Below are 72,089 nucleotides of genomic sequence, written 5' to 3'. Positions count from 1 at the left end.
TAAATGCTTAATTTATAGTTTTAATGTGCAAATGAACCGTTTTTCAATGGTTTTCAATGGTTTCTTTTTACGCTAGAGGGTACTCTTATTCTGAAGAGATCGTCCACCGGAAGTCTTATATTTGCTCCGTTATATTTGCTGACTGAACACTAGCCAGACTGCAGCCGTGAGTTCAGTGGAATGCATTGGAGTTAATGAGAGCCCGGTGGATCAGCTCATGAACAAAATATATTTCTGAATGACTTAGACCTTTGTAAAGTAATTGCTTATGGAAAATAAAAGAAGACATATCACACATTGTTTTCTGCTGTGTTGCTTTTCGATGTGTCCACTGCATAAGTTTATTGAGTTTATCTAAAGAGCACAAAGTAGGCGATACTGCCGAGACAGAAACCAGTGTTGCCATGTCCACTTATTATAAGCGACTTTGGGCTTATTTTTCTGTTAAGTTGCTTGTAAATATTGGTAGTTGCGGGTTGCGGTTTTATGGGCTTTTTTCTAAAGTGCAGTTGATTATTTGGACTTGGGCTTCACAATTTAAAAATTATTTTAACCAGTGGTTCTTAATTATGTTTATGTCATGGACCCTCAAATTAATATGTAGGCTATTTGTCCTAACCCCCCATCTGAAATGTTTTGTGCCAGATTTGTGTTGTTAGTGTTTCACAAATCCTCAATATTTCACATTTTACTTCAAGATTTATTTTAAATAGCAGATCTACAAGCTCACAGCGTGTTGTGAGCTTGTAGATCGGCTATTTCCAATGTATACAGTAAGGGTTTAAAGTGCTCATAATGGCCTAGTGCAAGTCTTCAACAGGGGTCCGCGCAACGCCTAGGGGGTCCACGAGGTACTGCAGGGGGTCCGCGAAATTGTTGCTTGATTAGACAATAAAAATAAATTATATATAGATATATATACAAATATTTTATATATATATATATATGTTTTTAAATATCCATTTGTCTTCATATATTTTTTTTTCCACATTTATGTATTAAATAAATGATGATATCTATAAATGATTCTGTCCATTTTGAATAGCTTGTATACATGATTATTGTGCAATTGACAGAATTGACAGTTGTTCTCGGTTAATAAGGTATGTTTATAAATGGCAGTGTGGCCACCCTACTCACTGTACCCTGTACATGTATGTTTAATATAAAAGCACGAATATATTAATCTGTCTATTATTTTTAATAGCTTAGTATTGATGCACAATAACATGTATGTTTATGAAACACAATTGTATACATAATTATACAATATATGGGGTCGAGGAAAGGTAGGGGGTCCCTGCTCCATCTCCCCATCAGTTTGGGAAAACGTTGAAGACCCCTGGCCCCCGGTGCTTCTTTTGGGCTTGTTTTCCTAGACCTGGTTGCTTATTTCTCTCACACAATCTGGCAACACTGCCAGAGACGATTTTTATACAGTCTATATGGACGATACATGCCGCTGTTTAGATGCCTCAATAAAATTATACAGTGTGCTAAAAAAAATCCGAATTGATTGGATAAAAACCTGTGATATGTCTTCTTTTATATTCCTGAACCGATTATCTGACAAAGGACACAATCGTTCAGAAATAGTGTTTGTTCACAAGCTGAGCTGATCCAGATGGCTGCCATAGACTTCATAGTATTTCACCAAACTTCCTGTTCCAGTTTTGGCTCCCATGAGCATCAATGGCGTCTGCTATGCAAGCAATGGCGTCGGCCAGCCCCCTAGGCTGTCCCTTCCTTGTTTTCTAATTTCATTGAACCCAAGAGGGAAATAGCAAGAGTCGCATTCTCCGGTTTACTTCCCGTTTCTGCGTGACGTAGGCGGACGCCTTTTTAGGAGACAGATTCAGATTCAGATTCAGATTCAGATTCCTTTATTAGCCATTGTGTAATACACATAGGAATTTGTTTTGGCAATCACATGATTGTGTTTCGAACTTTTTTCACATAAAATACCAACAACAACAACAACACAAAATAACACCGTGCAAGAAAATAGATAAATATAAAGTGCCATAGTGTTCAGTAGTGCAATGTCATTGCCAGTGTCAAGTATCAGTGACCCTTTGGGGCGGGCGAGGAGGTAAGCCAGACTCATTGAGCAGCCTGGCAGCTGAGGGGAAAAAGCTGAGTCTGTGGCGTGCTGTGATGGCCTTCAGCAACCGCATCCTTCTCCCAGAGGGGAGCAGGGTGAGGAGGCCGTGGCCAGGGTGGGAGGGGTCAGCCATGATCTTTCTTGCCCTCCTCAGCGCCCTGGAGTCGTGCAGGGACTTGAGGGAGGGCAGGGGACGGCCAATCACCCTCTCTGCGGAACGAATCACCCGCTGCAGCTTGACGAGATCTTTTGCAGCTGCAGCGGGGAACCAGGTGATGATGGAGTGGGTGAGGATGGACTCAATGATGGCCGTATAAAAACGGGTCATCATAGCCCTCGACAGTCTGTACTTCCTCAGCTGCCGGAGGAAGAACAGTCTCTGCTGAGCCTTTTTCAGAAGGGTCATGATGTTCAGTTCCCACTTCAGGTCCTGGGAGATGGTAATGCCCAGGAACTTAAAGGACTCCACAGAGTTCACCAGGGTGCCTCCCAGCATGATGGGAGGGGGAGGGGCTGCGTTCCTCCGGAAATCCACCACGTCTCCACTGTCTTTTGGGCATTTAGCTCCAGGTAGTTGCTGCTGCACCACCTACGCAGCCGATCGATCTCCCTCCTGTAGGCCGACTCGTCCTCCTTGGAGATCAGGCCCACCAGGGTGGTGTCATCGGCAAACTTGAGGAGCTTGACCGACGGGTGGAGGGAAACACAGCTGTTGGTGTACAGGGAGAACAGTAGTGGGGACAGGACACAGCCCTGCGGGGAACCGGTGCTGGTGGACCTGGAGCTGGAAATGCTCTTCCCCAGCTTCACACGCTGAGACCTGTTGGTTAAAAAGTCCGTAATCCACCTGCAGGTGGAGGCAGGCACTTGCAGCAGGGACAGCTGGTGCTCCAGGATAGATGGTAGGATGGTGTTGAAGGCTGAACTGAAATCGACAAACAGGATCCTGGCATAGTTGCCGGCAGTGTCCAGATGTCGTAGGGCGTAGTGCAGAGCCATGTTCACGGCGTCCTCCGTGGATCGGTTTGCTCTATATGCGAACTGCAACGGGTCCAGCACAGGATCGGTGATGCGCTTCAGATGAGCCAGGACAAGGCGCTCCAGTACCTTCATGACCACAGAGGTCAGGGCGACGGGTCTATAGTCATTTAGGCCAGTGACCTTGGCCTTCTTGGGGACGGGATGATAGTTGAGGCCTTGAAGCATGCTGGGACATGACACAGCTCCAGTGAGGCGTTGAAGATGTTGGTGAACACCGGGGCGAGCTGGTCAGCGCAGTGCTTCAGGACGGAGGGGGAGACAAGATCCGGGCCGGGCGCCTTCCGGGGGTTCTGGCTTCCGAACAACAGTTTCACCTCTCTGTGACAGAGAGAGGGGGTGGGGGGGAGAGGAGGGGGGCCCACTAGGGTACGGGGTAGTGGTTGTGGCTGGGCGACAGAGTATGAAGAGAGACTCAATGTCAATAGAACAGTATTGTTGCAACACTGTCACGTGGGAACACCAGCAATTGTTAACAAAGAACATTAATCCACCTCCACGCGACTTCCCTACCGCCTCGAAGTCTTTGTCGGCACGGAACGGCACATCTAGCATAAGACCGAATAATACATGTGTGTTTGTGGGGGGAATTTCAGAGGTTGCCAATAACAGTGCACTTTCAAACATGTAAAGCATTTATTTTCTTTAATGAAGAAAATACACAAATACACATCCATGACGTTGTCAGCCAGGGAGAGAGGAGGGAGAGGGTGGTGGGATGGTCGCTGGAGAAGCAAACCACACCTACTTAGGAGACTATTTGTAGGATTTGTGTACTAGGCTACTTCGCCTCTAGTGGCGCCAATGGAGATTGTGTATCTTGCTAAATTAACAATCTTTGCCTCAACACCTAAAACAATAGCCTCTTCCTCAGGCATGCAATGCTCATTTGGTATGTTCTTGCACTCTATTTCAATGACGTGACGCGCACGTCGCTTAACACCTACACTGCAAGTCACACAATGGACAATTGATATGCATCTAGGCTTATTCCTATGTTAATTCACTAGGTGTGAGTCGGGAGCCTTTGAAAACTTTGTTGAGGTGCGAATTTAAAGTAGTTTTAAATCTCTGCGTGTGCCTGCGTGTGCTCCTGGTCAAATAGGTTCTGGCACGGCGTGCAAGGCCATCCAGTGAGCATTGCACCCCTGCTCTACCTGGCTGCTTTGCTTAACATTAGGCTACTCGCAATCTGGGAACCCATCGCCAAATGAAAAGGAAAAACAGCGCCCTCTGCTGTTTTTTACTATCTCACTTGGCTCTGGGCCGAGGACAATGGAGCACCCGTGCGCAAGGAAAGCGTTTTGGTCTGCCTTCAGCCTTTCACTTCCGGTGATGCGACTATGTTTTCATTCCCACTAACAATATTTCTACACAGAACACTAACACCACTTCTCCCAGAGAACATGGATTGTTTTGGTTATAAGCCCACTTGTTTCTATGATGAAAGAGCAAGTTAAAATGTGAATATCTTTCCGTGGTTGTCTGCTCCGAGGACGCTATTGTTAAATGAGTTTCGGTTTTGTTTTTAGTGGGAAGCAGAGCACAGACAGTAAATCCCGCCCACTACATTTGATTGGGTAGGTCAGTGCGTACATAGATATAGAAACCTAGATACCTCATTGGCCTCTGCAGTTCGTTGGAGCGACCTGTTTGGTACGGTGGCCGCCATATTTCCGGGGGAAACGCGCACTGGCCAATCACAGCGTGTTGACTACTGGCCAACCACAGCGCGTCTTTTCCAGGACTTGTCAGAATCTAGTTGTCCCGCCTCCACCTGCCTCTGATTGGCCTACTGAACGCCCCCTTCTGTGACGCACACGGAAATTTCCAGCTGCCCATGAGTGCGTACACGTTATGACCGGTTATGACGGACCCTCTTGACAGATTCAAGCGGAGAGCAGAATCTGTTCTTGAGAGATTAGGCTACTCGAGAAAAGCCATGGACTTGAACTGAATGTATTTACATTCCTCTCACACTGCAGAGTGTGAAAGGGTTAATGGCTTAGCAAGAGGACCCAAGAACAAGAGCTGTAGCCTACCAGACACTCACGAGGTTATCCCTGTCCGTTGTTGAAGTTCTTATGACTGTTCATATCATATGATTGTTTTAAAACCACTGTTTTGAAAGCAATGTAAGTCTTAAAAAAAGTAATTCAAGTAAAGACAACTTATGTGTGGGTGAGTCTATGTAAAGGGCTTTTATATAAAACTAAAAGGAAAATAAAATAAATAATTGAAACAAGAATAAAAACAAACTAACAATACAAATAAATAATAAGAAATATAATTACATTAAAAATCACATGTTGAATTCAACTAGCACTGCACATGACGTCATAAAATAGAGCCCCACTAGCTGAAAAATCCACAGCACATCACTGCTTATATATTGCTTCGAGGAGCAGAACAGAAGCTGCAGCTGCTCTGGTATAGGATCAGTTCACTTTGCTGTTCCTGCTGAGCCGGTCTGGATCTAGAGCGGATACGGAAAAGGTGCGCGTATGCATGAAAATTAGACCGGATCACACTGGTTAATTTGGAATAGAAACCAGGCTTTCCACAGGTACTGAGGAAAGCCTGGTGACGCAAAGGTAACAGAGACAACCCCTCTGCTCCTCTGACAGCAACAATGACAGAAGAACAGTTTTGGTGTGCTTTGAGAAAGGGAGACAGGCAAAACTAAACTGATAAACCCCGGTACAGTTTGAACAGAGTCAAACAGTCTCTCCTCCGTTTGACAAAACCAAGCCAGAACAGTTTGACACAAATCTTACCAACATGAGTTGGAGCTAGATTTTACACACGTGGTCGAGGCACCAGGGGCGCAGAATAGTCCAGATGCTCTCATCCTTTATTGGATTGTAGTAGCCTAATTGTTATTCAAGAATCAAGAGGTTCCAAATAGAACGAAATAACATAAAATTAACATCACTAGTGAGATGTAAAGAAAAATAAAAGTTTATCCATGATTAGTCACCATCAAATAAATACAAACCAAATACATATCCATGACCATGAATATTTCCTCTGTAGATGTCCTTTCAGGATTATCACTTCTATGACCGACTTAAACTTTTCATGCATTTTCTACATTTTTAAACTATAACGTATGACCATATTAAACAAAATGTCACGCTATGATGCAAAATAAAAGATGATCCCACACAGTGTCATTAGCTTTCAAAAATACTTTATAATAAGTGTTTTGGTCCTTAGACCTTCACAGGATTCAATTCTGAAGCACAATGACTTTGCCAAACATTATGTAACACCTCTCACAGGCAATCTGTCCATTGACTGCATACCATGAATCAATCACACCCATTACCAAAGAATATGCACCCCAATAAACACTAGCACAATATATTATTAATATAAAAAACATCAAGAGTACAATCATATCGGGGTGCCGATGGCCGAGTGGTAAAGGCTCAATAGAGCCTGACAGCAAGCCGCAAGTTCGACTCTCGAGGCTGACGACCTTAGCTGGGTGTCACTCCCCGTCTCTCTCTCCCTGTTTCCTGTCACTCTCCACTATGCTATCCAATAAAACTACAATCATATCAGTAGGTGAGGAAATTGTATAAATGACATAGCTACATACAATAATAATGCACAATACATGAATATACAGTACAGGCGTTGACACTAAGGGTTGCCCACCTGCCCCTGGCAGGTAAATAAAACTTTCGGGTAGGTGGCGTTTGCTTTCGGGTTGCCCGACCGGGCAAGTGCGTGTTTGAGAGGGGACGCTCACGCAACCGTCTATAAACACAACACGAGATATCTGTCTAAACACCTGAACGTGGCTAGAGAGCTCTGTCTTCTGGTCTGTGGAATGTAAAATAAGAGCACTAGTTGATCTATAATGTGCTGTTTTCACTGTTACTACACTTAAAAATATAAAATATTGTGAACCCGTAGTCACATTCATAGCTATGTAGGTATTTGGCATACAAATTGAAGTATGACATTTTTTATCGCACAGCCCCATAAAGTTTTTTTAAAAAGTGGTAAATTGAGCGGTAATTGAAATTTTGGGTGATGCGCGAGAAAAAAGGACGCTTCACCGGCGTGTTTCAATGTTGTAGCGCCCTTCTTCACGCCGTTTGGTGACCCCCCAAGGTTGGTGCCCTGTGCTTCAGCACCTCAAGCCTGTTGGATAAGCCAGCACTGAGTGGGAATTATCACTGTGGCAGCTGTGACCTATGTAACACCTCCAATATTAAGCATTCCAGTCATGCACAGTCATTCCCATCAAAAGCAGCACCTGCTCTTCCTAGTCGTTTATATGTTGTGTTGCCCTTGTAGTGTCAGCAAAACCACCAGAAAACTGAAGCAAAGCATTATCGAACACAAGAGCACAACACACAGAAATGGCAGGCATTAGTCCTTTGCTTTACTATTACGATACATTTGAATGATACTAAGCATGGCATCTGTTTATTTATGTTTGTTGGGATTTCTCCTCGAAAAAGCCATGACAAAAGCAAAATAGAAAAAACAGTAAATAACTTTGCAAAATAGAATAAAATAAAGTAAACATCATTTTCTACACAGTGAGATCTGGGTCTGTCAGAAAGTCCAGGATTCAGTTGCCCAGGGTGGTGTTGAATCCTGAGTCTCCTGGTGATGACACAATGGTGTTGAATGCTGAGGTGTATTCAACAAACAGCAACAAATCTGATGTTCCTCAGTTACACATTTATGAAGTAAATAACAATAACCAGGCTATAGTAAGTCATAATATTCGCTGGTTTGAATTAATGTGATTATGGGTACAACAGTTAATACAATATTTAGATTTTCTCTAATATTCACTTCTAATTGCAACTATTTAACTTGACGCTGGATGCCACAGTAAGCTGCAGTCATCAATGAAGTAAAGACGTGGATCACATTTCACAGATCCACTTGGTTGTATGTGTTTTTGAGCAAAACTTATTAGCCCATGTTCCATCACTGTGCTTGTATTCTGCACAGTTCCAGTCAACAAAGTCAACAGGCTGTCCACTGGCCCAGTTCCTGCAGAGTAAACATAAATGAATTTAACCACATCCACTCAGTCACTCACACACATACTGTGAATTGATATAATTACTTATATAAACACTTTGCAAAATGTCTCACAGTGTTTTCAGAGGTGTTCCATTCACCCATGTCCATTCGTCACCCGTGGTCTTTTTCAGACCAATCCAAGATTCTTCACCCCCATGGTTCAATCCTCTGATGAATTCCTGATTTTGTCAATAATTGAACAATAATACATTTTGTTTAATGCATGCAGGTCTTGATGCACACACACACACACACACACACACACACACACACACACACACACACACACACACACACACACACACACACACACACACACACACACACACACACACACACACACACACACACACACACACACACACACACACACACACACACACACACACCTGTTCGTCTTCACTATTGATGATCACCAGATGTGCTGCTGTCTTCTGACATTGTTCTCTGCTTTTCTCCCAGGTTTTCTTTTCAGTAGATCTGTTATAACAGCTGCATCCAAACCTCTGCCATCCACTGGGACACGACTTGACTGAACATCAAACAGGAGTTTTAGTGATGGATTTTCATTGTACCGATAATATGTAACACAGAGTGGTTATAAGTAGTCAGTTATAATTAGTCTTTGGCAAACCTATATATTTATTTATTTTATAAATGTTGTTTGTGCACCTCTTTTAGAATGTGTATGCATGTTTAACTAATGTTTCATAAACTCTCAATGCCACATTCCTCTTACACATGTGACCCTGACTGATTTTCTCCACAACTCTGCTGCTCATCAAAATCATGACACAAAGCTAAACACTGCCCCCTTGTGTCTCAACATGACATAACAGGAGTCCTTTACCTTTCACTGCCTGCACTGACACTGTTAAACACAGAGACACTCTGGACAGAGTTGAGTGGACATTTAGGATCAGTGATACAAACAGGCTGTTAAACACAGAGACACTCTGGACAGAGTTGAGAGGACATTTAGGATCAGTGATACAAACACACAGTTAAACACAGAGACACTCTGGACAGAGTTGAGTGGACATTTAGGATCAGTGATACAAACACACTGTTAAACACAGAGACACTCTGGACAGAGTTGAGTGGACATTTAGGATCAGTGATACAAACACACTGTTAAGAGTCACCATGAAGATTAAAGTAATCTTGTTACTTTTAAATAACATTTCTTCGAACAAGGTCTCAGAGACTTTGTCATATAGTACAGTAAGTCATTAAGTGATGTAATAGAAGGACATTTCATGCATGTCTACATTTGTATTTAACCGTTTACTAGTCGAATAGTAATGGCTATACTCTCTGATCCTCACACAGGAGTCAGTCTAGCACGGACATGTATTTTCTCTGTCTGTCTGTCTGTCTGTCTGTCTGTCTGTCTGTCTGTCTCTCACACACACAACGTAGTGCAGTGTTATGAAAATAACTGGTCCCTGACATTGACAAGTTGGTTAAAGCAAAGAGATGTCAGGTGTCTGGAAGCAGCAAGTGATTTAGATGAAATTTCATGCTGGCTACACCATGTAAATTTGCCATTTTGGATATTTTTAAAAATATAATAATGGTAATAGGTAGTTAGATTAATCATTAAGCATTAATCATATATGTGTTAAAAACGTATAAATGTATCGACGCTGCTTCTTTTATTTCTCAGGAGCTTGCCCAGTGAAATCCTCAGTGTTAATTGAACTCAGAGCATATTTAACCCATTCAATCCGGGAAAGCATCTGTGTCATTTTGAGATGTATTTGGCTATTAAAAAAACACACCCAGTGTGAAGTGAGCGGTGCTATTTATGAGCGAAGTTTTACGTTAATTTCATCATGTGTCTCGCTAGCAAATCACAGCACGTCCTGCAAAGATAAGTATTCAGACCCTTTGCTATGACACTTGTATATTTGCACCGCTCGGTGCTCAAAAACAACAGTGGTCATCACAGTGATGGAAGCTCCCTTAAAATAAAAAGTATTTTTTTCTAAGCTAGTGGTGCTATTTATGAGTTATTAATTTCATCATGCGTCTCGCTAGCCAATCACAGTACGTCACAGCCAATCAGCCAATCACAGTACAGCGAAAGACACATTTTCACGATGGAAAGAAAAACTTTCGCCACGGATAGGTCCCAATAGTGCGGCACTGAGTGCGGCACTATGAGCTTGTAGATCTGCTATTTTTGAAAAATCATGGAAATTTGTGCAAGTCTTTACAAATGTCTTCTAAATCCTAACAGTTTTCTGAAACACTTATGTTGCTATAATATGTGGTTCTCTAACTTTTTTATGTCAAAATTTCGGCCCACATCAAGTCACCATTTGACCAATGTGGCCCGGACCCCAAAATGAGTTCGACACCCCTGGTTTAAACCCTATAAACTTTGTTGAACAGCAAATAGTGAAGATAGCAGATCTACAGACTCACAACACATTGCAATGCGGTGTGTTGTGAGCTTGTAGATCTGGTATTTTTGCTGAATGTTCACCTATAATCACGTAGATCTACGCGAACCGCTTTAAAGCCGCCACGTGCCAATCGCGTAGATCTACGTTTTTTTTTTTCAATTTCACCCAAAGACCAAGGAGATATGATTAGTTGAAGATCTAGACTCCTATCCACTTCCTTGTTAACTTAATACTTAAAAATGCTGTATTTCGGCTCCTGAGTACTTTTTTTTTTCCAATGAAAAACTCTGGCACTGGCTAAAAAAATATGAAATAATTCTGGCAGTCAATGTTAAAGCCTCACTATGTAACTTTTGTTTAATGAAAAACAATTTGTCCAATCTGTATGGTAGAGTATGTTAATACAATATAACTTATACAATTGGGGTGGTTGTATTTAGTCTCCCTGCTCTTCTATTGAGACATTTAGATTGTGTCAAAGGTCATGTCTCACCTAGACACAGGATCGTTACCCTGAGGAAGACTGTATAGGTCGAAACGTTGGTTTCATTTCATCAAAATTAAAACTTTCTGCATCGTGGCTAAGAGCTGTGCGGCCTCATCCTTGTCAACATTGTCACCTAGACACAGGATCTGACATGAATTTTGACCTGATGGTCAAGATTAAATTGATCCCCGGGGAATGTATTTTTACCATCTAATAGCGCAATGGTAAAAATGCCAGCACTTAAGCAGGAAACCAGGTTCCAATCCGGGGTAGAAGAGGAACGTTACATAGAGCTGCTTTAAGACATGCCCAGAATAGGGAAGCAAGGGTTGATGTGGTTATAGGAAAACTGCAATTAAAAAGAAAAAAAAAAAAGTTTTTTACATGGTTCTATGAACGTGATGATAAACCAGCAGTGATGAGGGTTTACTTACAGACAATAATAATAATAAACTAATTAATATTCCTTCAAAAAAGATGTGTAACCTCTCTCACCTGCTGTCTCTGTCTTAAACTGGTTTAATTCATGTTCTAATCGCTGTATCTTCAGGGTCAGGTTGTCATATCTGGTCTGGAGCTGGTTCCTCTCGAGGGACAGGTTGGATAGTAACTCGGAATTGGCTGAATTACCTGCAAATGAATGACCAAAAGTAGATATTTGTTGATACTGTTCATGCTGAGTCAGGCATCTGTGTAGAAAAGCAGCTTTGAGAGGAAGAAAACTCAATGCTCCTGATCAGGTGTGTTTTTATGTGAATAGGTCTCAAACATGTATGATAAAGTTCTAGTGAACCACATACTATTAATAGTGAAGCATGGAAGGGTTCTTGTGTGAGACACAGTGTAATTTTATTGATGTTAGTGCATGAATTTGACCTTTGACCATTTGATACTCACAGTCCATGGCCCTGTCTACGGTTCTCACTGTGAATATAGCAAACATCAGCGTAAGGATCACAGCACACACTTTGACGATGTTAATCTGGATGGTGAGTTCTCGGTTGAGTTCTCTCTGGAGGATGAGTTTTCTCTGGTCAACTGGAGGATAATAGTACAACAGAGTTCAACTTTAATATGATCAGTTTCAATATTTCATTTAAAGGATCTACACCATGAATTTAAAAAAAAAAATTAATATCATATTGTTTATGTCCCTTCAAAAGGTTTGAGCCTAAATCAAGCCTCAGATATACCCATTTCAACTAACTTCTCTCTGGCTTATAAAGCACTTTCACCTGCAATACCACATTGTCCTGTTTGGCACGGGGCGCTATTGAGCCAGTTGGTATGCATGTTATCTCCTGGTTCTGTGTGGAAAAAGTAAAAAAAAAAAAAAACTGAACTGAAAAAACAGGACGAACGTGACGTCACGTTCGGGTGAAAATCAGTTTGGTCTGTTTTGAGACCAATTTACAGAAAACCCCAGATATGCTGTGAAAGCCTGAGTGTTCAAACTGGGGTATTTTTGGGGATAGAAGAGAGGTAGGGGAGACCAAAAACAGACAAAAAAGAAGGAAAAGAACACGCAGTAGTGGGCAGCATTTATTTCCAGGGGGCCATACGGACTTACGGTACAATTGAATTGAAACTTGAAACACTTGAAACACATAGTCCTGAATTATGTTAAAACTGCATGCATTTGGTATGCCAGACTACTTTACAATAAAGTCCTTTCACAACAAGAATTTTCAGTTACAAAATGTTGATTTCTAAAAAAAAGAAAAAAATCAGCAGTACTGCACTGTATGACTCTGGTGTAATGAAAAGATTACGTACATAAAACAATCCATGTGAATGCTGTATCAACTTTTAAATTAGCCTTTTATACATTTATAAAGTATCTTATATTATGCCATTCCATATAGTAGGTCACTGATAATACACATTGCATTATGTTATACATATGGACTCAAGGTTGACTTTCGCTGTTACATTATAAACATAAAGCATTTGAGTACATACTTAATTGTGACTTTCTCAAAAAGTCCTCATCGGTATATAGTTAGGGTGCATATCACATGGGCTCTAATGTCTGACAGCTAGTCCCCGGTTGCTGCATGTCACTACTCTCTCTGTGTTTCCTGTCTCTCTACACTGTACCCAGAGAGCAACTTTTTCTTGATAATCTACCCTGGCAAATGTATAGCATCCTATCAGAATAAAATATAATTTTGTGACTTAGAAAACTACAATTCCACCCCAAAACACTGTCAGGTGCTCTGCAGTTAAAATGAACCAACCTCCAATGAAAATGCTTTTTTGTAGCTTTTACTTTTGAAATGTTTAAAACACTATGATCTAGACCAGGGGTCTTCAACAGGGGGTCCAGTACACCTATGGGGTCTTTAGAGTTACTATAGTGGAGCTGCCAATTTCTTGTGTGACAGGACCATTTTTATTTATTTTATTTTCAAAAAGATTAAATGTCTGAAAATACACTTTAACACAAATCCAACATATTATAAAAATAAATAATACTTGCTGCTAATCTATGAAGTTTGACAGCATCACTTGGATACAACCTACAGTCACTTAACCCATTTAGGCCTTCTAAATCCTAACCTAACCTTTATTAAAAAAAATTAACATCTAAAGTGACACAGATGCTTTCCCGGTTTTAGAGGTATAACAACGTATAGGCTTTCCCCGGCTTAATGGGTTAAAATAAAAACCTGTGGAATACGTCTAGCTACTGCTAGTCTCAAATATCTCGACGCAAGCAACGGACATGATCAGACAGTCAGCTAAATATATGGTGATCTAGCTTTGAAAGCCTCTTATCAAGTTGCATGCAAGGCTTTCTAAAAAATACTGTGTTAAAATCTTATATATGTCATTCATCTCTCTCTCAGCTAAGGGGTCCTTGGCCTGAGATTGAAGACCTCTAGACCATTACATTAGTCAGTTTGTAGTCATGGATAATGTTTTTTATCTGATAAGAGCACCACAATTACACAGACATCTGTTATATTCTAACCATAGTAATCATAACCATGATTAAGAAATCATAAGATCAACCTTGTCAGATTGTATGATGTACACATAGAAAATAGTGTTCAGAGACAACAATATTTGAATTTTAAAGTATATGTTACATTCAAAAATGTTTGTAGATTGTTGTGTATTGACCGAGCAGCAAAGAGCAGACTACACAGAGTGGTTTAGCTCAATTCCTTTAACTTATACCTCAGACTTCCCGCAAGGCGGACATAGCATATTGTTGAATTCATTTTATATTGCCAACTGTAGCTTACAGTATATTATATCCTACATTAACCCATATTATACAGTAACCAAAATAGCTGTTGTAAGTGACAATAATAAGTGAAAATTGATTATTCTGATATTCCATCCATTCCTTCAGATTTGGGGCTGAAAATTAAGATACTGTACTTATCACAACGTACAATTTAAAACAGCTAAGCGAAGGAGCTTATAGAGAGATGAAGCAGGGATGCCTAATGCTTTGTATAAATTTGTTTTGCATATTAAAGGTATCATGACATTCATTTTCACTTTTTTTATTTTCAATGTTTTATTTGGGGTTTTATGACCTCAATTACACCCCAAAAAACTGAACTTAGAACATTCAGTGGATTTTCTGTGGTCTGGGGTTTTCTGAATAATTAGGCTGAAAAGTAATCTGAGCTTGGCCCTTCGACAGTGAGGTCACAGTCGATTAATCCCGCCCACTCTCCTCCTCGCCCCTCCCCTCCCCTATCCTTTCCTTTGGGGGGGGGGGGGGGGGGGGGGGGAGCAGAGGCAATGATTGACAGGCAAAATCCCTCACCAGCGACACCCGCAGGCAAAGATTTCTTTTTTCATTGCAGTTGAAAAGGCTTTAGAAATGTGAGAGAAAAACACCTGCCATGGATCACTGGAATGGAATTTTCACTTAAAACTTTTTGTACACTTTTGAAGGACCAGGACAAAGACTTTGAATGTTGTGTAAAAGTGAATGTCATTAAACCTTTAAACTAGGCCTCAGTCCATCCATCTTCAGATTTTTTTAATTTTTATTACATTTAGCCTTCTAGTGTGTCATACAGCTGAATGGCATGTATTATTTCATAGAACTGTTCTGTTCTGTGGAAGTCTGTTCAGCTACAAAAGAAGGTTAAGTTGACAGGCTTTTTAATGGGTTAACTGTCAACATTCTTAGGGCTTATCTATTAATCATTATCATATTTTAGAAAATCACACCCTGTGTGAAGTGGGCGGTGTCTTGCTAGCTAATCACAATACTGAATGGAGTCGATCAATCATGTACAAAGGATAAATACATTTATTGAAACACTCTTTATGATGGACAAAACCATAACTTGAAAAAAACAAATTTATGTTTTTTTTCAAGTTATGGTTGCTTATATAGGGCTATGCACATGTGTCATGTGACACTGGCCAATCACAGTCCTGAATAGGCTGTGATTGGCCAATCACAGCGCAGGATAATTGTACAAATTTCCAAACCTCACTTTTAGGGGCGGTTTCACTGCCCAAGATATTTGTACATTTTTCCAAATCTCACTTATATATAAACAATTATTTTTCACGATTTTTCAAAAATAGCAGATCTACAAGCGCTATGAGCTTGTATATCTGCTATTTTAGAATAGCCAAAGAAATCTAAAATGACACGGATGCGTTCCAGGTCTTAATGGGTTAAGTTATTTACACTTTTGCTTGACTTGGTATACTAGTGGGCCTGTGGTCCCTTATTTCTCCACAGTGAAGGTGGCAACGCAAAACACAAGAACATAAATGTCGGCTGAATCGCTTAAAAAAAGAAAAGACAAATGTCTTGTATGAAAAATTGGAAAAATCAGGAAATGATTTCCTTTTCTTTTCTTTTTCTTTTTTTACATGCCAGAGTGGCTGGATAGTCTCCGTAATTTATGACACAAAGAGGACATGTGCATGATGACATTTGCAGTTGGTAGGTGCCAATTGTTCCCTGACTGCAGGCTACCAGTCAAATAAAGGCTAAAAAAAGCCCCCCAAATAACATAAAAATAAAAATAAAAATAGATGTCACATCATGAAATGAGAGATTGTCATTCGACAAGCTGCTGTAGTAATGATGTGAGAAGAGATAGACACTGTAAGTGTGTTACTGTGTACCTTGATCTCCATTAACCACCTGTGAGCCAGAGCCGTGGTCTCTCAGACTGTCTGCTCCTTCATTCTCCACTTTCTCCTCCTCTCCTCTCTCCTCCTGCCTCTCCCTCCTGACTCCTCCACCAGACCTCACACGTGTTGATGTGCCTGGCTTGTCAGAAGTATCTGTAGACATCTTAATGAACCACACAAACAAAGTGACTCAAGTTAATTAACCATGTGAACCCTAGAGTGCCTGTTCTGGGCCTGACATAATAGGTGAACATTTGGCGAAAATAGCAGATCTACAAGCTCACAACGTATTGCAATGCAAAACAAAAGTGAGCTTGTAGATTGGCTATTCACTCTATTTGGTGTACAACAAATTATATAGGGTTTAAGTGGTTAGTAAAAGTACTGTATATTGTTGCTGTTGGGTGGAAACCTTGTATGTCCAAAACCGTTCCATTTTTATTATTATTAACAAACAAAATTAAATAAATATTTTGAAATAGCCGACCTGCAAGCTCACCAACGCATGCGATGCGTTGTTAACTTGTAGATCTGTTATTTTCTCTACTTTATGGGACACTCGTATGATGAAGTAGGGTCAATTTACGCAAAATTATTAAAAGTTGAAATATGGAGATACAAGGATTCTGCCCGACAGCGACGATATGTTAATAATGTACATATTAATATTATGCATTAAGTGATTACAATATAATGCACTACTTTTCTAAAATGTGTTTAAATGTTATCTTACTTACTTTGTCCAATATCTGTGTAGTCCTACATTGGTCTTCAGTGTTGCACAATAGACTGAGCTGCTGTCTGTTCTAGTCTCACTTTAACACTGTGAAACAAAAGCAAGTGGTTTTGGACATACTTGTGAAGGTGCATGCATGCATGTGCCCACAAACACTTTGCAGAATAACCAATAGACTCTTTACCACAGAAAGCCTTTCAGATATGTGTGAAATCCTGGGCGGGGAAAGAGAATGAAAAGTAAAACAAATAAACCAGTATGAATTTTATGAAGAGTTCATAATAGTGGTGACACTGTGGTATTGTAATAACGATGACTAGCAATGTATGATGTTAATTGACAAATCATGATTCTGAAAATCAGGTGTAACCCATTGTTTACCTTTTTTATCTTCTTCTTTTTTCAAAACAGGCCTTGAATTGAATGAGATCTCATGCAATATGGCCATTTTAAGTCTTTGACAAAGAGCCAAACCACGGAGGAGCGTACATGTTTTGAATAGTGTTCATAGCGTGCATCGGCGTAGTTAGATGAAAAATTAAATTCAGTGTTTGGGTTAATGCTGTGGTGACCTTTGTAGTTGCTACAGCTAGAAAGTGTCAGGCAACTACATCCCTGAGTGAGTGATGTGTTAGTTTAGTGACATTGAATACTCACAGTGCACGGCCAGGCATATGATCACAACCAGCAGCATTTAGACACAACATCCTCAGACAGAGCAACGACTCAAAGGCTTTCTCACTGTTTTAGAACACCACACACACACACACACACACACACACACACACACACACACACACACACACACACACACACACACACACACACACACACCAGGATGATCACAGGGTTTTAGCAGCAGAGGAAAGGTTCACAACAATTTTAGAAAACATTCATATTAAATGTGTTACAGTAACTTTCAACATTGACCGCAGAATGCAAAATGAGATGTTTAGACATAGAGTGCATCATTCAGTGATTCTCTAACTACAACCCCGGATGAACAACAACAGTAAAGCCCTGTTGAACAGGAAGAAGAGAGTTTTCATGGCACAACACACTAAGCACTGTAGAGTGTACACAGAGGAGGTCAAGGCCCCAGTGGAGGCCAATAACCCCTACAGGGACAAACTCATCTTCTAATTTTAAACAAGCTTAGTGCTTTATGAGCCTTCCAGCTTATTTTTAGTTTAGTTTGATTCTAAAGTGTGTTACTGTGTACCTTGATCTCCTGTAACCCCCTGTGAGCCAGAGCCTTGGTTTCTGAGACTGTCAGCTCCTTCATAGATGCAAACCTCTCTCACCACCTTCTCTCCTCTCTCCACCAGACCTCACACGCTTTGATTTGACTGGCTTTCCAGAACTATCTGTAGATGTCTTAATGGATGACAAAAAGTAACTCAAGTTAATTAGTAAAAGTATATGTTAATAATGTACATAATTATGCATTAACCACTAGCGTCCTGGGAAAATATTCAGCAATAATATTCAGCAAATAGCACATCTACAAGCTCACAACGTGACGCAATGCGGAAAGTTGTGAGCTAGTAGATCTGCTATTTTCGGCAAAGATATTTGGTGTAGAGGAAAACAGGGAGGGGGCTTGGTGTAGACCCCTGGAGTACTCCAGTCAATGAACTATATAGGATTTAAGTGGTTAAGTCATTACAATATAATGCACTATATTACCACAATACACAATCAATCTAATTTTAAATGTTTAAATGTTTACTTACTTTGATCAATATCGGTGTTGTCCTACATTGGGTTTCACTGTTGCTGAATAGAGCTGCTCTGTGGATGTCATCTCTCTGGACAACTGGAGGATATTAGTACAAGAGTTCAACATTAATATGATCAGCTTCAATGTTTCATGTTATAACACACAGTGAGTGAATATTATAGTGCGATAGATCCAGGCCTGTCTGCCTTGTTTGATGTTGGCTGCTCTTACTTGTGCTCTGAAGACAGGTAGCTGATGAGTCTATGGTATTTAGCTGGATGGAGGATTTTATCCCATTAAGACCTGAAGCTGATTCTACAAATGACCTCTAAATCAGTAGTTCTCAAACTTTTTATATATATATATATATATATATATATATATATATATATACATATATATTCTTTTTTTATTAGTTTTATTTTCTTTTGGCTATATAGCTAATCCAGTTTAGAGGACCTTGTATTGTAAACTGTACTTCCATGTACTTTTTCATTGTCTTTCTAAATAAAGTACTTCAATCAATCAATCTTTTCCTCTCTCGCTATTCTGGACAGGGAGGCCAATTTGGTTTGGTTTCATTTATTTCTTTTGTTTCTCACCATATAAAATTGTATACATTATTGTAAAGTAACTATTAACCCATTAAGACCGGGAACGCATCTGTGTCATTTCAAGATTTTTTTGGCTATTCAAAAATAGATATACAAGCTCAGAGCGTGGCTGTGCCACGTTGGCATATGAGTTTGTAGATCTGCTAGTTTTGAAAAATCTTGAAAATGTGTGCAAATCTTTGAATATGTTTTTTTAAAGCGAACATTTTTAACTAAAATCTTTGCTTCTGAATATATATATTCAAAGATTTGCCCAAATTTTCCACAATAAAAATAGCAGATCTACAAGGTCATAGCTCGGCACTCGGTGCCACGCTATGAGTGTGTATACTGTATCTGCTATTTTTGTATAGCCCAAAGAAATCTTAAAATGACACATATTCCCGGTCATAATGGGTTAAACTAGTCTATCTAATACAACACTCTTTCACCTTATTATTGGTTCAGAGATGTTACAGAACCAACATTGCATGTCCAAAAGGAGGGAGAGCAGAGAGACCTGTGATCCGAGGGTCAGGTATTATACCCTATCATTATAATTGCTATTAAAAATGCCCTTCTACCAGTAGATGAGAGTGAAAGGCTATTCCATATTGGAATCTATCAGCTACATAGCAGCCTACAAATAAGTGACAATGAAATTAAATTGCATGTTACATACAGGATTAAAACAAGAGTTGCAGTAGCTTACAGTATTTCTTGTCAGTTTTTTGTTTCTGTGGTGATACACTGTTCTATCAAGTAGGGCATATAGCGCTTCAAATGAAAGGTAAATTAATTTACAAAGAAAGCAAGAGTTGATCATTATATCTTTATATGATACGCTTCAATGTTTAATTTCAAAGAACACCGAGTGACTATTAAAATTTGGTAGTCCATCATTTTGGACCTAAATGATGGACCTGAACTCTCATGGACCGGCATCCAGATCTGGTATTACAGTATATGGCCCCGATGAACCCAATAATTATAATTGCTATAACAAAATACCATTCTACCAGTAGACTAGAACTCCTGTACATAGTAGCCTACAATAAGTGATAATTAAATGAAACTGCATGTTATATGGATTATTAAAACAATAGCCACAGTAGACTATATTGTTTATTAGTTATTGCATTTCTGTGGTAATAAATCACATAGGTGTGAGGCTCTTCACATGGAATGTAAATTAATTTACAAAGAAAACCTTTGTTGATAAGGATGTAATTGTTATGCGCATTTGTTTTGAAAAGCACCCATTCTCTTGAAAAAACAAATGCACCTAATAATAATGATAATAATACATCCAATTTATATAGCGCTTTTCTCTGTACTCAAAGTCGCTTTACAAAATAAAATAAAAACTACTTTAAGACAATTGGTTCTATTGTGAATCAGCAGCATTTTATATAAGGCCTTAAATAGGCGGAAATAGCAAATAGTTGACTTTTCTGAGCAATATTTACTTGCAATATTTACTTGTCACCACTGCCAAAACACGCCTACCCTGAAAAAGGGTCAATCCTTTCTCATTTTCTACCTGATGTTTTTTGTTTTTACATCATACTTGCATAGATGGTCTACAGGTAGTGTCCTACATCCTAAAGCAATCAGAATGCCAATATTTGGTTCTATTGTGAATCAGCAGCCTTTTATACAAGGCCTTATTATAGGCGGAAATAGCAAAAAGTGGACTTTTCTGAGAAATATTCACATGTAATGCTGGTCCTACTCAGGGGTAGAACAAAATGTGATCTGTTTTTTTTCATATCTTTAAGATGTCCTCTTCATGAAATGTCAGAAGACAGTCAGAAGTTGTATTTATACTGCAAAAGTCACAGGTGGTCTGCAGGTAGTGTCCCTAGATCCCAAAGCAACTAGGATTCCAATATTTGGTTCTATTGTGAATCAGCAGCCATTTATATAAGGCCTTATTATAGGCGTAAATAGCTAAAAGTGGACTCTGAGGAATATTCTCATGTAATAGGCCTACTGGTCCTAGTCTTCTATCAGGGGTAGAACAAAACTTCATCTTGTTTTTCCATAACTTTGACTTATCCTCTTCATGAAATGGATGGTCATAGAAGTTTTTCTTAGATGTCAAAATTCATGAAGTGTATCCATGAACATTTGCAAAAAGACAAAAACAATGCAGAAAAGTCCCTACCTACCTAAGTTAATCCTGCTTCATTGTCCATCTACTGGTTGGATTTACATCATATTTGCACAGATTGTCTACAGGTAGGACCCCAACACCCAAAACAACCAGAAAGATATGTCAAAATATGATGTATTGTGAATCAGCAGGATTTTAGGCTCCTAGGCCTTGTTAAATGATATATTATGAAGTTGTTTTTTTCAGAGTTACTTCTAATCCTGATCTATTAATAGTGTAAAATGCCTGCAAACAAAATGACTGCTTAATAACATAAATATATTCTGATACCATGTTTTTACCCACTTCATATTCATGTGGAATCTAAGGATGTTTCTCAGGTAGGCCTAATATCCTGATGCCTCAAAACAGGTGGAATGACAAAATATAGTTCTATAAGCCTTCTATGGTAGCCAGACTTAAAATGCAGTATGGGCTAAGTAGAATACACTACTGTGTGCCATTCTTAATGAATAATCATCAATCAGCAGCTTATTCTCAATTTCATTTATTTATTTACTTTTCTAAGCAGTGTGGGGGGAACTGACTGACGTGGGCCAAACCGTTTTCCATAAGCTGCTGATTGATGATTATTCGTTAAGAATGGCACACAAAAAGTTGTGTATTCTACAGCATGTATTAAGCCATACTGCATTTAGGTTGTATGGGCTTATAGAAATATATTTTGTCATTCCTGATGCTTTGAGGTGTAGAGATATTAGGCCTACCTCGGAATCATAGATTCCATATGAATATGAAGTGGCTGGGTAAAAACATGGTATCACATTGTATTCCCTGTTATTAAGCAGTCATTTTGTTGTATTTGTAGGCATTTTACAGTATTAATAGATCAGGATTAGAAGTAACTCTGAATTTCTTTTGACATTTATGTCTTTAACCAGGCCTAAGAGCCTATAAAACCCTGCTGATTCACAATACAAGCCACTTTTAACATATTTGTCTGGTGGCTTTGGGGTGTAGGGGTCTTACCTGTAGAGACAATCTGGGTAAATATGATCCCTTTTTCATTCAAGGTGGGGGCAGTTCTGCCCTTTCTTGGTGCAAAAACTTTATTGAAGAATGTCATGACCTTCGCAGTCAATGTAAATAGTTTGATGGTTGATAGTTAGATGACAAGTCAAAGTTAAGAAAAAACAAGGTCAGGTTTTGTTCTACCCCTGACCAAAATCACAAGTGAATATTCCTATTTCTGCCTTGAATAAGGCCTTATATTATATAAAGGCTGCTGATTCACAATAGAACCAAATATTGTCATTCTAGTTGCTTTAGGATGTAGGGACACTACCTACATTGTACAGGTGTTGTTGAATAGTCAACTCCCTATTTCAGGGTAGGTGTGTTTTTGCAGTGGTGAGTCACTTCATGGATGAATTTCATGACTTTTGCAGTAAAAGTAAAACTTACAACTTAGAATCCATTTCATGATGGGGACATCCTAAAGATATGAAATGAAACGATGTCACATTTAGTTCTACCCCTGATAGAAGAGTAGGACCAGTATTACATGTGAATATTCCTAAGAAAAGTCCACTTTTTGCTATTTCCACCCATAATAAAGTTTGATATAAAAGGCTGTAGACCATCTGTGCAAGAATGATGTGAAAACAACCAGCAGGTAGAAAATGAGAAAGGATTGGCTTGGAACGCCCTATTTTAGGGTAGGCGTTTTTTTTTGCAGTGGTGAGTCACTTAATGGATGAATTTCATGACTTTTGCAGTAAAAGTAAAAATTCTGACCATCCATTTCAGGAAGAGGACATCTTAAAGACATGAAAAAACAATGTCACATCTAGTTCTACCCCTGATAAAGAGTTGGACGTGTGCATTGCCCAGAAAAGTCAACTTTTTGCTATTTCCGCCTATTTAAGGCCTTATATAAAAGGCTGCTGATTCACAATAGAACCACATATTGGCATTCTGATTGTTTTGGGATGTAGGGACACTACCTGTAGACCATCTGTGCAAGTATGATCTAAAAACAACCAGCAGGTAGAAAATGACAGAGGATTTACTTGGAACTCTCACTTTCAGGGTAGCCGTTTCTTTGCCTATGTGGTGAGTCACTTCATGGATCAATTTCATGACTTTTGCAGTAAAAGTAAAACTTGGGACAATCCATTTCATGAAGGGGACATCATAAAGATATGAAAAAACAATGTCCTGTTTTGTTCTACCCCGGGGAGGGGTATAGTCAACTTTTGGGGTTCTGGTTCCTGCACTATCTCTTTTCCCCTGTCACGGTCAAGGCAGAGGCAGAGGGCCGCCCACCCTAGAGCCTGGGGGAGTTTTTTGTTGCCACTGTCGCAAACATTGCTTGCTCAGGGTGGGACAATGTCAGGTCTCTGCTTTACATGTTAAAGGTTCTATGACATTCATTTTCACTTTTTTTTAATGTTTTTTTGGGGGTTTTATGACCTCAATTACACCCAAAAAATCGGAACTTTGAACATTCAGTGGATTTTCTGTGGTCTGGGGTTTTCTGAATAATTAGGCTGAAAAGTAATCTGAGCTTGGCCCTTCGGCAGTGAGGTCACAGCCGATTAATCCCGCCCACTCTCCTCCTCGCCCCTCCCCTATCCTTTCCTTTGGGGGGGGGGCGGAGCAGAGGCGATGATTGACAGGCAAAATCCCTCACCAGCGACACCCGCAGGCAAAGATTAATTTTTTCATTGCAGTTGAAAAGGCTTTAGAAATGTGAGAGAAAAACACCTGCCATGGATCAATGGAGTGGAATTTTTTGTTAAAACTTTCTATACACGTTTGAAGGACCATGACAAAGACTTTTAATGTGTGGTAAAACTGAACGTCATGAAACCTTTAAGTGTTTTTAGACAACCTGATTTGACACTTTAATCAAATTGAATTGAAAATGTAAAATGCACTTAAAGGTTATTTCCATCTTTACCGTGGACTTTTTCTCCACTCTGACACAACTCAATTGTCATTGGTCCAACATGGCGGCGTGTCCCATTGGAAAATACTACTTTAAATATTGGGTGACAAGCTGCTGTAGTAAGGTGAGCAGAGAGAGGAACATTTGGGGAGAGCCATGCGAGAGCGGAAGGCCCTTCTGTGTCCGCTCTTCAGTTTCTACCATGTTTTTCTTCCTTCTTCTGCTCTTACTCTCTATCCTCTCTCTTTTCCCCAAAACTACAAAATAATGGTGTGCATGAAAAAAAAAATCACCCACTTCTTTACATCAGTAAACCAGTGATGTGACAAAGTAGATTCTTAACAACTCATTCAGTGCCACAAGACGTCAAAGACGTCATGAGGCCTGACGCCCCGTGTGCCACAAGACGTCAAAGACGTCATAAAAAATAATAAAAAGAAAAAAAAAGAAAAAACATGTTCAGAACCCAAGATATGATGATTTGAAGATTTGCTGCTCCATTCACTTCTTGTTTTACTTTTTACTGAAAAAGGCTGTATCTGCACTTTTTTTTTTACAATTCATTTTGGTTGTGGCACTCAGAACCAAAATTCCATAAATAAGCATGGCACTGAAAGAGTTAAGTGTGATACTGTGTACCTTGATCTCCTGTAGCCCCCTGTGAGCCAGAGCCTTGATCTTGGAGGCTGTCTGCTCCTTCATAGATGCAAACGTCTCTCACCACCTTCTCTCCTCTCTCCTCCCTGGCTCCTCCATCGTACCTCACACGCTTTGATTTGACTATCTTGCCATAAATATCTGTAGACATCTTGAGGAATGACATAAACAAAGTAACACAAGTTAATTAGTAGTTACATGTTAATAATATACATATATGATGCATTAAGTGATTACAATATAATTAAATATATTTACATGTTATGTCACTCACTTTGTCCAATATCGGTGTTGTCCTACATTGGGTTTCATTGTTGTATAATAGAGCTGCTCTGTGGATGTCATCTCTCTGGACAACTGGAGGATATTAGTACAACAGAGTTCAACATTAATATGATCAGCTTCAAAGTTTCCTGTCATAACACAGAGAGTGAACATTATAGTGTGACAACCCCAGGCTTGTTTACCAGCCGGTTTGTCTGACATGTTGGCTGCTCTTACTTGTGCTCATCAGTTATTTTATTTCCTCATTATTATTTCTAAATATATCTGGACTAACCGATACTCACTACTGTGGAAGTAATTTGGCACAATGGACTCACAGCTAGAGGTCTTCAAGGGTCCAAAATGACGGACTAAGGAAATTCGTTCCAAGACTGGATTCCAACATTTTTTATGACGGACCGAACCCTAATAGACCCGTGATATTCGTTCAGAGATCTGGTTGGTTTAGAGATGTTACAGAACCAACATGTTGCCGAGACAAGAGCAGCTGAGTGGGGAGTCGAGAGGCGAACCACCGCAAAAAAACGGGAAATACTGCGATTTTTTTCCTTTTTACTTGTTAATTTGTGTATATAAAATATAGATTCCCTGTCGAATCTAAACAAAGTAACACAAGTTAATTAGTAGTTACATGTTAATAATATACATATATTATGCATTAAGTGATTACAATATAATTAAATATATTCTAATTATATTTACATGTTATGTCACTCACTTTGTCCAATATCGGTGTTGTCCTACATTGCACAGGCTTCAGTGTTGACTGAGCTGCTGTCTGTTCTAGTCTCACTTTAACAATGTCAAACAAAAGCAAGTGGTTTTAACCACCTGTGAACGTGCATGCCATGCATGCATGTGCCCACAAACACTGTGCAGAATAATTCCAGAATTACTGGGCGGGGAAAGTGAATGAAAAGTTCTCTTCACTTCCCTCACAACTGCTATTTTCTCACTACCCTTCAGTAGTGGGAAAAAACTGTGGTATTGTATATAATAATGATGACTAGCAAATAATTATTCTGAAAACACGTTTACCTTTTTTTCAACAAAAGAAATTGGGTACCCACCTGCTCTGCTGGGCTACGTAACCTTATTTATGTACAGGTTTATGTGTAGGGCATCCGAGTCAGTAAGTGACATCATTGCTGTCATAACGAACCCTACACGCAGTTCTGTCAGGTTGTCCTCTAGACTGTGGAACCATTGGCGCACATGTCTGTATGTCAATGTGGGCTATTTGCATTTTATTTCATTTTTTTCCTTTTCTTTTAATGTTGTGTTGTATAATTGTAATATGAATCTCCCTGTGTCTGAAATAAAGATTGCATTGAATTGAACACAAGCCTTGAATTGAATGACATCTCATGCCATACGTCCATTTTAAGGCTTTGACCAAGGGCCAAACCACAGAGGAGTGTACATGTTTTGAATAGTGTTCATGGCGTGCATCGGCGTAGATGTAATTTTTAATTCAGTTAATTGGGTTAAGAGGTGACCTTTGTAGTTGCTACAGCTAGAAAGTGGCAGGAAACAAAATCCCTGAGTGAGTGATGTGGTAGTTTTTGTGACATTGAATACTCACAGTGCACGGCCAGGCCTATGATCACAACATCACAGCATCCCCAGACACAAAGCAACAACTCTGAAAGGCCTTCTCACTGTTTTAGAGCACTGTCCTGCAATCGAAAGTACAGTGACTGAGAGAGAGTCAAGTTTTATGAAATAATTCTGACTGATATGTCTGTGCTGCAATAGTAAAGACAGTCTTTGAACAATGAACTCGTTCCACTTTGGAACAGAAAAACTGTCCTTGACAGCAACCTACAAACACGTGCGCGCACTCGCACTCACACACACACACACACACACACACACACACACACACACACACACACACACATATACACACACACACACACAGAGAGAGAGGGAACAGGATGGTCACAGGGTTTTAGCAGCAGAGGAAAGGTTCAGAACAAAGAACAAACATTCATATTAAATGTGTTACAGTGACTTTGTACAGGTCACTGAAAAAGGCCCTGGCCAATGACTCCTACAGGGACAAACTGGAGGTTGCTTCAGGATGATATCTCCAGAGAGGTGTGAGAGGAGTTGATAAAGGATCAGAGGCTAGAAACAGTCTAGCTCTGTGTCAGAGGGAACCCCCCAGAGCCTGGTAACGCTGCCCGGGCTGTAGTCTGCTGCCCCTGGCGTCCCCGTTCAGACACGCCTACCTACCACCACTGCACACACACCCTTCCCCAGAGGGCCTCAGATGTTCCAATTGCCCAACCCCCCCAAAACTCTTGCCCCCTCCTGCCTGCACAATTCTGCCTCCACTCACAGCACCCCACCACAGGAAGCACTAAGTAGATCATCGGTTACCCTGCACCCCTCCCCTACACACAGCCAGGCAACAAGTACAAGGTCCTCCCTCACCCCTGATATTTACAACCAACCAAGTGAGGAGACAACTCTCCAGGATTGTCATGAACAAGGCCATGGATCAAGACGACGTGCGCTCAGTAGCTAGCAGCACCATTCTAGCACCAGCTCAACCTCTCCCTGAGGCTGAAGGGAGGTGGAAGCTATACTGATCAAACCATCACACGATCATACACTCATCATAGAGGTTATGATAAGTGTCATGATGGAAATTCACCATTGCACACTACCCATGTGTGAGATCGAATACACAACAACTTTTTGTCTATTTTAGTTTAGACGTTTGCAACCATCGGGAACAGTGTCTAAAGTCTAAAGTTATACAGAGCGTTTATGCATGTGGTTTTCATTTCCTGATCGAGAGGTGACACTGGGCTGCTTCTGCTAGATGGAAACAGGATGCTTGTCTCTGTGCTTAAATGTGGCCTCTTAGAATTAACCCCTGACACACAGCTAATTCTTAATAATCATGTTGAACAGTAATCAGTAAAGTATACGGAGAATAGACTGAGCGACACAGTCAGTCCTTTGTGCCGGTAGACATTTAGGTACACAACCCACACCCCCATGCATTCTGTTCTGTCCTTGGATGACTATTCACACACTCTGCCTCCTTTGCTCATGGGCCACACACACACACTGACACAGGAAAAGGGTAGTGCACGCACATCCGTGGCCCAAGTGCAAGTAAGTAAGTAAGCAAGTATCATAAAAAAGGAAATGGAATAGAGTCTGCACACTGGTAATGCTGCGCACACGCACACACACACACACACACACCACAGGATGTTCACAGGGCAGCAGAGGAAATGTCACTCATATTGTGATCACACATTGACCACCGTGCACAGAGAGTTTCATGCAGAATGCAAAATGGTTATTAAGTTTGTTAATACTGTGAATGCATGAAATTTTACTGAAAATGCTAGTCTATTGTATGATTTTACAGAAATTGCTGCTGAATCTGCCTCAACCTTTTGTATGAGAGGTAAAAACATGGCCGTCCATTCATTTCAGTGAATCACTCAGTGCAGCCATAGACATATAAAGGTAGACGCCTCATTCGGCTCTGAAGCGTCTGTATCTCGGGCGCGCTTCCTGCTTCCGCAGGGCTGCCGTGTGCGTCACACACGCGGAAGTTCGGTAGGCCAATCAGAGGCAGGTGGGGGCGGGTCTTTTTGTAACCCAGCTTTTAACCCTTTAAGAGGCAGCAGCTGTGCGCAGCATCTAGTTAGTTGGAACTTGGCAAACTCCACACTCTATTTGTGAAATTCAAATAAGAGACATGGTCCTTTTTCATATCAAGGTCCATTATTTATTCAGCATTTGAGTCACGGAACACCGTTTGATAAGCTTTAGCCTCTCACACCCAAAACGTAGAATATGTTATCGTTCAATTACAATTGTTTACGTTCTCTAATTGTGTACTTGTTTAGTAAGTAATGCAGATGTTTAACAATTTGACTCTTGACAGTGTGAAATGTTATACTCAAGATTGAAAGATCTATAAGGGTCCATTTGGTTATCAACTCTCCATCATTTAGCTGGGTACCACCTGGAACCCCCTCAAGGACCACTGGTGGTTCCCGGACCACTGGTTGAGAACCATTGCACTGACAAGTCCCGGAAAAGACGCACTGTGATTGGCCAGTAGTCAACGCACTGTGAGCGCTGTGATTGGCCAGTAGTCACTTTGAGTGACAGGTTCCCTGCGGAAGACGGAAGAGCCGCCGTGTATTGCGATACAAGTCGCCCCAATGAACTGCAGAGGCCAATGAGGTATCTAGGTTTCTAATATCTATGAGTGCAGCTGCAAGGAGGGGGGGGGGCAGGGTGGTTATCTGGGGGAGAGACGCGAACTGCCTTATCCCATGTTGTTGAAGCGCAAGGGGGCGGGAGGGGCGGGTGGGGAGAGAGTCAGCACACTGAAGTCAAGGCACAGACTACTGTGTTGTTGACGGACAACGGATGCACGCTTATGAGAAACAACAAAAATAAAACCTGGCAAAACATTTGCGTGCATTAGTGCAAGATGAGGATAAAGGAAACATTCAGTCTAAATGTCCAGTTTGCTAATTCTCGCCTACTACTTTTGTATTTGAAACTTTAAATTTCTCTAAATATTATAAACTTTCAGGAAAGCCTAAGTATAAATATCATTTATGAAAAGGCTACTATAGGCTACAGTGAAGTCGGACTGAATAATTACTTCACTGTAGCCTATAGTAGACTTATTTTTGTTGTTTCTCATAAGCGTGCATCCGTTGTCCGTCAACAACACAGTAGTCTGTGCCTTGACTTCAGCGCGCTGACTCTCTCCCCACCCGCCTGGTGGAGACAATTATGAAAAGGTCATAATAGTGGTGACACTGTGGTATTGTATATAACAATTATGACTAGCAATGTATGATGTTAATTGACAAATCATGATTCTGAAAATCTGTTGTAACATTGTTACAGCGGAGTGTACGTGTTTTGAATAATGTTCATAGCGTGCATCGGCATAGTTAGATGAAAAATGAAATTCAGTGTTTGGGTTAATACTGTGGTGACCTTTGTAGTTGCTACAGCTGGAAAGTGGCAGGAAAAAAAATCTCTGAGTGAGTGACACTGGCGTATGGTGGGTTCTAACGTTGACCGGGCCAGATTCTTACAACATTCGCACAACAACGGCTGATAAGTCTATTGAGAATTACCGAGCCATTCCGGGTGGAACGGAACCCTCGTCCCAAAACACAATGCCCCATTTTTTTTCGGACCGAGGCCGCCGGTTTAGACGCGGGGCAGGGTGTTTCAGGACGACGGTTCTTCTTCTATTAAATTTCTGAATGGAGAGGTGCTCGTCTCTGCGCAATGGAGAACCGGTTTGACGACGGAACTTTTCTAATGGCCACTCATTAACAATTCGGCCGAATGCAAATGAGCCCCATTTGAAAACAAAGGCGACTTAAAGGGTGAGGGGCTGCTAATGTTATGTTGATTTTTAGATTTTTTTTTCCCCTGGGGGAGCAGGGTTTTACAGACCGGGCCATGGCCTCGTTGGCCCCAATGAGAATACGCCTCTGGTGAGTGATGTGGTAGTTTAGTGACTCTGAATACTCACAGTGTAATAATGAAGGCCTAATGAAGGCCACAACCAGCAGCATTTATATACATACACCATCCCCAGACACAGAGCAACAACTCTGAGAGGCGTTCTCATTGTTCTAGAGCTGCCCTGCAACTGAGTACAGCTACTAGTTGTGCAGCAACTGAGAGAGACAAAAAACAAGACTGTAAAGGTTGAATTTTTCACATCAAGGAATTACACTGAACTGACCATATATACACAATATACAAATATACAGTTTTATGATTTAGTTCTGACTGATATTTTTGTACTGCAACAGGAAAGACAATGCCTTCACAAGAAGGAAATCTACAAACACGCACGCACAGAGAGAGAGAGAACAGGATGATCACAGGGTTTGCTCATGGGCCACACACACACACACACACACACACACACACACACACACACACACACACACACACACACACACACACACACACACACACACACACACACACACACACACACACACACACACACACACACACACACACACACACACACACACACACACACACACACACACACACAGGGGCAGCAGTGGAAATTGTCATATTCATATAGTGATCACACATTGACCACAGTGCACAGAGAGTTTCATTGCTGCAGAATGCAAAATGGTTATTAAGCTTGTTAATACTGTGAATACATGACATTTGACTGAAAACTTTCTATTGTATGTTTATTGTTTATTGGATTATTGGATTGTTGGATTGTTTATTGGATTATTGGATTGTTGGATTGTTTATTGGATCTTGTTTAGTCGATTCACTTATTTGTTTTAGCTCATGCTCATTTGATTTAGCTATTTTGTCTCATCTGTTTAAGGAAATAGGTAGCTGATATATTGCACTTTTACCTTAGCGCTAGGTATACTCTTGGTTGCTTGTTTTTGCAGATAATGCACTAAAGACTTCTGGTGATTAGTAGTTTTCGTTCCCTACCTATGTTGAATACACTTATTGTAAGTCGCTTTGGATAAAAGCGTCTGCTAAATGACTGTAATGTAATGTAATGTAATGTATGATTTTATAGAAATTCCTGCTGAAAACAAATTGACATAAATTCTTGAAAGCTACTTTGTGTGCATGCTTTTATCTTTAAAGTTTATTTTTGTATATTTAAATGTTTATATTGTGCTCTGTAAAACATGGTGATAGTGCAACAGCAGAAGATGTACCAGAATCTGCCTCAACCTTCTGTAACTGCAGCCATGGATGTATTGAGAAAAGTGGATGAGATAAAAACATGGCCGTCCATTCATTTCAGTGAATCACTCCGATCCAATGTAAGGAGGGGGTGGGGGGGGGGGGGGGAGTGCGCAGGGGGGTTATCTGGGGGAGAGACACATGAGAGAACAGGAAATACTGTGTGAATACATGACATTTGACTGAAAGCTGTGGATTATTGTACACTTTTACAGAAATAGTTGCTGAATACATATTGATTTAAATACATACTTTTGTGTGCATGATTTTATATGTAAAGTTATTTTTTTTAACCCTCGTAGGGTCCTCGGGTCCTTTTAACCCGGTTTAACATTTTCAACATATATTAAAAGTATGTAAAAAAAATTTGTTCTCTATGAAACTTCTTCTATTTGCCTTATTTACTGTACTAAACATGTGATATGAAAATGAAAATTTTCACCCAGGGCCTTCGGGTCAAAGTGACCCGAAGGCCCTGGGTGTGACTAAAACACGAAGACCCTATAGATTTCGATTCAGTCCAGTATTGTGCTCAATGTAAAACAGAGCATATTTAAACATCTGTTTATGTTGTATACATGGATCAAAATATTGTGTATAAACATGGTGACGGTGCATCAACAGAACATGTACCATCATCTGTGACGCAGACATGGATGTATTAAGAGAAGAGCATGAGAGATTAAAAACATGGCCACCAGTTCATTTCAATGAATCACTCACTGCAACTGTAAGAAGGCAGGCAGTGTGGTTATCTGGAGGAGAGGCACATGAGAACAGGAAACAAGAAAAAACATACACCACAGCCCTATAACAAAGAACAATATGGCTGACACATCACACGCACACACGCATGCACACACATTTAAATATTGAATGCTTGCACACAAACAGTATCACACACATCTGATCCGCATCATTTGAATATCAAGTGATAGAGACAAATCTACATAAATAATATGTAGTTCCCATTTTCTAGAAGGACTGGAAGAGCTTGAATGATGTGATTATTTGTTAGTTGGCACTATATATAATTATATATATATTTATATATATATAAGGTCAGAGACATTCTCACTCCTAACTCATCAAATACAAACTCAATACAAATTAATGGTCACATTCCTGGGCGTCACTTTCCAACACCACCAATACTCTCTCTACATCTTTACTTAGACGGAAGCGGCGCCCCAACCCGAGATGCTATATCAGCCACTCCTGTCTGGGTCAGTCTATGGGGGAACGCTGCCTGTTTCGTTTCCTCATGTAGTTCAGCCCAGTGAAGAGGAACTGTCTTCAGCCAATCAAAATGTTGCATTTGCAACTGAACTGCCTGAACAGAGCTTTTCAGGAAGTGAGCTATAGTGCATTTGAGGCCAAGTTCTCAGTACTGTGTCACTGTGTTACCAGTGACACAGGGACCCTAGTGGTCAGACTTTGTACTCACAGTACATTAACAATGGGCCCCTGGTAGGTAGTAAAGGTCTCCTGGTCACTGGCCCCATCAGACACTGACTGTAAATACAGGCCTAAGGAAAAACAAAACACTTGTTTAGAACCGTGAAGAATCTTAAAATACAATACACTGTGGAGGCTGTGAATGTTTATCAAACTCTCTAAAACATTTTTTTAATGATTTTGAAATACTGAACATACATTAGGCTATTTTATTCTACATAACATGTCCTGATGTGACCTTAGTTTGCTTTGATATGTGCACTAAGCTGAGAGCAGCACCTCCATCTGTTTACACTTTGAGATAAAAGAGGGAAATGGATAAACTGACATCCACGTTCCACAACAGCAGTGTGTTGAGAGGATGACACACAACACATGAGCTAGATAAATATTGGTCTGTACACTGTGTGGTTGAGACACAGCTTCACATTTCATTAACGCTCACACAAACATTAATCCTTCAAATTACACTCATACTGTAAGTGTGTAGCTTACATACACCATTGTAATTTGTATCTAATACAATATTAAATGACTTAAATGTATTCATTAGTTTTTCTAACAATGAATGGCATCCCCTTTTTAATGTGCCCCAGTGTTGTGAGTTAGCACTAACATAAGATTGTTGTGTTGTGAAGTGTTCATGTCTTTCAGTTGACTGAGGAACACAATCTGTTCTGTCTTCACATTAAGTCAAAGGGGATTATTTGTCAAACAGGCATGACATCTCTGAAATTTTATATTTTGGCCTGTAGCGTTCATTAAAAATAGAAATGGTTGAATGAAACCTGTTGGATCAGACTGTTGCATGCATTGGGAAACTTCATCTCAGAGACCACAGCTCTGACTGTTTATGTTGCTATGGAAGCACTGAGCAGAAGCTAATACCTCCATTTTAAAATAAATAATTAGTGTAAAATATCACATCGGTCCTATGTCACCCTGTTTGGGTTTATTTTGTAATAATCACTGTATATGATCCTGTACATATTATAACCAATGTTTAAACATCATTGAAGAGTTCAAACACAACTTGGAACTCGCACAATGTAATTCCAGCAAATGTTGCAAAAGTAACAAAATCACTCACAGAAAGTGTTTCTGCCTTAAAACAAATATTAATAATATATGTATTTTTTAAACAAATAAAAAAATAGGTAAAACTAATGTCCAAACCATCTAAAAATATTATTTAGTATGGCATTTGTTACCATTTCTAGTCTATTGAAATGTCACAGCAGGTGTTACACATTTGCTTTATCTCAACGTTATTACCAATTGTATTGCCGTGTCTGTCTGTTGTACTGAGGCTGAGGTTCTGGATCAGAGCGCAGTAGCAGAGAGCTTTGGCATCCTATTTAAGCTGCATACTGACACAATGACCACCAAAGACCATGCATAACAAATCCTGAAAGGTCTTTTAAGTCCACAGCAATATGGTGTGGATGGATGGAAGAGCTGAAGGCCATGAGGCACTCACAGCTTCACAGGCCCTCCTCCTGGTCCAGAAGGGGTACTGCAGCATACTACATACTGGTACGTATGCAAGGGAGTAGGCCTACACACCAAGCTCTGATGGACATGGACTGTATGCAGACCATGATCCACCAGCACTTGGTTTGTCCAGAGGCTTTATTGGAGGCTCATCAGGTAAAGCTAAGGTGCATGCACAGCACAGTGATATTCATGAGTATCCTTTGGTGACCATAAAACAATATTTGTGGGGAAAAAGCGTAGAGCTCTCTGGCCTTACTCACCCTCTCATTTCGGGCATAGATTGGCCCAGGGTTCATTAGGTTACTGAGAGGGACTGTGACTGTTGGGGGGGGGGGGGTCACACCCCATTTAAGGAGATGGCATCTGCTTCTCTGGTTGCCATGGTGATGGAGAAAGTTGACGGACCGTGGCCCAGTTTGTTGTGATGACTAGGGTTGGGATCCTTTAGGATTTTAACGATTCCGCTTCCATAACGATTCCCTATTAACGGTCCCATTCCTTAACGGTTCCCTTTCACGATTCCTATAGGGGGTTCCAAATGGACCCTTTTACAGGTCTGTAACTCTGAGAGTGTACAGATGGTTCCATTTGTACCCTCTCAGAGTTATGGTGGTCCTTGAGAACCACTAGTATTGTAATAGTATATCAGACGTGACGTCAACATACCAGCTCTGACAGTGTGATGAAACCGGTTCCGGAAAAAGGTTCCAAATGGGATGGAACCGATTCTGGTTCCTCAATGTTGGATCCGGTTCCTCCGGTTCCGGATCCCAACCCTAGTGATGACCAACTCTCTCCAGAGTCCAAAGAAAAGACGTCTCTGTACGGTTTTGTACCAATTCACCACACTTCTGTTTGGATAGTTTGGGCTCATGTTTCAGTGCCTCATGACAACGTGACCATGATCATTCCTTGTGGTTCTAGTTGTTTCTGTGTGTGTGGCTCGCCTGTTGGAGGGGTGTGTGTGTGTGTGTGTGTGTGTGTGTGTGTGTGTCTGCAGTGTGTGTTGCTCACCTGCTGAGTGTGTGTGTTCATGACAGCGTGTGTGTGTGTGTGTGTAGAGAGCTGCTGAGAAGCCTCCTCTCTGTGCAGATGTCAGCAGACGGGTGATGACATGAAGACAAGATGGAAGGATGGGACCTGAACACATGGAAGAAACTTGGTTAAAAGCTCAATCTCAGATTGACCTACTTATTGCCCTAGCCTTGACGACCTTATGCAAAGGTTAAAAGATGTAATTTAGATAGCATGTTATATAGACAGATGCCAGGTTCATTTGTTCACCTGGCATCCTACAGTTTGTATAGTTTAAATGTACAGATTATTAATTATACTGTTTAGAACTTTAGACTGATGGTAGGTTCTTGGTTTACCTATGATCCTAGATTACCATTTCTATGCATTTGATGTATTACCTTGTGTTTACCTTGAGACTGTAAATCGCTCTGGATTAAGAGTGTCTGCTAAATGCCTAAATTGTAAATAGTATTGTAGAATAATTATAAGTAGAACACTTGATAACTGACACACAGACGGATGGATAAGATCAATTTGTAAACACCTCTGACTGACTGTGGAAAACGGTTTATTTTTCTCCATGTAACAGTAACAACTTGTATCTGACACCTAGTGGTTACATGTCACTGAGTAACCATTTTGTTGCCTGAATTCAAACAACCTTTATCAGTGGTACACTTCAAAATGGCTGCCGCCCAGTGCGTCCTAGAATAACCGTACACACCTGGTCTATACAATTTTGGTTTGGCCAGGGGTACAAAATGTACCTTATTATTCCAAGGCAGGACATGTGCATTGAGTTTCAGCAATAAAGAGCAGAGTCAAACTCTGGTTACTGATGTGCTGTTCAATCAGATACCTGCGGGGCCCACAGGTTTTAAAAGGGGACTAAAAACCTTTCTTTTTAACAAGGCATTTGCCTAGATAGAGATGTAGTTGTTTTATCTTTTTAAACTTCTACTGTGTTTTGCTGACTTTGATTTGAAGTTTATTCATTTCACTGTTTTATTATTATTGTTGTTTTCTTGTTCTCCTTTTTGTTTTTAACCTGTAGCACTTTGAGATTTGTTTCAAATATAAAGTGCGTAACAAATAAATGTATTATTATTATTATTGTCTCCGCCAGGCTGAAAGGCATGGCGAGAGTATGTTTTCGCCCCTGTCCGTCCGTCCGTCCGTGTGTCCGTCCGTGTGTGTGTGTGTCCGTCCGTCATTCTGTCATTTTGTGTACAGCTAATCTCTGGCACCGTTGGCTTGATCGCAGAGAAACTGTGCACACACACTCCCTGGATGCCAGAGCAGAACCTCTGCCCCAAATTTTTCACATGGGCCTGTTATAGCGCCACCAGGAGGTCGCTTTTTGCAAAACACATTTTTGGACAGTACTCCTACAGATTATGGCCAAAAATCCCCCAAATCGGTACACAGTATCTCTATAGTCATTAAAAGAAACGGCTAATTTCAGATTTTTCATATTCCATCCTGATTGGCAAAAATTGGCTTTCAAAGTTTGCAGGAGTACTCTGTTTCGAACAAAATGCCTCAAATCATGAACACAGCATGCAACTTCCGTGAAATTTTGCCCACACATTCCCATTAGGCCGAGGAAGAAATGCCATTTGAAAATGTTCAAATCAGCCTCATGGTGGCGCTGTAACAGGCCGATTCGTGTTTTACCTATAACTACACCGATCAGTGTAAAACTTTGTATGCACACTCTCTAGAGGCCAAGGAAAAACCTTTGCCCTGGATTTTTCACATTTGCCTTTTATAGCGCCACCAGGAGGCAGACTTATGTAAAACAATTTTTTTTATATTAAGCCTTCAGATTTGATCCAAATTTCACGCAAATAGGTACACATGATCTCTATAGTCATGTGATCAAGACGGATCTGTTTGATTTTTCATATTCCATCCTGATTGGCCAACATTGACATGTAATTTTTGCAGGAGTGGCCCGTTTTGAACAAAATGCCGCAAATCATGAACGCAGGGTCCGATTGTGGTGAAACTTTGAATGCACATTTGCACTACGTTGAGGAACCTTTTAACATTGGCATGTTATAGCGCCACCAGCAGGTCAAAATTAGCAAAACACATTTTTAGAACAAAATGCCTCAAATCATGCATGCAGTGTCCGATTGCCGTGCACAGCCTAGGAATAAATGGCACCCTTTTCACATTGGCCATTATAGCGCCACCAGGAGGCCATAATAACCTACCTGACCTGGCGGAGACTTGTTATTATTAGGTTTATGCAAGGTTTGAGACGGTTTAGGGTAGAATGTAAAGATCATTTGGTTGGGGGTCGCATCGGGGTCTGCATCAATCATTCAGGATGTATTTCTCAATAATGACCAGCCCTCTATTCATTATTCCTTCTGGGTTGTATTTATATGCTTTTAATACTTGTACGCACTGTCATACAATTTGAGAGGTACGCGTATGTCTGCTGGTGACAGAATGTACTTCATATGACTCTAGTGTACCCTCCCGGCAAATATAATGAATACCAACAGCCTGTCTGGTCTACTTTTCCAAAGCACAACAGTGTTCCGCTGTCACCTACGAGAGTCACGTGACCATAAAGAACATTTATAAAGGACCATTTCCTAAAGAAGAATGTATGTAACAGGACTTCTGGGATATTAAAAGCACTGTCATGTGTCACTGTCATGTTTTTTCAAAAGCCTTTGGAAAATTACCTTGACTGATTTATTTTAAATTATTATTCGGCTGGTTGTTTAATGTGCTTGAAAACAGGTCGGACAAGTTCCGATTCTTCTGTCAACATTACATAGATCTGTACCTGTGATCTCCAGACTGCACACATCCTGTAGGTAGAACGTACCTGGGTCTTCACGTTTACACTACGAGCCTAAAGATATTCAGAGTCAGACTCATTATAACAGGTACAATGTATTGTATATGGGTGAGTTTGCAGCTCTATTCCTGTGAATATGTGCATTGCAACACTGCTTGTATATGAGCATGAAGCAATGAATGTGTCTAAGATGGACAGTTTACAGAGGAATATAGAGTGCGTGGTGTGTTCTAAAGGGAGCATTTGTAGCAAAATCTGTAAATGACATCATAATCAAACATAGGAAGGATGGTCATTTGCACAATGTTTGGGTTAATGCTGTAATGACCTTTGTAGTTGTTAACAGCTAGACATTTTCAGCCAACAAAATCCCTGAGTGAGTGACAAGGTGGTAGTTTTGTGATATGGAGAATGGAATACTCACAGTGCACGGCCAGGCCTAATGATCATAACATCAGAGCAACATCCCCAGACACAGAGCAACAACTCTGAGAGGCCTTCTCACTGTTTTAGACACTCTGCTGCAAACCAAAGTGCAGCTACTAGGTGTGCAGCAACTGTGAGATAAAAAAAACAAGACTAAAATTAGAGTTTTATACATCAAAGGAATGATACTGAACTGATCAAGTTATACACTTGCTAAGTTTAGTGCGTTAAGGAATCCTGAATCATCTTTCACAAGATGAACACGCACACACGCACACACAAACGCGCAGTATCTGGGGGGGAGAGAGACAGGCAAGAACAGGAAACAAGAAAAAAAACACTACAGCTGTAACAATGTACAATATGTACGTCTTAACACATCAAGCACATACAGTACTGCTCATAAATCATTACCATCTACATTAGAGAAACAATACTGGAAGATGTAGCTTGTGATATGGCAGCATTTCTTTCTTTCTTTATCTAACAGCATTTACATTGTTTTTTAAAGTCAAACCACAAATACAAACAAGCAGGGGCCTGTTTCACAAAAACTCGATAGCAGATTAATCTACTTTGGCTAAACCATGAATTGGTTTCATGAAAGCCGAGTAATCTCGGCAGATTAATTTAGCCAGTTAACCTGGATATGTTTATCCATGACTCGGTTTCATGAAGGCAATGCCACATAAGTTGCCATGGAAATTTAGCTGTGAGGTTAGCCTGGTCCAGACCATGCTAACAGCCAGGTTTAACTAATCCTGTTGCATTTACTGTTCATTAAGCATCAATCTGATCACAAACCAATGAGTTTTTTCACACTTTTTCAATTCTTATTGTTGCCTTATTTTTATTAGCCTGCATTAAAACATATACTGTAGGTACACATTGCCATTAAAGGACTACTTAAGCCCTATATACTTCATTATACATCAAATAACGGAAATATATAGGCTCATAGCTTGTGAGCTTGTACAGTAGATCGGCTATTTTCGCTATAAAAAAGGCATTTTGAAGAAGAAAAAATATATTTGTGAAGTCGGACTATGATAGACCATAGTTTACCGCGTTTGGGCGATCTATTTTGCTAGGCCTTGGCCTGTTCGTGGAATATATAACTGCATGCCACAATTCACTGGAGAATACGCACAGGAATGTCTATCAATGAGTTGGGTGGATAAGCTCCTGTCAGATTATTTCCTGAATTCTTTATTGATCTATCCTGAGGAGTTATTGAATTACTTTTGTTCACTTGTATTGATTCATGAACATGTGGAGACGCAAACGGATGCATGCCTGTACAGTAAGTACAATATTTGAGCGCCGCGGAGATGTCACTTGAATTTAATTAGCCTGTGATCTATTCAAATAGATTTATACAAAACTAGGCTTGATCTTCAGAGCTTGATCGTTTGTCCTTTTATTTTTCAATGAAATCCTCCTATAATTCCCCAAACCTCTGTAACCAAAACGTGCCCCAAAATTTCTCTGTTCTGCCCGGTTCTCCTCAGCTCAGTGGCTGGAGCAATTGATCTGCACTTGCACACGGCCATTGACTATTTGCATATGCACCAAACAGAGATGCCCGTTTTTTCACTTTCCCAACATGCACTCGTGTCACAACGTGTCATGACCCAGGAACCAATGGAATGGACCCATGGAACCTATATGGAACCAATATTTCTTACTTCCGGCTGCTTCAAAACGCCACTGAGCAATTTCATTGAAATGAATAGCTGGGGGCGGGGCAATCCGCCCTCTAGTTATATTATACCTCTATATCCGGCACGCGTCCTTACATAGTCTAAACCAGTTGTGCATGATTGGCCAATACGCTTGTGCAAGGACGCGCTGTGATTGGCCAGTAGCCACTTTGAGTGACAGTTGGGGCAAACGCTCTCACCAAAACATTTTTTACTATTCTGTCCCTATTGGTACATAACTCGAACGGCGCTCGGGCGCGTCTCCTCGGCCTCAAGGTCTGCTGAGTCGGCGCGCCTCCGTCATGGTCCAAAACTATACTTTATCGGCGAAAAAGCCTTCCCAACTACATGGAATAAGGCTGTTCGCGTTGCAGGCAGAGGCACTTCCGCGTTGGCCACAGAAGGGGGCGTGTTTATAGCACAACTGGTTTAGACTTTGTAATGTCGCGGCCGGGCACACAGAGAGAACGCGCTTAAACGTATAAAATACTTTCATTTACGGGCGTGTACATTCACACTGCGTTTTAAGAGCAGGAGGGGGCTTTGGATATCATATTAAGTGCACTAGCACGCACATTCACACGTGCAATGTTCGAATACAGGTTGTGGATTAGCTCAAACAGCTTAAAGTTTAACATCAACTTCTCATGGTTGTGGGAGGGAGAGCACATCCCCGCACTACTCCATGCTGTGAATCACAACAACGTGTGGAGGTGCTCCGCCCCTTGATGGACTAGTTTAATAAATTACACAGGATCTGCTGTTTTACTGGATCATTTACAGTAGGTGTAGGAGCCAAATGAGCATTGTATTTGTGCACTGGATTAGATTATTGATGGAGGCACCTCATTGGCACCTTGTTGGTGGGTGTGCCTTTGTGGGTGGCTCCGGTGATTATAAATGTGGCTCTCACCTGCTCACCTTTATTGGTTTGTTTGCCCATGGAGGCAGGGTGAGCTGGGAGAGCTATATTTTGTTGACGCTTTTGTTTTATTGGTTATTGCTCACTGTTTAAATTATTCGATTTCTTGGCACATATTTATTACATTTATTTATTGTAACTTGTAATGATTGGTGCACTGAACTTGAAAGTAAAACATTTTAAACTTGAGCATTCGTTTGGAATTGAATCTTTTAATGCGCGTCATACAGTTTTAAATCTCCCAGGCTTAGCCTGCCGGCTGATCATTTATTGGGAATGTTATCAGCCGCAACATAGTCAACAAAACGTATCTGAAGCGCAGATCCACGGAAAAGACGCTGATTTCCTGGCTTCTTGCAGCGCTTCACACACAAGGAAACTGGAACGCGCATGGACGCGCACCGGCAGCGTAAGGTTGCATTCATTCATTATTTTGACTCATTCATGCCCAGTCTACGCTACATGCACGCATAGCCTTAACACAGCTGCTGTTACCCACACACATACACACACGCTTCAAGCATACACACACACAGCCTTTATTGTTCCCCGTAGGCAAAGCTGCTCTAGTCTATAGCTCCGGTTATAGGCTATTGGTTTGTTATTTTCTTGTGCATGAACGGGTTCGGCCCTCATTCTATGGCCCGTGGATTGGGTTGGCCCAGGATTGCCGTCTCAGAACTGAGATATCTAGGCATGTAAATACCTATCGTTCCATGCTGAAGACATAGGGTTGAATTGGATAGCTTATATTTATTTAGGCAGTTTAGTGGGGAACAATAGGCCTAGGCAATTTACATATGTGTCCTGTTAATTGTGAATTTCATTATTCTTTACATTTACATTTTACATTGTACACGCATACTAGGGCTGTGTTGCTAATTTTCAATTTGGGTGTGAATGGGTTTTGTAGTGCCCTTCATTCATGTAATACAAAATGGATTCAAGTTCAAGGCCTGGTTCTAATGTCAGTGCAAATGAACAGAAAAGACAATCGAAGCTCATTGGCAAAGCATTAGTAAATAAAATTGAACATTTGCAAACAGAACGAAAAGCTAAGGTTAACAAAATTGAAGGTGTTGTAAAAGTAATTAATGAGCTTATGCAAAGTTCTGATAATGCTCAAACAGTACAATCTCATCTTCACAATGTATCTGCACTGTATGATGAAGCAAGTCAGCTTCATGGCTCAGTCATTCCATTGTTTCCTCTAGAGGAACAAGAAAGACAAAATATTTGGTTTTCAAACGCTCATAAACGCATAGTTGAATTCATTGAAAATGCAAATAAATGGCTTTCAGACATTAATGGCCAAATTCAAAGCCACGTTACTTCTACTTCACCTAAGCCACACCCACCTCATGTTGAAGCGCCTAATGCAGTGAATAATTATGATGTTATTTGTGTTTCAGAACATCCTCAGGATGAGGTGGGAACCTCTGTTGTAGATGATGTTAACCCTGATGACAGTATTTCTAATATTGCAGTTGAAGCCGGGAGTAAGTGTAGGTCTACTGCCTCATCTACTTTGTCAGCACGCTTAATCGCAGAAGCAGACATGGCAGCCCTCCTTGCTCGTCAGGGGCTACTTAAAGAGATACATGCTCTGGAAGAGCAAGAGGCGCAGGTCAGAAAGAAAAGAGAGCAGTTGGATTTGGAAATGGAGATAGCAGCATCAGCAGCTAAAATACAAGTCTTGAAAGTCTCCGGCACCTCTCGGGTGTCTGGTGGTGCTGTAGCCAGTGGGGCAGGTGGCATGAATACATTGAATGTTAATGCTGAGACGTTTGTTCCTGCTGTGTCAGTGGGGCAGCCAGTAGGTCAGCCATCTCAGTATACTTCGACAGGTGAACAGCAGCCACATAACACTCAAACACATCCTCAGTCGCAGTCATACCAACCTGCACTTTTAGCGCAAGGCAGTGCCGATTATGGTCAGCTGATATCTATCTTGGAGAAACAAAACCAGATCACTTCTTTGCTGGCTGAACAACAGTCACTGTTCTTTCTTCCACGACGTGACTTTCAGATCTTTGACGGTGATCCTTTGGAGTACCAAAACTTCATGAGAGCCTTTGAGCATTGCATCGAAGAGAAGACTCGCAGTGCTAAGGATTGCTTATACTATCTCGAGCAATATACTAAAGGACAGCCTAGAGACATGGTTCGAAGCTGTCAGTTCATGTCACCTGAAAGTGGCTATGCCAGAGCCAAATCCTTGCTGCAAGAATACTTTGGCAACCCGCTGAAGATCACCTCTGCTTATATGGACAAGGTCTTCTTGTGGCCAGCACTAAAGTCAGAGGACGTCGAAGCTCTTCAGTCATACAGCCTTTTGCTGCGGGCATGTTGCAATGCTCTGGGAGAGTTTAAGTCTACACACGAGCTGGATGTCCCTGCTAACATGCAGACAGTTGTTAGGAAGTTGCCTTATAAGCTCAGGGATAAGTGGAGAGATGTCGCTTACAGTTTGCAGGAAAGGTTCCATCGCAGGGCCACCTTTCGCGAGATTGTAGAGTTTATTGAAGGGCAGGTGAAAATAGCAAGTGACCCACTGTTTGGGGATCTACAGGATTCCTCCCCTGCAGTACCGAGGAAGGAAGTGAGGCCTGCTAAACCTCAGTACCTTTCTGAAGCAAAAGGAAGTAGCTTTGCGACTACTGTCGCTACAGTCGACACGAACAGTGACGCTGGATTGAAGAGAGAACATGGCTCATCTGTTGCTTGCTTGCTCTGTGGAGCTGGGCATTCCTTGGACATGTGCCGGCTATTGGAAAGGAAGACGCACACTGAGAAGATGTCCTTCTTGAGAGAGAAAGCGGTGTGCTTTGGCTGTATGTGCATTGGGCACAGAAGCAGAGACTGCCACAAACGCCTTGTGTGCAATGTGTGCAGTATGAGACATCCCACCATGTTGCATGTCTACTCTACATATGAGGAAGGTTCAAGGCAAGCTCAAGGAGAAGCGGGGGCAGCAGATAAGAACACTTTGATCTCGGTGCAGTCTAGTGGTCTTACTGGGGCCGGAGAGAGTGACTGTACACTTGCCATACTTCCGGTTCGGGTGAAGTCCAAGAATGGTCAGACAACATTGGTCACATATGCTTTTCTTGATCCTGGGAGCTCGGCTTCATTCTGTACAGAAGGGCTCATGAACAGGCTGAATCTCTCAGGAAGGAGGACTGATATTCTCCTACGGACAATGGGTCAGGAGAAGGTGGTGGGCAGTCACATTGTGATAGATTTGGAGGTAGCTGGGCTGGACACAGATTTGGTCTGTGAGCTACCTACATTGTTCACGCAGAAATGTATGCCTGTCCACCAAGGTAACATCCCTAGGCAGGAAGATCTGCGGAAATGGCCGCACCTTGAACACATCAAGATGACAGCGATCGACTCAGGGGTGGATCTTCTGATTGGAACTAATGTTCCCAAGGCTTTGGAGCCGTGGGAGGTGGTCAGAAGCGTGGATGGAGGTCCGTATGCGGTCAGAACAATGTTGGGTTGGACCGTGAATGGCCCCCCGAGAGGAGACTGCACAGCTGACACCGCTCGTGTGAGTCATGATGTCACCGTCAACCGGATTTCGGTCAGAGGACTTGACCAGCTGTGGGAGCAGCAGATGAAGACAGACGTCCCTGAAAGCGCTCATGATGATGAAGAAGACCACAACTTCATGGAGTCTGTCAACAGTTCTGTGCAGTTGTTTGCTGTCAGGATGCAGAACAACAGGAAAGTTGCTGAACGTCCCATGGGATTCCTTGCACCTGTGGTGCTAAATGCCAAGACAAGCCTTCACTGCCCGTACAGAAGTCAGCTGGGCTGGAGTGATGCTTTAACAGTCGGTGCTGCCCAGGAGTGTACAGTCTGGCTAGAGGAACTTCATGAGGCCCGCTGTTCTTTTGTATTGGGTGGTAAGGCACGTGTGGCTCCAGTGAAATCCATCACAAGTTCTTGCATTGAGTTGACAGCTGCGGTGGTGGAGATGGCTTCCGGAGGGGCCAGGGTGGAATCTTGCTTGAGGTCTGAACAGTTCTGGTTGAGAAAGATGGTTGGTTGGCGTCTCAGGTTCAAGAGGTCGATGGATCTGGCTCGGAATAGGAGGATTCTTGTTCAGCCGGGTCTGGATGATGAGAGGCTGCACGAGGACACGCAGACCTCCGTATCTTCAGGAAGCAGAGAGGAAATGCAGACTGCCGTAGCTTCAGAAAGCAGAGGGGTCATGAAGTTTCACTTGGAGCACGCATGCTCTGTGAATCCTTTATCGCTTGGAGCGCTTGAGCTCTTTGAACTTTTCTCTCTCTCTCCTCGCTCCTTTATTTCTCTTTTTTGCAGACGGAGGGGAGAATATGGATGAAGATTCTATTGATACAGACGATTATGCATATGAATGAATTGCATTGAGTTTTTCTGTTTTTTGAATGATGAAATTTCGCTAAGGTTAATTATTGTCTCCTGCATAGTAATACATGTGTAATTAATGCCCAGGCATAATTAGGGGCCGGAATGTAGGAGCCAAATGAGCATTGTATTTGTGCACTGGATTAGATTATTGATGGAGGCACCTCATTGGCACCTTGTTGGTGGGTGTGCCTTTGTGGGTGGCTCCGGTGATTATAAATGTGGCTCTCACCTGCTCACCTTTATTGGTTTGTTTGCCCATGGAGGCAGGGTGAGCTGGGAGAGCTATATTTTGTTGACGCTTTTGTTTTATTGGTTATTGCTCACTGTTTAAATTATTCGATTTCTTGGCACATATTTATTACATTTATTTATTGTAACTTGTAATGATTGGTGCACTGAACTTGAAAGTAAAACATTTTAAACTTGAGCATTCGTTTGGAATTGAATCTTTTAATGCGCGTCATACAGTTTTAAATCTCCCAGGCTTAGCCTGCCGGCTGATCATTTATTGGGAATGTTATCAGCCGCAACAGTAGGTCTTCCAACTTTGCAAGAGTACGAGTTAAAGACTGAACCCAAGCTAGCTAGAATAAGAATACATTCAACATCAGTCGAGTTATAAGTGTTTGTTTAAATGTAGGGTACTTTGACATTCAAACTTGTTTAGAGACAAGAATAATGCTTTTATAAAGTAAAACTTTTACAGGAATAATGCTTTGTGAAGTAATACTTCACCGACAAGTTCATTATGGGGATGGCCTGAATTGCATGTTTTAGGCTTCAAATATGTTAGTATTAAAACCTGCTGTAGCAGTTATCAGCAATCTTATCATAGTAGGCCTACTTGGAGGCCAGTCTATGACGTCAGTACTACAACACCATATTGATGACATCAGGGATCTCCATATATGGGGATAAAAAGGACACAATGACAGACACACACAGATAGATACAGAGATTTGTGGATTTCTGGACAACCACTAATCTGACACACATCCCACTCAGCACTGCACTCACTTGGGTCCTTGGCGATAAATAAGCAAAGTTTGAAGTTATTTGGTTGGACAGTTCTCGAGATATGTGGGGGACACTTACAGACAGAGATTTCATGCATTTATGGATGGATATAGATAGATTTATGCTGCGTCATGTTGTGTCACAGAGGTAAGCAAACTAGAGAGTGTAGCAAAAAAAATAAGTACGCAAATACATTTATGGCTGCATACAAACCCTCATATTTTCAAACTCTTTCTGTATTCCCAATATGACATTGTATTTGGGTGATAACATAAATAGCAACTCTAAACCTGCTAAGAGGCAATAGCACCAAGATATCGAGTCGACAATAGATGCCAGGGCCCTGCATAGACTCTAAAATAGACTTTTTGGAGGGCAGGAGCCCGCCCTAATGTACAGGGTTAATCATTAACCCATTAAAAAAGCCTATGAATGGAATGTACGGTTAGTAGCGAGTTCACACAGTTGAGCGTGACATGCATGAGACAGTGGTTTTAGCCATGTCCTCAGAGCAGACTTCACACCACTCACACCCACCCACACAATAATGAAATACTGAGAATCTGTTGCTGGGTTTTCTTAGAAGTGTTTCATACATGCATCACACTATGAAGACCTTTGAGTTAAACCTTGTTCCCTTGTTTCTTGGTAAAACCAAAAACCACACAGACAGACATACAGACACACACACACACATGCAAGCACGCACACACGGCAGCACAGTATCTGGGGGAAAGAGACAGGAGACAAGAAAAAAACAAAACACGACACAACACTACAGCTGTGACAATGTACAATATGGCCGGCTTAACACATCAAGCACATACTGCTCATAAATCGTCCTGTGCAATCAGTGAAATGATATTCATATTCATATTCATAATAATAAAAGTGTACTTTATTTATCCCCTTGGGTAAATGTGTACTTTGCATTTAACCCATAACTACTCAGGAGCAGTGCAGCGCTCAGGGACCAACTCCACATGTAATGTCAGTCCCTTGGTCAAGGACACTGACAGGAGTACCTAGCATGTACCTTGGTCAAGGACACTGGCAGGAGTACCTACAGTAGCATGCATGTTTTTAGTTGTGGGAGGGAACCAGAGAACCAGGAGGAAACACAAACACTGGGAGAACATGCAAACTCCACTCAGGTTTAAAATCCTCTTAACAGACCTTGTATTGAAATCTACCTCCCTGTGCTTGTCTTTGCAAACTGTTAAGTATTCAATCAATCGATGTGTCAACATGGTTCTGCATGGACAATTGCAAAGTAAAAGAGGTGTCCAAATGTGATGCCTACCATTACCGACTGGGCACGATTGTTTTTGTCACGACACTACATTGTCTCCAGAGTCCAAGCAAAAGACAGTTTCTAACAATTCATGTCACTTCTGCTTGGGGCCACGTTTCAGTACCTCATGGACCATGTTCTCCATCCTGTAAATTCCTTGCGCGTGTGTGTGTGTGTGTGTGTGTGTGTGTGTGTGTGTGTGTGTGTGTGTGTGTGTGTGTGTGAGAGAGACAATATGGGTATGCTTATGGACTTACATACTGTCACTACCATATCCTATGCGCTGTAGGACTCATAGTGAGTGTCTCAGTTCAGCACTGTGAACTGGGCCTACAGTGACCCCTTTAGGTCAAACATGGAATAGCAAGAGATAGAGATCTGCTTTGTGACATTATACAGAAATATTCTTTATTTAACCTGGTTTGTGGGCCGGAAAAACGATATTAAATAATAATTAAGAAACAAAAACAAAGACAACAAGGGAGTATGATATACTGTTTTACTGGGATAATATAATTACTGTACATTTCATTTCAATTCATTAGTGTTGCTCACCTGTTGAGTGTGTGTGTGTTCATGACAGCGGTCAGTGTGTGTGTAAAGAGCTGCTGAGAAGCCTCCTCTCTGTGCAGATGTCAGCAGACGGGTGATGACATGAAGACAAGATGGAAGGATGGGACCTGAACACATGGAAGAACAACATGAGAGAGAGAGAGAGAGGGATTCAAACCTGTGACATCACATTACCATGAGTTGTTATGTGTCTACATCAGGCGTAGGCAACATTAGGCACAGTTATGTGTGTGTGGAAACAAGGGAGGCCAAAAACAACCTGGCGTAGAACTGTGACCTCAGAACTGAAGATGTCAAAGCTAACATACTATAAGTATAAGTTCTGATGAAGATCTGATCGATCAAAACGTTACGTTTTTTTGCAGTATTACCAGTGTGTGGACTCTATTTCTTACTTTTGCTGTAACAACTTGTATCTGACTGCCATATAATGGTGACATGAGTCAATGAGTAATCATTTGATCGCCTGCATTCAATCAACTTTGTAAGGTTTATACAGAATGTATGCCAGAGGTACACTTAAAAATGTCCGACATTCAGCACCTGCTAGATGATGACTGGACACAGCTGTTCTATCCAATTTTAGTTTGGTGGTCAAAGTCCAGGGATACAAAATGTACCTTAACCTTGTTCTAAGGCAGGATGTGTCATTCCAGCACTAAAGAGCAGAGTGAAACATACATTAGTGATGCACTGCTTAATCCGATATCTGTGAGCGTGCAGGTTTATCTGTGGTTTGGGGCGGGTTAGGGTCGGCTTCAAAGAGTACTGAGAATGGGTTGTATTTCTCAATAATGTCCAGCTCACTTTTAATCATCTCTTCTGGGTTGTATTTATGGGCTTTTAATTAAGAGTTATACAGATGTATGTAGTGACAGATGTCCTCACACTTCTCCTCAAACAGTGTCCATGTTTCTGTTCCAGTGGATGCACTGTTAGGTCAAACATGTGAGAGACATACAGATGTCTGCAGGAGTGGAGCTGGTGTACGTCAACATGTACGTCATATGACTTTTCTAAAACACAACAGTGTTCTGCTGTCACCTACCAGGGTCACATGAACATAAAGGAGAACGCTTAGATTGATCATCCACACCTGTGTACCGATCCCTTCCAAATGTTTAATTCCCAGAAGGAAATGACAGACCAGTCTAGTAACCATGTTCATCTTTAGTTTGCACTTTTCATGTTGCTGCTCTACCATTAATAAGCTGCTCTTGTAATTAAAGGGATATTTCACTTTGAAAAAAGTCATTTTATCGTCATTTTATAGCTTGTTTCCACCTCTCTTTTTTTTTATTATGAACGGTTTCCACCCGACAGCGACGATATGTGAAATGAATCAAGACCGAGTAACATAGTTTTCTCAGTCAACAGTAAACAAACCAACACAACAAACCAACACATAGTATACTGTAAGTGTAAACACAGGGTATCTGCACATTTCTTTACAATTTACAAGTTACAATTTAACCCATTAAAACTGGGAAAGCATCTGTGTGTCATTTTAGGTTTTAGCCTTGGCTATTCAAAAATAGCAGATCTATGAACATGAAAGAGTTTGAGCACTACTGATTTAGAAGAAAATATTTGTAGAATCGGCCTCAAGTCTTAATGGGTTAAGGACTTTTAAGACATTTTTAACCACATTGCCAAATATTACGTAAGAAAGAGGCAAACATTGTGACAAATAGCCAAATATCTATCTGTGGAACTGAGTCAAACTAAATGTAATGCCTCAACTCCTACAATTCCAAATGCTTGTCAGGGTGGGGGGTCACCAGTTCAAATATGATTCTTTTGGGGGGGTCACAACCTGAAAAGTTTGGGAACCCTTGGTCTAGGGGCCATCTGTGAGCGGGGGAGGCAGGGTGTCTGCAGCAGATCAGGTGATGATGTTATACCTATACAGGTTATACTGTATATACTATTTATTGTGTGTTCTAGCCGTGTCTGTCTGTTGTACTGAGGCTGAGGTTCTGGATCAGAGCGCAGTAGCAGAGAGCTTTGGCATCCTATTTAACCTGCACTTTGACACAATGACCACTGAAAGGTCTTTAAGTCCACACCAATGTGGTGTGGATGGACAGAAGAGCTGAAGGCTGTGCGCCTGTTACCTCTGCTATCTGAAGAGTTAGTAGAGCTTATATACTATATGGCATCTGCTTCTCTGGTTACCATGGTGATGGAAAAAGTCGAGAGGCCCTGGCCCAGTGTGTTGTGATGACTAGGGTTGGGATCCTTTAGGATTTTAACGATTCCGCTTCCATAACGATTCCCTCATAACAGCCCATTCCTTAACGGTTCCCTTTCACGATTCCTATAGGGGGTTCCACATGGACCGGGTACAAAATGGAACCAATCCCCTTTTTTCTTCTTCTCTTGTACATTTTTTCCACTCTTCATACCAGTAACCTGTAAGCTGATTGTATGACGTTCTGTATAGTAGTGTGTATATCTGTCTGTCTCTTATATGTCATCATGATTTGTGTGCATGGGGATCTCATCTTAAACAAGCTCAGTGCTTAATGAGTCTGCACTATGAGCTTGTAGATCTGCTATTTTTGAAAAATCTTGAAAATGTGTGCAGATCTTTGAATATATACATTTTTAAAGCGAAAATATTTTACTCAAATCAATGCTTCTGGGGTCCCTGGAAAATAATATTTTAAGATGGGGGTCTGTGGCCAAATACATTTAATTTTGGGGGTCCTTGATTGAGACTTCCAAATCATTGAGTTTGAGAACCACTGATATAGCAACATAAGTTTTTCAGAAAACTGTCAGGATTTAGAAGACATTTTTAGAATTGGTCTCAGGTCTTAATGGGTTAAAACCCGAGCAGTGTTGTTTGAGTGCTGTGCCCACCTGACTGCCCGTTGTAGGTAGCACGCTGGGGGGGTTAAACCGGCTGACTTGACACATCAAGCACATACTGCTAGTAGTCATTATCACCTTCTTTACGTAACTGAAACAACACTGGTTGATGTTATGTAGCTTGTGATGTGACAGCATTTAGTTTTTCTTTTGTCGTTTTCTTTGTTAATCGAACAGCATTTATTTATTAAGTATTCTATACATCTGTTGCTAAATTACACAAACCAATTATTTAAAAGGATCACCATGGCAATCATATTGAGCATGGTGTGTCAAGCTGAGACCTTGTAAATAAACACACATACAGTGTGTCTCTGTGTGCGTGTGCACACACACACACACACACACACACACACACACACACACACACACACACACACACACACACACACACACACACACACACACACACACACACACACACACACACACACACACACACACACACACACACACACACACACACACACACACACACACACACACTTATTGAATGCTTGCACACAAACAGTCAGGGGTGCAATGCTCACTGGACGGCCTTGCACGCCGTGCCGGAACCTATTTGACCAGGAGCACACGCATAGATTTAAAACTACTTTAAATTCGCACCTCAACAAAGTTTTCAAAGGCTCCCGACTCACACCTAGCGAATTAACATAGGAATAAGCCTAGATAAATATCAGTTGTCCATTGTGTGACTTGCAGTGTAGGTGTTGCGCGTCACGTCATTGAAATAGAGTGCAAGAACATACCAAATGAGCATTGCATGCCTGCAAACAATATATATATACACACACACACACACACACACACACACACACACACACATCTGATCTGCATCATCATTTGAATGATTTATATCAAGTGCCAGAGACAAACCTACATACACAATGTCATAGTTCCCATATCCTGGAAGATTTGTTGTTGAGAGCTTGAATTGTGTGATTATTCAAGGAATTATACCTATAAAAAGGTCAGAGACAACACATTCTCACTCCTAACTCATCAAATACACTTTCCGACACCACCGATACTCTCTCTACATCTTTAGTTTGACAGAAGCGGCGCCCCAACCCGAGATACTATATCAGCCACTCCTGTCTGTGTCAGTCTATGGGGAACTCTGCCCGTTTCCTCATGAAGTTCAGTCCAAATTATGAACAGAGGAACTGTCTTCAGCCAATCAAAATGTTGCATTTGCAACTGAACTGCCTGAACAGAGCTTTTCAGGAAGTGAGCTATAGTGCATTTGAGGCCAAGTTCTCCCTCGGGGCTGTTTAGTTTAGTGATATGATCTCAGAGGCATTCTGTCACTCAATGCCTGCACGCCCTGCAGGCAGGAACACGCAAAGCAACACGTCTGTGCAGCAAGTGAAACTTGCTTCAACTATTAGGCTACTAATAAAAATGCTGAATTAATTGACTCAATATACATAATTATATTATACTACATGGGTGTTTAAATATGACGCTGTGGTTATGTGTATATCGTAGTACTGCGGGCGTGTACTGTAGATGATGATGTTGTGGCATTTCAATAGAAGTGGATTGTGTCACCGCTGGGCCAGCATCAAAATACACCAGTGACTAGACGCCTGGTCATGTGACCAAGCTGCCATATTTGATGAGTTCCAAGTGAGAATAAAATTCTCACTTGGAACTCCAGTGACACAGGGACCCTAATGGTCAGATGTTGTATTCACAGTACATTAACAATGGGCCTTACATCCTGGTAGTATTAAAGGTCTCCTGGTCACTGGCCCCATCTGACACTGCAAATACAGGCCTAAGAAAAAGAAAAAAAAACTTTTTTAGAACTCTAAAGAATGTGAAAATACAAGCTATGACTGTTTCTCAAACTCTATAAAAACAATGATTTTGAAATAATGAACATACATTAGGCTAGTCTATTCTACAGAACGTGTCCTGATGTGACCTTTGCTTTGATGTGTGCACTGATCTGAGAGCAGCACCTCTAACCAGTTTCCAGTTTGAGATAAAATAGGGAAATGGATAAACTGACATCCATGCTCCACAACAGCAGTGTGTTGAGATGACACACAAAACAACACATTTAGCTGCATGAACACTGGTCTGTACACTGTGTGTTTGTGAGCATTGATGAAATGTGAAGATGTGTCTCCAACACTCATCCTTCAAATTACACTCACAAGTTGTAATTTAATACATGAAATGACTTAATTGTATTAATTAGTTGTTCTAACAATGAATGGCATCCCCTTTTTAATGTGCCTCAGTGATCAAGCCTGTGTTGTGTGAGTTAGCACTAACATAAGATTGTTGTGAAGTGTTCATGTCTTTCAGTTGACTGGGGAACACAATCTGTTCTGTCTTCACAATTTTGTCCAAGGGGATGATTTGTCAAGGGGGTATGACGGCCTGTAGCGTTCATTAAAACTGGAAATGAAACCTGTTGGATCAGACTGTTGCAACATCTGAGACCACAGTCCTGACTCTGTTTATGTTGCTAAGGAAGTACTGAGCAGAAGCTAATACATTGATTTTAAAATTCATTTTGTGTGTAAAATGTCCTGTCCATCGGTCCTGTGTCACTGTGTGTTGGGGTTTATCTTGCAATAATCACTGAACATGATCCTGTACATATTATAACCAAATGTAAAAAAATCATTGAAGAGTTCAAACACAACTTGGAACTCACACAATTTAATTCCATCAAATGTTGCACACGTAACAAAACATAAAGCACCAAATATTAAAATATTTTAAGGTAGGGGTCTTCAACGTTTTTCAGGCCCAAGGACCCCTTAGCTGAGAGAGAGATTAAGAAGGGACCCCCACTACATATTGGATTCATGTTAAATGTGTGTGTTCAGACATTTAACCACTTAAACCCTCAATACTTTGTAAACATGACCTTTTGCACAGTACTTGGTCTGCTCTTTTTTCCCTCTACACCACTTCTTAGCCGAAAATAGGCAATCTACAAGCGTATGTCAGCTATTTTGGGCTATTTCCCCCCCAAAATAGGGACGCGAAGGTTCAAGTGGTTAATGTAAAATTATAAAAATAAAGACCCTATCAAACAAATGGTTGAAAACCATTAAATCATCTCTAATAGTTACTGAGAAATATCCCCTTGAAACTTGTTAGCATTTTGTAGCAATGCTAGTGGAAATGAATGGGTTCAGCTAGCCAGTAGATAGTGTCAGGTTTGTCTGCTGTGTCAGTAATTCTGTATACAAATTTAAAGTTGGGATGCAAGTGGCAGCCGGGTATGGTCTATAGGTCAATGGTTCCCAAACTGGGGGTCGGGACCCCGAAATTATTTTGGGGGGACCCCAGATGATCATCTTAATGTGCAACATTGTTTTCTCAAGTCAACAGTAAACAAACCAACACATAGTATACTGTAAGTGTAAACACAGGGTATCTGCACATTTATTTACAATTTACAAGTTACAGTTTAACACATTAAAACCGGGAAAGCATCTGTGTGTCATTTTAGATTTTAGCGTTGGCCATTCAAAAATAGCAGATCTACAAGCTTGCAGCACAAAGTGATGTGCTGTACAGTACACACAATTATTATTAATTAACAATTATTATTACACAATTATTACACATTTTTGAAAAATCTTTAAAGTGTTTTAACACAAATTCTCTTCTGGGGGTCCCTGGCACAAAAGATTTTCAGTTGGGGTGTCCGCGGCCAAATACACATTTTAGGGGTCCTTCACATGAAAAAGTTTGAGAACTACTGATTTAGAAGATAATTGTAGAATCGGCCTCAGGTCTTAATGGGTTAAGCACTTTTAAGATAGCCGAATATCTATCTGTGGAATCGAGTGCTGCCTCAACCAGTGCTGCCTCAACTCCTACAATTCAAAGTGCTTGTCAGGGTGGGGGGTCCCCAGTTCAAATATGAATATTAATGGGGGGTCACAGCCTGAAAAGTTTGGGAACCCTTGGTTTAGATGCCATCTGTGAGCGGGGGAAGCAGGGTGTCTGCAGCAGATCAGGTAATGATGTCACAGGGGCAGGTTATACAGCATATACTATTTATTGTGTGTTCTAGCCGTGTCTGTCTATTTACTGAGGCTGAGGTTCTGGATCAGAGCACAGTAGCAGAGAGCTTTGGCATCCTATTTAACCTGCACACTGACACAATGGGCTCATGTTTCAGTGCCTCAGGATGTGATGGCCACATGCAGACGCGTTGCTAGGTCTCTACTAGGTTGGGGGCTTAGCCCCCCAGGCAACGGACACATGCGCGTGAATGTATCCCCCCGGCGCTTTTTTCGGATTTTGGCGGATTTGGGTACTTTTACCCCCGATTTTTGTTACTTTATTTTGGTTTTAGGGTTAGGGTTAGGTTAGGCTTATAGATATATAATTCAAAAACATTAAACTTTAAAAAAAAAAAAAATTATTGGTGGCTTTGGACGCCCCTGGCCACATGTGATGGCCTAACCAGCTGACACACAGTTGGTAAAACATGGTGGACACTTGTCTTTTTTTGGTTTATTAATTCATTTTATATTTATTTTCAGCAAACTACATACATGCATAAAGGACTACACACAACCGGTTAAAGGACATACTGTTTATTGCAAATTTGATGATAAAGTTACTGACTGGAGGGTACATCCATTAAGTTATTTTGTTTGGGTCAAGTTGTTTTATCAGGAGTAATTTAATTGGCATTTAAGTTTATTTTGTTTTGTTGAGTTATCAGTTCTGAGGAGTGTTGAAGTTTAGATTGCTGGCCATGGAAAGGTCTAGCTGCTTCACAGGTGCTTATAAGGAGCTGATTAGTAATTGGACTGCACCATGTCCCCTGTGCATAAGGGGAGGGGCAGGGATTTATTATAAATTTGAATGTATTACTACACGTATGAAAATGTATTGGCTTAGTTTCAATGTACAGTTTTTTTTTAAATATTATACTGTTTAGACTGATGGTAGGTTATTGGTTTACCTATGATCCTAGATTACTATTGCTATGCATTTGATGGATTACCTTGTGTTTACCTTGTGACTGTAAATTGCTCTGGATTAAGTGTGTCTGCTAAATGCCTAAATTATAATTTGTATTGTAGAATAATTATAAGTAGAAGACTTGATAACTGACACACATCAGATGGATGGATAAGATCAATTTGTAAACAAATCTGACTGACTGTGGAAAACGGTTTATTTTTCTCTTATTTTAATACTTGTACGCACTGTCATACAATTTGAGAGGTACGCATATGTCTGCTGGTGACAAAATGTACTTCATATGACTCTAGTGTACCCTCACGGCAAATATAATGAATACCAACAGCCTGTCTGGTCGACTTTTCCAAAGCACAACAGTGTTCTGCTGTCACCTACGAGAGTCACGTGACCATAAAGAACATTTATGCAGGATCCATTTCCTAAAGAAGAATGTATGTAACAGGACTTCTGGGATATCAAAAGCACTGTCATGTGTCACTGTCATGTTTTTTCAAAAGCCTTTGGAAAATTACCTTGATTGATTTCGTTTAAATTATTATTCGGCTGGTTGTTTAATGTTCATGAAAACAGGTCGGACAGGTTCTGATTCTTATGTCAACATTACATAGATCTGTACCTGTGATCTCCAGACTGCACACATCCTGGTAGGTAGAACGTACCTGGGTCTTCACGTTAACACTACCAGCCTAGAGAGAGATTCAGACTCACTATAACAGGTACAATGTATTGTATATGGGTGAGTTTGCAGCTCTATTCTGTGACTATGTGCATTGCAACACTGCTTGTATATGAGCATGAAGCAATGAATGTGTCTAAGATGGACAGTTTACAGAGGAATATAGAGTGCAGTGGTGTGTTCTAAAGGGAGCATTTGTAGCAAAATCTGTAAATGACATCACCATAATAAACATAGGAAGGATGGTCATTTGCACAATGTTTGGGTTAATGCTGTAATGACCTTTGTAGTTGTTACAGCTAGACATTTTCAGCCAACAAAATCCCTGAGTGAGTGACAAGGTGGTAGTTTTGTGATATGGAGAATGGAATACTCACAGTGCACGGCCAGGCCTATGATCATATCATAGCAACATCCCCAGACACAGAGCAACAACTCTGAGAGGCCTTCTCACTGTTTTAGACACTCTGCTGCAAACCAAAGTGCAGCTACTAGGTGTGCAGCAACTGTGAGATACAAAAAACAAGACTAAAATTAGAGTTTTATACATCCAAGGAATGATACTGAACTGATCAAGTTATACACTTTCTAAGTTTAGTGCGTTAAGGAATCCTGAATCATCTTTCACAAGATGAACACGCACACACGCACACACAAACGCGCAGTATCTGAGGGGAGAGAGACAGGCAAGAACAGGAAACAAGAAAAAAAAACACTGCAGCTGTAACAATGTACAATATGTACGTCTTAACACATCAAGCACATACAGTACTGCTCATAAATCATTACCATCTACATTAGAGAAACACTACTGGAAGATGTAGCTTGTGATATGGCAGCATTTCTTTCTTTCTTTCTTTCTTTATCTAACAGCATTTACATTGTTTTTTAAAGTCAAACCACAAATAAAAACAAGCAGGGCCCACAAAACCTTGATAGCAGATTAATCTATCTTGGCTAAACCATGAATTGGTCTCATGAAAGCCGAGTAATCTCGGCAGATATGTTTATCCATGACTCGGTTTCATGAAGGCAATGCCACATTAGTTGCCATGGAAATTTAGCTGTGAGGTTAGCCTGGTCCAGACCATGCCAACAGTCAGGTTTATCTAATCCTGTTGCATTTACAGTTCATTAAGCATCAATCTGATCACAAACCAATGAGTTTTTTCACACTTTTTCAATTCTTATGTTGCCTTACTTTTATTAGCATGCATTAAAACATACTGTAGGTACACATTGCCATTAAAGGACTACTTAAGCCCTATATACTTCATTATACATCAAATAACGAAAATATATAGGCTCACAGTTTGTGAGCTTGTACAGTAGATCGGCTATTTTCGCTATAAAAAGGCATTTTGAAGAACAAAAAAATATACTGTTAAACGTGACCATTATCATTTTTTTTAATAATTATTTGTGAAGTCGGACAATGATAGATCTTAGTTTACCGCGTTTACCGCGTAAGTACAATATTGAGAGCCGCAGAGATGTCACTTGAATTTAATTAGCCTACTGCCAGTGATCTATTCAAATAGATTTATACAAAACTTGGCTTGATCTTCAGAGCTGGATCGTTTGTCCTTTTATTTTTCAATGAAATCCTCCTATAATTCCCCAAACCTCTGTAACCAAAACGTGCCCCAAAATCTCTCTGTTCTGCCCAGTTCTCCTCAGCTCAGTGGCTGGAGCAATTGATCTGCACTTGCACACGGCCATTGACCATTTGCATAATGCACCAAACAGAGATGCCCGTTTTTTCACTTTCCCAACATGTACTCGTGTCACAACGTGTCGTGACCCAGGAACCAATGGAATGGACCCATGGAACCTATATGGAACCTACAGTATATGGAACCAATATTTCTTACTTCCTGCTTCAAAACGCCACTGAGCAATTTCATTGAAATGAATAGCTGGGGGTGGGGCAATCCGCCCTCTAGTTATATTATACCTCTATGTCCGGCACACACAGAGAACACGCTTAAACGTATAAAAGACTTTCATTTACGGGCCGTGTACACTCACACTGCGTTTTAAGAGCAGGAGGGGGCTTTGGATATCATCTTAAGTGCACTAGCACGCACATTCACACGTTCGAATCCAGGTTGTGGATTAGCTCAAACAGCTTAAAGTTTAACATCAACTTCTCATGGTTGTGGGAGAGAGAGAGCACATCCCCGCGCTACGGAGCAGAGTGTCAGGTCCGGCCGTCCGGGGACCCCAATGGGGGACCCCCGCGAAGCATTTGCTGTGGGTCCGACCTGCCTCCATGCTGTGAATCACAACAACGTGTGGAGCTGCTCCCCCCCTTGATGGACTAGTTTAATAAATTACACAGGATCTGCTGTTTTACTGGATCATTTACAGTAGGTCTTCCAACTTTGCAAGAGTACAAGTTAAAGACTGAACCCAAGCTAGCTAGAATAAGAATACATTCAACATCAGTCGAGTTATAAGTGTTTGTTTAAATGTAGGGTACTTTGACATTCAAACTCGTTTAGAGACAAGAATAAAGTAAAACTTTCACAAGAATAATGCTTTGTGAAGTAATACTTCACCGACAAGTTCATTATAGGGATGGCCTGAATTGCATGTTTCAGGCTTCAAATATGTGTTAGTATTAAAACCTGCTGTAGCCGTTATCAGCGAACTTATCATAGTAGGCCTACTTGGAGGCCAGTCTATGACGTCATAACGCCATATTGATGACATCAGGGATCTCCATATATGGGGATAAAAAGGACACAAAGACAGACACACACACACAGACAGACAGACACAGAGATTTGTGGATTTGTGGACAACCACTAATCTGACACACATCCCACTCAGCACTGCACTCACTTGGGTCCTTGGCGATAAATAAGACAAGTTTGAAGTTATTTGGTTGGACAGTTCTCGAGATACGTGGGGGACACTCACAGACAGAGATTTCATGCATTTATGGATAGATAGATAGATTTATGTTGTGTCATGTTGTGTCACAGAGGTAAGCAAACTACAGTGTAGCAAAAAATTAAGTATGCAAATACATTTATGGCTCATATTTTCAAACTCTGTATTCCCAATATGACATTGTATTTGGGTGATAACATAATAACATCATGTGCAAACCTGCTAGGAGGCAATAGCAGCAAGATATCCTGAGTTGACAATAGATGCCAGGGCCCTGTATAGACTCTGCATAGACTTTTGGGAGGGCAGGAGCCCGCCCTAATGTACAGGGTTAATCATTAACCCATTAAAAAAGCCTATGAATTGAATGTACGGTTAGTAGCTAGTTCACACAGTTGAGCGTGACATGCATGAGACAGTGGTTTTAGCCATGTCCTCAGAGCAGACTTCACACCACTCACATCCACCCACACAATAATGAAATACTGAGAATCCGTTGCTGGGTTTTCTTAGAAGCGTTTCATACTTGCATCATACTATGAAGACCTTTGAGTTAAACCTCGTTCCCTTGTAAAACCAAAAACCACACAGACAGACAGACACACACACACACACACGCAAGCACACACACGGCAGCGCAGTATCTGGGGGAAAGAGACAGGAAACAACACGAAACAAAAAAAATACAAAACACGACACAACACTAGAGCTGTGACAATGTACAATATGGCCGGCTTAACACATACTGCTCATAAATCGTCATGTGCAATCAGTGAAATAATAATAATAATAATAAAAGTGTACTTTATTTATCCCCTTGGGTAAATTTGTCCTTTGCATTTAAGCCATAACTACTCAGGAGCAGTGAGCAGCCACAGTGCAGCGCTCAGTGACCAACTCCACATGTAATGTCAGTACCTTGGTCAAGGACACTGACAGGAGTACCTAGCATGCATGTCTTTAGTTGTGGGAGGGAACCAGAGAACCAGGAGGAAACACAAACACTGGGAGAACATGCAAACTCCACTCAGAAAAAACACCCCAGCTGGGGATTTAAAATGAAACCCTCTTGCTGTGAGGCAACATAACCACTACACCACCATGCTGCCAAGATTTTGTATCCAATACAGAATTTGTATCTAATGAAAGTATAAAACAACTTCATTTTAGAAAATGTCCTTTTTAATATCTGTCCAAGTAATCAAGGCAGTGTTGTGTGTTTGTGTAAACACAGGATTGATTGATTGATGTACTTTTATTTAGTAAGACATGAGAATCACAGTACATGGAAGTACAAATTCACAATACAAGGTCTACTAAACTGGAAGACTCATTAAGCACTTGGCTTGTATAAGATGAGAACCCCATGCACAAAAATGTGTTCATGTCTTTCAGTTGACTGGGTAACACAATCCGTTCTCAGTCTTCACAATTGTCCAAGGCGAGGATTTGTCAACAGGGAATGAAATATGATATTTTGCACTGCAGCGTTCATTGAAATGTATGAAACCGGTTGGATCAGATACAGGCTGTGTACACCTATCAGCAGGGTTTGACACTATGGTCTCAAAAGCACTTGCCCATCATGTACAGGAAATTATTCTACTTTGCTCAAAGTTCATGTTCCCGAAAAATAAAGGAGCTTGCTTTAAGGAAGACCCCTGCCTTAAAGCATGGAGAGAGACTATGTCTCCTTTTCTGGTTACCACAGTGATGGAGAGAGAGAGAAAATATGTGTATGCCTATTGACTTACATACTATCACTGCCATATCCTACGTGAGCGCTGTGTGACTCATAGTGAGTGACTCAGTTCAGCAATGTGAACTGGGCCTAAAGTGACCCCTTTAGGTCAAACATGGAATAGCAGGCAAGAGATGGAGCTAGGAGTACCTAGCATGGTTAAGTAATACCTTACACTACTCGTTACTGGGTAAAATAATAATATTATAGTAATATATTAAAAGTAACTGGTTACTGCCGAACACTGCTGGCAGGAGTAGCCCTACCTTGCATGTACCTTGGTCAAGGACACTGGCAGGAGTACCTACAGTAGCATGCATGTCTTTAGTTGTGGGAGGAAACCAGAGAACCAGGAGGAAACACAAACACTGGGAGAACACACAAACTCCACATAGAAAAAACACCCCAGCTAGGGGACCTGAAACCTTCTTGCTGTGAGAGAAACATAACCACTACGCCTCTAATATACATCTAATACAGAATTTGTATCTAATGAAACAGTATAAAACGACTTCATTTAACAAAATGTCCTGTTTACTATCTGTTCAAGTAATCAAGGCAGTGCTGTGTGTTTGTGTTAACACAGGATTGATGTGTTCAGGTCTGTCAGTTGACTGGGTAACACAATGCGTTCTCAGTCTTCACATTCGTCCAAGGGGAGGATTTGTCAATTTGTCAGGGAATGAAATGTGATATTTTGCCCTGCAGCGTTCAATTAAACTGCTTGTATGAAACCGGTTGGATCAGATACAGGCTGTGTGCTGTGTGTAAATGTCAGTGCATGCTGCACATGTACTGATAGGAACTAGAAAAAGACAAAGACAAATCTCTCCCTCAGTGGCCTCTCTGCTTTGGCTTCCAGTAAAATACAGAATAGAAATTCTCCTCCTCACTTACAAAGCTCTTAATGGTTCAAGGCACCATGATTAAATATCTCATTGTGCCTTATAAGCCTGCTATAACACCAGTCCAGTATGCAGGTTTGCTAGTGGTTCCGAGAATATCTAAAGAACGGGAGGCAGAGCATTTAAATATCAGCAGGGTTTGACACTAAGGTCTCAAAAGCACTTGCCCATCATGCAAGTACAGGTCATTATTCTAATTGATCAAAGTTCCTTAAAAAATGATTTCCATCATCCAGCTCCAAATGACTCATCAAGTCACAAGGGCCCTTCATGGTCACATGACTAGTGGGGGATGTTGTCTATGAGGTTACTATGTTGTGACAGGGGCGGGGCTACACAGGTTTACCACCTCAGCCTTAAAGCATGGAGAGAGACTACATCTGCTTCTCTGGTTACCACGGTGATGAGAGAGTTTAGTTGGGGCCAGAGGTCACAAAAACGAACCCTGGTTTGGTTTGTTGTGACGACCATTCGACTAACTCTCTCTTCTTCAGGCAATGCTGGAGATGGAGTTAACAGAAGAGCCCAACAGTGACTGGTGTTGCCCCATCATGATGGTGTGTAAGTTCCGATGAATGGAGTAGAAAGGACCCCAATGGAAACAAGCCATAGTGCTTTCTTAGGTTTAAAATCCTCTTAACAGACCTTGTATTGAACTCTACCTCCCTGTGCTTGTCTTTACAAACTGTTAAGTATTCAATCAATCAATCAAGTCCAATGTGTCACCATGGTTCTGCGTGGACAATTGCAAAGTAAAAGAGGCGTCCAAATGTGATGCCTACCATTACCGACTGGGCACTATTGTTTTTGTCACGACACTACATTGTCTTCAGAGTCCAAGCAAAAGACAGCATGTACAGTTTCTAACAATTCATGTCACTTCTGCTTGGGGCCACGTTTCAGTACCTCATGGACCAAGTTCTCCATCCTGTAAATTCCTTGCGTGCGTGTGCGTGCGTGTGTGAGATATGTGAGAGAGACAATATGGTATGCTTATTGACTTACATACTGTCACTGCCATATCCTATGTGTGCGCTGTATGACTCATAGTGAGTGTCTCAGTTCACCACTGTGAACTGGGCTGGAGATCTGCTTTGTGACATTATACAGAAATATTCTTTATTTAACCTGGTTTGTGGGCCGGAAAAACTATATTTAATAATGATTAAGAAACCAATACAAAGACAACAAGGGAGTATGATATACTGTTTTACTGGGATAATATAATTACTGTACATTTCATTTCAATTCATTAGTGTTGCTCACCTGTTGAGTGTGTGTGTGTGTGTGTTCATAACAGCAGTCAGTGTGTGTGTAGAGAGCTGCTGAGAAGCCTCCTCTCTGTGCAGATGTCAGTGGACGGGTGATGACATGAAGACAAGATGGAAGGATGGGACCTGAACACATGGAAGAACAACATGAGAGAGAGAGAGACAGAGGGATTCAAACCTGTGACATTACCATGAGTTGTTATGTGTCTACATCAGGCGTAGGCAACATTAGGCACAGTTATGTGTGTGTGGAAACAAGGGAGGCCAAAAACAACCTGGCGGAGAACTGTGACCTCAGAACTGAAGATGGCAAAGCTAACATAATATAAGTATAAGTTCTGATGATGATCTGATTGATCAAAACGTTGACAGTAATACAAATACATTTTTTGCAGTATTACCAGTGTGTGGACTCTATTTCTTACTTTTGCTGTAACAACTTGTATCTGACTGCCATATAATGGTGACATAAGTCAATGAGTAATCATTTGATCGCCTGCATTCAATCAACTTTGTAAGGTTTATACAGAATGTATGCCAGAGGTACACTTAAAAATGTCCGGCATTCAGCACCTGCTAGATGATGACTGGACACAGCTGTTCTATCCAATTTTAGTTTGGTGGTCAAAGTCCAGGGATACAAAATGTACCTTAACCTTGTTCTAAGTTAGGATGTGTCATTCCAGCACTAAAGAGCAGAGTGAAACATACATTAGTGATGCACTGCTTAATCCGATATCTGTGAGCGTGCAGGTTTATCTGTGGTTTGGGGCGGGTTAGGGTCGGCTTCAAAGAGTACTGAGAATGGGTTGGGGTTCACACAGGGGTCTGCAACACTCTTTCAGGGTGTATTTCTCAATAATGTCCAGGGGCCAGTTATGTCCATATACATGTCAATCATGTCCAGCTCACTGTTAATCATCTCTTCTGGGTTGTATTAATGGGCTTTTAATGAAGAGTTATACAGATGTATATAGTGACAGATGTCCTCACACCTCTCCTCAAACAGTGTCCATGTTTCTGTTCCAGTGGATGCACTGTTAGGTCAAACATGTGAGAGACATACAGATGTCTGCAGGAGTGGAGCTGGTGACAACATGTACGTCATATGACTTTTCCAAAACACAACAGTGTTCTGCTGTCACCTACCAGGGTCACATGGACATAAAGGAGAACGCTTAGATTGATCATCCACACCTGTGTACCGATCCCTTCCAAATGTTTAATTCCCAGAGGGAAATGACAGACTAGTCTAGTAACCATGTTCATCTTTAGTTTGTACTTTTCATGTTGCTGCTCTACCATTAATAAGCTGCTCTTGTGATTAAAGGGATATTTCACTTTGAAAAAAGTCATTTTATAGTCTACTCAGGCTTATGTGAGCCCCCAAGACAGTTTTTAAGACCCGTCCTTGGTTCTGGTGACTCATCCTGTCATCCTTGTCATTAAAATAAATGAAAAAAGTCATTGGAAAAACACGGTCTCCTCACGTATTAGAAGGACAATATCAGTCACCAGAACCAAGGACGGGTGTTTCCGATGAATCTATGTTAAAAATTGAGTTTGAAGTTACACTGGGTTTGTATAGGAAGGGGGTGTGTCTGATAAAATGAATATCAAATATCTAAATGCTGAATCAAGCAACTTAAAAACTGTCGGGGGTGCTCTCAAGATAAAATGACCCAAATTTGTTTTGAAAGTGATATATCCCTTTAAGTTTAACGCCAATGTTGTTTTAAGAAGTTTGATGAATATGACATAACAAGAGCCTTTGTCAAATTACCATGTCTGATTGTTTTATTTTCAATTTACAGGTTGGTGGACTGTGTTCGTTTGGTTGTTTTATGTGCATGAAAACGGGTTGGGAGGGTTCAGTTCTAATAGACCCTCATGTTGAGTTAGGAGGTCTGACCCGTGCATCACTAACGTATGTAATGTTGTATTAGAAAGAGCAGAGAGGGTAGATCTGTACCTGTGATCTATCTCCAGACTGCACACATCCTGGTACGCAGGTAGAATGTACCTGGGTCTTCATATTTACACTACGAGCCTACAGGAGAGAGAGAGAGAAGCGGAGAGGGAAATATAGAGAGGGAAAGAGAAGAAAAAAGGAGGGAAAGAGCGAGAGAGAGAGAGAGATTCAGACTCACTATCAGTTACATACCATCAGGACTTATTGTATGTGAATTTTAAACTAGCAGTTGTATATCGTTGCTGTAGGGCTGTTATCTCCATATTTTATTTTTTTCTAATTTCCTACTTTGTCATTCTACAGTGTCACACAAAATTAGAAAAATTGCTTGTTTTCACCTCTTTTTTTTAAATTATGAACGGTTTTGGACATATGAGGTTTCCACCCGACAGCGACGATATGTGAAATTAATCAAGACCGAGTAACATAGTTTTCTCAGTCAACAGTAAACAAACCAACACATAGTATACTGTAAGTGTAAACACAGGGTATGTGCAAATTTCTTTACAATTTACAAGTTACAATTTAACCCATTAAAACTGGGAAAGCATCTGTGTGTCATTTTAGGTTTTAGCCTTGGCTATTCAAAAATAGCAGATCTATGACATGAAAGAGTTTGAGCACTACTGATTTAGAAGAAAATATTTGTAGAATCGGCCTCAAGTCTTAAAGGACTTTTAAGACATTTTTAACCACATTGCCAAATATTACGTAAGAAAGAGGCAAACATTGTGACAATAGCCAAATATCTATCTGTGGAACCGAGTCAAACTAAATGTAATGTCTCAACTCCTACAATTCCAAGTGCTTGATTCTTTTGGGGGGTCACAGCCTGAAAAGTTTGGGAACCCCTTGGTCTAGGGGCCATCTGTGAGCGGGTGTCTGCAGCAGATCAGGTAATGATGTTATACCTATACAGGTTATACTGTATATACTATTTATTGTGTGTTCTAGCCGTGTCTGTCTGTTGTACTGAGGCTGAGGTTCTGGATCAGAGCTCAGTAGCAGAGAGCTTTGGCTTCCTATCTAACCTGCACACTGAGCCTATATAGCATACAGTATGGCATCTGCTTCTCTGGTTACCATGGTGATGGAGAAAGTTGACAGACCCTGGCCCAGGTTGTTGTGATGACTAGGGTTGGGATCCTTTAGGATTTTAACGATTCCGCTTCCATAACGATTCCCTCATAACGGTCCCATTCCTTAACGGTTCCCTTTCACGATTCCTATAGGGGGTTCCACATGGACCCTTACAGGTCTGTAACTCTGAGAGGGTACAAATGGAACCAAATGGACCCTTACAGGTCTGTAACTCTGAGAGGGTACAAATGGAACCAAATGGACCCTTACAGGTCTGTAACTCTGAGAGGGTACGAATTTGTACCATTTGTACTCTCTCAGAGTTTGAGAACCACTAGTATTGTAATAGTATAGCAGACGTGAAGTCCACATACCAGCTCTGACAGTGTGATGAAACCGGTTCCGGAAAAAAGGTTCCGCAATGTTGGATCCAGTTCCTCCGGTTCCGGATCCCAACCCTAGTGATGACCGACTCTCTCCAAAGAAAAGTCCAAAGAAAAGACGTCTCTGTACGGTTTTGTACCAATTTACCACACTTCTGTTTGGATAGTTTGGGCTCATGTTTCAGTGCCTCATGACAATGATCATTCCTTGAGGTTCTACTTTTTTCTGTGTGTGTGGCTCGCCTGTTGGAGAGGTGTGTGTGTGTGTGTGTGTGTGTGTGTGTGTGTGTGTGTGTGTGTGTGTGTGTGTGTGTGTTCATGACAGCAGCGTGTGTGTGTGTGTAGAGAGCCGCTGAGAAGACTCCACTCTGTGCAGATGTCAGCAGACGGTGATGACATGAAGACAAGATGGAAGGATGGGACCTGAACACATGGAAGAAACCTGGTTTCATTAAAAGCTCAATCTCAGATTGACCTAATATTTGCGCTAGCCTTGACGACCTTATGCAAAGGTTAAAACATTTAATTTAGATAGCATGTTATATAGACTGATGCCAGGTTCATTTGTTGACCTGGCATCCTACAGTTTGTATAGTTTCAATGTACAGATTATTTATTTTTTGATATTATACTCTTTAGAATGATGGTTCTTGGTTTTACCTAAGATCCTAGATTACCATTTCTATGCATTTTATTTATTACCTTGAGACTGTAAATTGCTCTGGATTAAGAGTGTCTGCTAAATGCCTAAATTATAAATAGTATTGTAGAATAATTATAAGTAGAACACTTGATAACTGATACACAGACGGATGGATAAGATCAATTTGTAAACACCTCTGACTGACTGTGGAAAACGGTTTATCTTTCTCCATTTAACAGTAACCTTATATCTGACTGCCACCTAGTGGTTGCATGTCAATGAGTAACCATTTTGTTGCCTGAATTCAAACAACTTTATCAGTAGTACAGTTCAAAATGGCTGCCGTCCAGTGCGTCCTAGAATAACCGTACACACCTGGTCTATACAATTTTGGTTTGTCCAGGGGTACAAAATGTGCCTTATTATTATTCCAAGGCAGAGCATTGAGTTTCAGCAATAAAGAGCAGAGTCAAACGCAGGGTTACTGCTGTGCTATTCAATCAGATACCTGCGGGGCCAACAGGTTTATTACTCACGGCAAATATAATGAATACCAACAGCCTGCCTGGTCTACTTTTCCAAAGCACAACAGTGTATTGCTGTCACCTACGAGAGTCACGTGACCATAAAGAACATTTATGCAGGATCCATTTCCTAAAGAAGAATGTATCTAACAGGACTTCTGGGATATTAAAAGCAGTCATGTTTTTTCAAAAGCCTTTGGAAAATGACCTTGACTAATTATTTTAAATGATTATTCGGCTGGTTGTTTAATGTGCATGAAAACAGGTCGGACAGGTTCTGATTCTTATGTCAACATTACATAGATCTGTACCTGTGATCTCCTGACTGCACACATCCTGGTAGGTAGAACGCACCTGGGTCTTCACATTTATACTACGAGCCTAGAGAGAGATTCAGACTCGCTATAACATGTACAATGTATTGTATATGGGTGAGTTTGCAGCTCTATTCCTGTGAAAATCTGATGCTGAATTCACACCAGCCAGTGAGCTCTCCTGCCAGGCACAGCTGCTGGCTTTGAGATACTCGGAGCAGTGGAGCTCTCACTGCAAGCCACAACGTTGTTGGCTTGTAGATCAGTTCTCCATTCAACACAGAGGATTTTCCTGTGCAGCTGCCGTAGCTTGGTGTGCACACCCATAAAATGTTCAAGTGGGCATGCGGTTTTGAGTTCCGCTCGCAAAACAAGGCTATTGTGTTTTGTTTGTTTCTTTGCATTAATGAGGTACACGCTTGTACCGAACTGAATACACTGTCCCAAAATAGTTCGGTACGAATATGTGAACCATTACACCCCCTAGCTCAATCTGTTACAAGTAGTGTTGCTATAGTATATTTACCATTCATATGTAGTTCATTCACCTCATGAGAGCTATAACAAGTACAAACTGGTAGTGGCCTCACCTCACGGTTGCTCTTGCCAACTAGCACATGCTTTTTTCCCCTTTTTTTTAACGAGTGCGCATGTGCACAGCTCTGAGCAGACTGCACTATATCCAGTATCATCATAGTTTAGGTCCATATTTCTGTTCAGCATTGATGTCCACTGCTATTATTTTTGTCTGACTTCACTTCGCATTTTCTTATTTTGGTCATCAGTTCAATATGTAAACAATATGCTTCATGTGCATAAAAACAACAACAATAATAAATAGTACATAGTTATGACCAAATGTGGTATAGGCTGAAGCTAATTGGCTTATTCTGCCTACCCTTTCCTGACTTTAAGAAAGATATTCCTATTTTGTGTAATGACAGTTATCAGTTTTGGCACATGCATAATGATTCTACACCTATTGTAGTGTTAGAGAGCCACCTGGTGGTCAATTTGAGTTGATTGATAGTCACTCAACCCAAGATTAGCTCAGGACAGACTTAAGACGCCAGACAGCCATCTGATTTTAGAGCCACGGCATAAAAACGAATAATAATTGATTCTGATCGACTCCTGTCCTATCAGGTCAGAGGAGGGCTTGAGTTAAGGTAAGACATCTCTTTTGACTCAGAGAGCCTGGAACATGGCAAAAAAATTGAAACAAATAGAATAATTCCCATCTACAGTGTTTTAATCCCAATCAGATTGATTGGACACACAATCATGCAGGGACTGGACTCAATACTGAAGGTATTGCAGCAAGGTACTGTATAGTGAGAACCCCATACCTTCAAGCCTGATCCAAACCAAGAATGCTAACACAGGAATGCTGTATGAGCCTTCCCTAACACCCTGGACAACACTCCACACATCCTAGAAGACTCTTCTCCCTCCTGGCTCCTAAACTGTGGAATAAACTCCCCATTGCAGTCAGAACTGCAGAGTAACTTCCAATGTTCCGCAGTGATCTGAAGACTCACCTCTTCAGACTCCACCTCAACCCACTAGATCTTCTCTCTACCTGTGCACCTTATTCCTGCCTTTTCTTTCAACTGATTCTAGCCATTGACCAAGATCTGGCTATCACAGTATGCAGACATATCTTGGTCACTTGTTCACATGTTTTGGTTTCTGGGATTCGTTTTTCTCGACCACAAAATGTAAGAATGATTTAGATTCTATTTAAATCTGAAATATTTATAAGAAGCAGATTTTAGGTAGGGTGGTACATTTACAGAATCTGTCAAACACTTACCTAGTCCGCCTATCACTAACTGTGTGGTACAGCGTCACCAAGTTGACAGTCCAGACTAACATTTATTACCAGTCAGAAATCATATTTTACAGACAGTATTGGTTCCAGATGGAGATCCCTTCCAAATGCACAAAGCACTATGAATGAATGTACATTCTGCCGTCAAACACACACTTTCTAACGTCCCTGGGAGGAACAATAACTTGTATTGAACACTAAAAATGCTCTCCCAGTGACGTCACTGGGTCTGCAAAATGTCTAGAGCTATTAACTCTCAAGAAGACAGACTGACTGACCTGCAGACAGACAGACAGACATAGTTTATGTGTACTTGTTGGGACATGAATTTCCAGGCCAATCATACGTCATTTACAGTAGTTTCAAACGTCATGTTGCTATGACAACCAAACAGACTTGGTCAATCATTCCCACAAAGTTGTCCCACAAGGGGAATTCAATTTGTCAAGTGAAGGTTTTAGAGAATAGATTTAAGGTGGAAAAGGTTAAAATAACACAGTATTCTATGACCCTGTCAGAACATGTGTTGACCCTATACTGAGTCATGGACCAGGGGTTGAGAAACACAGCCCAGGTGACTCATCTCTCTCTGTTCTACCTTCACTACCTCAGGCTGTTTTCTGCATGTGACCTCATGACTTTTCTTTATTTAGACAACAAAGTGTAGAGACATGCAACAGGGGTCTCTTAAATGCTCAATGCATCATCCAGTCAGCCAGCGGTGCAGCTCTGTCTATAGACTATCTTCATGTGTACAAGTCTGACCACAAGGAGAATGAACG

The 72,089-nt window shown here is 40.9% G+C and overlaps 1 protein-coding gene and 1 long non-coding RNA gene across 2 annotated transcripts; both read right to left on the bottom strand.

Moving 5' to 3' along the window:
* Positions 1-7,522: 7,522 nt before the first annotated feature.
* LOC308080782 (asialoglycoprotein receptor 2-like) lies at positions 7,523-26,144 on the bottom strand. The gene is made up of 13 exons (XM_080422774.1): positions 26,019-26,144; positions 25,290-25,372; positions 24,998-25,166; positions 18,707-18,789; positions 18,193-18,347; positions 17,628-17,711; positions 16,972-17,185; positions 16,226-16,397; positions 12,002-12,142; positions 11,600-11,734; positions 8,593-8,735; positions 8,276-8,382; positions 7,523-8,170 (listed from the first exon to the last, which is right to left on the bottom strand). Exons 8-13 carry the CDS (start codon positions 16,395-16,397, stop codon positions 8,041-8,043), a joined length of 828 nt encoding a protein of 275 aa, XP_080278900.1. The 5' UTR covers positions 16,972-17,185; positions 17,628-17,711; positions 18,193-18,347; positions 18,707-18,789; positions 24,998-25,166; positions 25,290-25,372; positions 26,019-26,144; the 3' UTR covers positions 7,523-8,040.
* Positions 26,145-39,294: 13,150 nt separating this feature from the next.
* LOC308080790 lies at positions 39,295-66,643 on the bottom strand. Its single transcript, XR_013932739.1, has 7 exons — positions 66,530-66,643; positions 64,553-64,683; positions 58,117-58,245; positions 57,680-57,749; positions 53,807-53,866; positions 49,186-49,310; positions 39,295-39,421 (listed from the first exon to the last, which is right to left on the bottom strand). It is a non-coding gene; the product is annotated as an uncharacterized lncRNA (long non-coding RNA).
* Between the last annotated feature and the right edge of the window lie 5,446 nt (positions 66,644-72,089).

Source organism: Gymnoscopelus braueri (genome assembly GCF_963280865.1).
Source record: "Gymnoscopelus braueri genome assembly, chromosome: 24".
Taxonomy (NCBI): domain Eukaryota; kingdom Metazoa; phylum Chordata; class Actinopteri; order Myctophiformes; family Myctophidae; genus Gymnoscopelus; species Gymnoscopelus braueri.
This window is presented reverse-complemented; position numbering and strand designations above follow the sequence as displayed.

Excerpts from the sequence above, each read along its gene's own strand:
- LOC308080782 (XM_080422774.1), bottom strand. The coding sequence starts at position 16,397 with ATGTCTACAGATACTTCTGACAAGCCAGGCACATCAACACGTGTGAGG. Across the intron at positions 8,736-11,599 it reads GTTTAAGACAGAGACAGCAG|TCAAGTCGTGTCCCAGTGGA; the intron begins GTGAGAGAGGTT and ends TTTGATGTTCAG. Across the intron at positions 8,171-8,275 it reads GGAACACCTCTGAAAACACT|GAACTGGGCCAGTGGACAGC; the intron begins GTGAGACATTTT and ends TTTACTCTGCAG.